This window comes from Leucopleurus acutus (assembly GCF_964270905.1).
Source record: "Leucopleurus acutus genome assembly, chromosome: 2".
Lineage (NCBI taxonomy): Eukaryota > Metazoa > Chordata > Mammalia > Artiodactyla > Delphinidae > Leucopleurus > Leucopleurus acutus.
The window spans coordinates 173,295,738-173,364,951 of NC_139143.1; the positions used below are offsets into that span (position 1 = coordinate 173,295,738).

At 51.8% G+C, this 69,214-nt stretch overlaps 3 protein-coding genes across 5 annotated transcripts; 2 read left to right on the forward strand and 1 right to left on the reverse strand.

Annotated features, from left to right (window-relative positions):
• Window positions 1-17,032: 17,032 nt before the first annotated feature.
• On the forward strand, window positions 17,033-28,637 carry TRIM63 (tripartite motif containing 63; the record flags this gene model as incomplete). The annotated part of the gene is made up of 9 exons (XM_082859870.1): window positions 17,033-17,191; window positions 18,100-18,272; window positions 21,095-21,263; window positions 22,055-22,150; window positions 23,564-23,797; window positions 24,561-24,583; window positions 24,906-25,030; window positions 27,285-27,356; window positions 28,627-28,637. 9 exons carry the CDS (start codon window positions 17,033-17,035, stop codon window positions 28,635-28,637), a joined length of 1,062 nt encoding a protein of 353 aa, XP_082715996.1.
• Window positions 28,638-35,015: 6,378 nt separating this feature from the next.
• Window positions 35,016-42,231, forward strand: SLC30A2 (solute carrier family 30 member 2; the record flags this gene model as incomplete). The annotated part of the gene is made up of 8 exons (XM_082834122.1): window positions 35,016-35,065; window positions 35,728-35,945; window positions 36,665-36,811; window positions 37,483-37,636; window positions 38,383-38,557; window positions 39,288-39,393; window positions 41,463-41,597; window positions 42,086-42,231. 8 exons carry the CDS (start codon window positions 35,016-35,018, stop codon window positions 42,229-42,231), a joined length of 1,131 nt encoding a protein of 376 aa, XP_082690248.1.
• A 3,137-nt stretch (window positions 42,232-45,368) lies between these two features.
• Window positions 45,369-58,412, reverse strand: EXTL1 (exostosin like glycosyltransferase 1). Of its 3 annotated transcripts, XM_082834120.1 has the most exons (12): window positions 56,844-58,412; window positions 51,975-52,065; window positions 51,566-51,673; window positions 50,613-50,732; window positions 49,956-50,088; window positions 49,650-49,756; window positions 48,715-48,804; window positions 47,917-48,003; window positions 47,467-47,627; window positions 46,131-46,305; window positions 45,825-45,975; window positions 45,369-45,491 (listed from the first exon to the last, which is right to left on the reverse strand). In XM_082834120.1, the coding sequence occupies exons 1-12, from the start codon at window positions 57,614-57,616 to the stop codon at window positions 45,463-45,465; spliced, it is 2,025 nt and encodes a 674-aa protein (XP_082690246.1). In that variant the 5' UTR covers window positions 57,617-58,412; the 3' UTR covers window positions 45,369-45,462. The 3 variants fall into 3 exon arrangements, with proteins under 3 accessions (XP_082690246.1, XP_082690245.1, XP_082690247.1); XM_082834119.1 differs by lacking the exon at window positions 45,369-45,491 and having other exon boundaries at window positions 45,741-45,975; XM_082834121.1 differs by lacking the exons at window positions 45,369-45,491; window positions 45,825-45,975 and having other exon boundaries at window positions 46,171-46,268.
• Window positions 58,413-69,214: the final 10,802 nt, after the last annotated feature.

Sequence of the window (69,214 nt, forward strand, 5' to 3'; positions counted from 1 at the left end):
GTGGTGAGATGAGAGATTTTCCCAGAGTCTCATAATGGACTGGATACTAAGCCAGGCATTGGTGGGCCTGGCCCCAGATCGCAAACTTGCCCCAGCAGAGCGAACTGGGTGCTCTGAGACCTCGGGGTGGCCCAGACCTTCCTCCCTGAACTGGAATGTCTCCACAGAGCAACAGAACCATAAACACAAGTGGCCCTTTCAACAGGACACTGGACCTGAGTCATGGAGTATTTATAGATGGGCCTCTTCTCAGCTTTGCCGGGATTTATCAAGTTCACTTGGGGTTCGAAGGGTGACAACCTGTTTGTTATCCAAGGTGTCATAGCAGGCTGTTGAGACATCCTCTAAGAACAAGGCCTGGAGTCCTGCCCATGTTTAGACTTGACCTGACCCCTCCACAGCAGACTGAGGCAACGATCCCTACCCCAGCTGTGCCACCTTCTCCCAAATAACCCCTGCGCCCGCCCCAGCACAACCACACACACATGCACGTGCGCGCGCATGCACATGCACACACAGTGAACTCATGGTCTCAAATTAAAAATGGGACAGGAATGCTGCTTCTCTCAGGAAGACCTCTTGGAGTGATCTGGGAAGTTTAAAGACCTTCCCTAGCCCCACTGCTCCTAGGGAGTGAAACTTCTCATTGGTCAGATGTCATAATAACATTGACTGAGGAACTTCTCTGTACCAGATATCATGCTAAGAGTTTTAATATTACCTTTTTTAATCCTCAAATAATTTAATAAGTTGGATATTAATTTAATATCATCTTTATAGATGAGGGAACTGAGGCTCAGAGAGGTAAAGTAACTTGCCCAAGACCACACAGCCAGTAAGTAGCAGGGCCAGGCTCAAAATCTAGGTCTTACTTGGTTCCAGTCCAAGCTATGGGTGACCTTGGGCAAGTTACCTCCCTTCTGAGCCTCAGTTTCTTTATCTGTAAATTGGAGGCACTAAATACCTATACTTCTTACAGTTGTAAGGACTGAATAAAAGTGGTACATAGTAGGCTCTCAACCGCTTATGACTACCCCCACCTTGTACCCAACAATGAGAAAATTAGCTTGTCTTAAGCTGTTTACGACCATCAGCCAGGTCACATCTGGCTCAAACTTCAGGGACTTGAATCCAGGACCCAGGCTATTCTCGTCCCCATCGCCCAACACTTTGTTTCTTTCTAAGAGCCTGAGTGACTCAGAACCCAGGGCTGGGGCAGGGGCAGCAGAAGAGGAAGTGAGGGGGTGGAGAGGGAGTTGGGGGGTTGGGGGTGGCTGTGTGCAGAGGTGAAGTGGACTGACTAGGCTCTCCCTCCTGGGATCTATGTTGGATGGTACTAACCTCGGGGCTGCCAGCAGAGGTATCAGTGCTGAGTTAACAGAGTGGTCCCTGGGGCCAGATTTAGTGGTTGAGCCCTGACCTCAGAGGGGTGGCATGGCTGCAGACACTGGGCAGAACCTACTTTTGTGGTTCCTGGTAAGCTGGGGCTCCCAAGGCTCCGAGCCCCGCAAAGAACTACAGGGTGGGTTGTTGAGTCTTTGCCAAGGGCAGCCAGCTCCTCCCTGCTGCCCTCCTTCCCCAGTCTAGTGCAGAGCCCCTTCTTGAGGTTCAGACTGATTTGGGTTCAAGGCCCAGCTGTTCTATTTACCACCTGTGTGACCTTGGGCAAGATACTTAACCTTGGCATCCTGATCTAGAAATGAAGACAATCATACATGCCTCACAGGGCTGTGTTGATTAAGTGGAATCCCCGGGTAGGGCTGTGACCCCTTCCATTTCCCCCCTTTCCTACCACCACTGGGGCCCATGTGGGCAGAGCTAGTTCTCCTGCCCTCCTTCTTCCCAGAGGGGCCTTAAAATGCACTCCTCAGGCCTTGACCTGGTTGTTCTGGGGTCTCACAGTGCTTCCAGAAACCCTGATCCTAAGTCCCCTCTGGCCTCCTGACCAGGGCTGAGCTCCGACAGAGGGGAGAGCCCAGCTCACTCAGCTGTAGCTCAGATTTCCTGCTGGACCCCGTTAGAGGCCTCAGTAAGGAGCCCCAGCTCCTTGAGTTTTAATCCATAGGAACAGCAACTTTTTAACAGTAGGGATTTCTGTTCAGCCATTTTCTATGCCTGTACAACATTTTTGATATATGTTTATTTACGCATACATACATATTATTTTTAATAGAAAAAATCAGATTACATATATTTAGCATGTATTTTTCTGTTTGTGCCTAATAATATATCACTGACATCTTTTCATATTGGTATTCCATATAGAAAGCTCAATGTCATTTTTTTAATTGGTTGAATATTTACGTATATATGTATTTTTATTCCATAGACAGTTGGAATGCTTATTGGGGTAGGCTTTTGCTTTATTTTTTAGGAAACTTTTTCTTTAAGTAAATATACATTCTGAAAAGGGCACAATCCATAAGTGTACAGTTCAAGGCATTTTCATAAAATAGTGTACCTGCGTAACCTACACTCAGGTCAGAGACAAGATCACTACCAGTATTCCTGGAGTCTGGTTTCTGTCCCCTTCCAGCCCCCCCCACTGAGGATAACACTATCTTGACTTTTTTTTTTTTTAATTTAATTTATTTATTTTTGGCTGTGTTGGGTTTTCGTTGCTGCGTGCAGACTTTCTCTAGTTGCAGTGAGCAGGGGCTACCCTTCGTCGCGGTGCGAGGGCTTCTCATTGCGGTGGCTTCTCTTGTTGCAGAGCATGGGCTATAGGTGTGCGGGCTTCAGTAGTTGTGGTGCGTGGGCTCAGTAGTTGTGGCTCATAGGCTCTAGAGCACAGGCTCAGTAATTGTGGCACATGGGCTTAGTTGCTCCACGGCATGTGTGATTTTCCCGGGCCAGGTTTGAACCCGTGTCCCCTGAGTTGGCAGGCGGATTCTTAGCCACTGCACCACCAGGGAAGCCCCTATCCTGACTTTTAAAAGCTGAGATTAGTTTGGGCTGTTTTGAACCTTGTGAAGATGGAATCAGACAGTATGTATTCTTTTGTTCACCATTCTTAATGAGATTCATCTATGTCTTTACATGTGGTAATATTTGTTCATTCTCATTACTGTATACTATTCACTATGCGACCACACAGCCATTTATTTGTTCTGTTGGTGGACATTGGGGTTGTTTCCAAGGTTTTGCTACTACAAACAATACTGCAGAAAACATCCTTGTATGTAAATAGATCTATAGATCTGAATATCTATCTATACCTATCTAGCTAACTATGTATATCTTTCTGTCATCATCTTTCTAGTTTTTTGATAAAATAGATTCCTCAGAATACAACTGCTGAGTCACATGTATAAATATATCCCATTTTGATTTTGTCAAATTGCACCCCCTCCCCCAAGGTCAAGAGTAGTGGCAGGGTCCATTGCTCTACACCTTCACCAACCCTGGATACTATTAATCTTTAATTTTTGTCAATCTGATAGAGGAAAAATCAGGTTTTATTGTGGTTTTAATGAGATTTTTAAAATTAGTGAGGACCAGTGCCTTGTTTTGTTTGGTTTTGGTTTTGGGGAAGGGGCATTGGCATTTATTCTTTTGTAAGTTGCCTTTTTATAGCCTTTGCTTGTTTTTAGAACGTTAATATATTATGGCTATTGACACGTGGGTTTCTTCTGTTTTCTCCCAACCGTCACTTGTCTCTTAATCTTTGTTTATGGAGCAACTGCAGGTTTAAATATAGTTTGTTTTCCGCCTGCTTACTGTTTACGACCTGGATCATCTGAGGGTGTGTGTGGCAAACCCCAGGTTCAAGCTGGTGGGGGTGGAGAGCAGCAGGCTGGGTGGGTGGGGAGCTGGCCCCCAAGACTCTCTGGGGTACAAGCACCAGAACGTCAGTGTCAGCACTGAGCCCTGGGCCTTGAGTTTGCCGTGAGCTTCCTCCAGCCCCTTTCTGGGCCTTCCCAGTGCCGCCCTGGCCTCTCTATCAGTGAAGAGAATCTCTCGCATAGCCCAGGGGCCAGGTGGGGGTCAGGGTGGGCAGTAGAGGGAGAGAAATTTTTAAAACAAGGGCTAAGCAGCCCCAACCCTCTGGGTTCAAATCCTGAACTCTGTGAGTTCAAGTCCTATCTTGGTCTGCTCGAGGTGCCATGACAAAATACCACAGGCTGGGTGGCTAAAAACAGTAGAAATTTATATCTCACAGTTCTGGAGGCTGGGAAGTCCAAGATCAAGGTGCTGGCAAGGGAGGTTTCATTCCGAGGCCTCTTTCCTTGGCTTGTAGATGACTGCCACCTTGCTGTGTGCTCACCTGGCCTTTCCTCATGTGTGTGCATGAAGGGAGAGGGGAAACAGGCTCTCCTGTCTCTGAGGGCACTAGTCCCATTGGACTAGGACCCCAACTCATGACCTTATCTAACCCTAATTACCTTCCAAAGGCTTCATCTCCAAATACCATCACATTGGGGGTTAGAGCTTCAACATATGAATTTCAGGGAGACACAAACATTAAGTTCATAGCAATTGCCCCAGACTATTTCCTAGATGTGTAACCTTAGGCCTAATCGCTCTGTGACTCAATTTCCTTATCTGTAAAATGAGGATGATAACAGTATCGACCTCATGAATTAATAGATTAATTAATAGCTATAAAACACTTAGAACAGACTGTGATAACCAGCCTCCAAGATGGTCCTCGATAATTCTTGCCTCCTGGTACTCATATCCTTGTGTGGTCCCCCCACCACTGTGCTGGGTTGATCTGTGTGACCAATAGAATACAACGGAAATGATAGTGTGAGATGTGTGAGTCTAGGTCATCAAAGACATTGCTACTTTTTACGGACCCTCCCGAGTTGGTCCCCAACATGGGTCCTTCTGTCTGGTGTTGTTCAAGCCAATAGAATGAGACCGAGTTCGGTTCGGAAGCAATGGAAAGCTTTACTCTTTTTTTTTTTTTTTTAAATAGATTTATTTATTTAATTTATTTATTTTTGGCTGCATTGGGTCTTCATTGCTGCACGCGGGCTTTCTCTAGTTGCGGTGAGCGGGGTCTAGTCTTCATTGCAGCGCGCAGGCTTGTCATTGTGGTGGCTTCTCTTGTTGCCGAGCACGGGCTCTAGGCATGCGGGCTTCAGTAGTTGTGACATGCGGGCTTCAGTAGTTGTGACATGCGGGCTCTACAGTGCAGGCTCAGTAGTTGTGATGCACAGGCTTAGTTGCTCCGCGGCATGTAGGATCTTCCTGGACCAGGGCTCGAACCCGTGCCCCTTGCATTGGCAGGTGGATTCTCAACCACTGCGCCACCAGGGAAGCCCAAGCTTTACATTTTGATCCAAGAATGGAGAGGTGCGAGCTCCCGCAAAGGCTGTAGGCTGGGCTGCTCTATAGGGTTCTTGTCAGCAGGGGTTGGGGTGGAGTTCTTGTGGTCTGGGGCAGCTGTGCTGCTTAGGCTTCAGATCGCAGTGCCGGGCACAGTGTCTCTGCACACAGCCTGCCGCCACCATCTTGAATTGTGGTGTCGTGCGCAGCACTTCTGCACATGGCCCTGCAGAGCTGATGTGTCAGCACAGCCATTTCCCACTAGGAACTCTGGTCTGAAATGTCGAGTGCAAGGCCTCTGCACGTGGCACCCTGTGAGCAAGTGAAACTACACTAAGCACAAAGGAAAAAAACAGACTTTTATTACCCAGATTCTACTTTTATTCCGAAGGAAATGTTCATGGGCTTTGCTGGTAACAAATCCCTCCTCTGTCTTCTGTCCTGCTCCTCTTTCTTGAGGGGCACTGAGGGGCAAAGAGGTTCGTCTTCTGCAACTGCTTCCCGCTGAGTTTGGGCGTCATCATAACCCTGGGAGAGGAGCAGAATTTCTGCTCAGCTGCCTTTAGATTGTCACCAGGGCTTAGCCCAGCTGTTCATGTCCCTGAGCGACCACCATTGGAAGTTTTATAGATTCTGACCTTTTGGAGACAAAGGACACCAGACAATTTGAGATGCATGGTTCAAGTATCAGCAAGAGGACAAAGGTTATTATTAAGGGGCCCAGGAAAGGTAGAAACCAAGCGACACTAGGGAGGGCCTGTTTCACCCGCTGCATATTTGTTGGGCCAGATGAGGCTGCCTGGCCTGTCTGCCAAGTTGCTTTTTCTAGTAGCCTGTGTGCACTTTCTTCAATCAGGCCACTTGCATTAACATGAAAGCAACTTGACCTATTGGCCAGTGCACAGACCCCTCCCTGGTCAGCTAACAGATAATCTAGGGCAATTTGGTTATCTAGGACCATACCAGCCAGTGAGCCAACAGATTTTTGTATGGGGTTTAAGGGTTTGTCCTGCTTCACATGTCAAATTTTTTCTAATAAGTTGAAGTCGAGTCCAGTCTTGTTGGCCACTGTTGTACTGTGGCTGTTATGTTTTTTTTTTTTTTTTGTGGTGTGTGGGCCTCTCACTGTTGTGGCCTCTCCTGTTGTGGAGCATAGGCTCCGGACGCACAGGCTCAGCGTCCATGACTCGCGGGCCCAGCCGCTCCGCGGCACGTGGGATTTTCCCGGACCGGGACATGAACCCGTGTCTCCTGCATCAGCAGGTGGACTCTCAACCACTGCGCCACCAGGGAAGCCCTGCTTCTGTTTTTTTATGTTTTGTTTTTTTGGCCACGAGGCATGTGGGATCTTAGCTCCCCGACCAGGGATTGAACCCACCCCCCCCTGCATTGGAACGCAAAGTCTTAACCACCAGACCGCCAGGGAAGTCCCCCGACTGTAAACTTAATTAAAGTTTGGATCTGGTCCCACAGTTCTTAGGGTGACATATCCCCTCTAAGCATTGAGATGCCCAGCCCCACGTTGAGTTGGGGGGCTTACCCAAGAACATGTATCCTTTTCGTAAGTGCACCAGCCCTGTGTCATTGGTTTGGATCTTTGAAGGGTCAGTGCTCTGGTTTTTCATCCATGTAAGTATATCCAGGGTCCTATTAGGGCACCCAGGTACCAAACTCGACAGTTTTCCCTCGTTGGACTGCCTGAGTCACGTAATTGTTGGTGCTATTGACCCCTAAGTGTCACAGCTGGGACCAGCTGCGACTTCAACTTGTTAACAGTTTACCGCCTGCTGGGAAGAGGGTGCTATTTAATGCTTCCTCCTTGGTTATTGGGGTTCCTCTTAAATATGTCTGACGGTCCTTTCCTGTTTCAGGTTGGGCGTGACAGATCCAACAATCAGTGAAGTTCCATCCTTCCTGAATATCTCTGATCATGTTATAGAAGAAAGTTTTTTGCCATGGAGCGACAGTGGGGAGGACGTTTTAATTCCTAAAATGGGAAGTATAAATTGGAAGTATAGGGCCCTCATTTTGCAAGCACTGGGGTAAATGTGTCTGTGGAGGGAGGGGCAAAGAAGACTCAGCGCGATGGCAGCAATCACCAGGGTATCTTGTGTGCTGCCGCTTTTCCAGGTTTTTAGGTTCACCCAGTCTCCTGGCTGGAAGGAGTGTAGGGCCAGGTCAGTGGATGCAGGAAGCACCTGGTTACCTTATTGGTTGACAACTTTCATGGTTTCTCCTACCTGGAGGGCATACTTGAGTTGTTCCATTTCATGGGGGCTAAGGTGTCCCTTCTCTCGGGCTAGGGAATGGGTCTACCAGACATGAATTCAAATGCACTTAACTTTAAACTTATCTCTTGGAGCAAACTGAATGCAGAGCAGGGCGATCAATAGAAACTTAACCCAATTTTCTTAGGTTTCCTGACATAGCTTGACTAGGGCCCATTTCAAGCTTTGATTGGATCTCTCTACTTTCCCTAGTGATTAGGGCCTCCAGGCTGAGTGCAAGGTCCATTTTATGCCCAAGTCACCCATTATCCCCTTCATCACTTGAAGCGCAAATGCTGGACCATTATTGTTTTGTCCAGGGACGTTTGTCCTCAGCCATTAACATTATCATCTTGTGCCCTTTGTCTAAGGGAATACCAGTCTCCAATTTGCCTCCCATTAGGTGGATAGCAGCCCATGATTTGTGTAAAATATCTCTTCCTAGCAAGGGTATAGGGCATTTGGGGACATACAGGAAAGAATGGTGGGTGAGCATGTGTTCATCCAGTTTACATTCTAATGGCTTTATGAATGCCCATTCTTGGGGCTTCCCTGAACCATTTTACATTTTACCCCCATCATTTTACAAGTCTTGTGACCAGTTTTGCCTGATCTGGGGTTCAGAACCGAGTAAGTGTCAACTAAGACTTCAATAGGCTTTCCCTGCTATGTGCAGTGTCAGCGGGGCTCCTCGGGGGTCAATTGGAACGCCAGCTTAGGAGCCCCCTGGCCTGTCTTTCTTCATCTATTTGGACCATCTGCCTTTGAGGGTAGTGGCCAGAATCTGCCATTTCTGCCCCCTATCAGGGGTGGCAAGGACATTCTCTCTTCCAGGGTCCCTCTTTTATACATATGGTGCGCTGATTGGGTCCTAGTTTCCTTGGCTTGAGATAGCCCCCTTGGTAGGGGCCAGGGGTCACTTACTGGAGTTGAGAGTCTCTGTGGGCAGTTAGTCCAGATTCCTGTACTGACCAGTTGACATTGGAGGTGGGCTTGACTCTGGGCCTTTTTATCCTCTGACTTTTCTTCCTCTATAGCTCTGCTATCTTTGGCGAGTGGTTCATAGGGCTCCCCAGCCCACTTCAGAGAAAATAGCACTGACCAGAAGAGGCCAAGTTACCGCTCACGTACCTACTTTGGGATCCTTTTGCACTCAGGTGTCCCTGGAGCCTTTTCCTGAACTTGGATTGAGTGTCCTTGTTCCATTTTGTCAGGCATCCTCGTTACCTGGGCCTTTTCCCAGTCTCACCTCTTGGCTCACAGGGCTGGCCACTTTCCTTTACCAAACTGAAATGACTATGGAGAATGCTACTGTTGACCCCTGGAGGCCGACGAGGAGAACAAAAAGCCCTGGTGCGGCCACACTGCCTTGTACAGGGGCCAAGAGGAGCACTACTGGCGAGACAGTGGGAAGACTGCTGTAGCTCCCCCTGGTCCACAGGTCCCCAACGTTCCCCGGGTGTCTGGTACGGAGAAAAAACCAGTCAGAGGCAGTGGGCAGACATGCACGAGTTGCAGTCTCCAATCCCCAGTGAGATCCCCTCAAGGGGGCGCAGTCCAGATGACTCAGTCCTGTGCTGTGTGTGCACCACACCCGGTATCAGTGCGCTGGGCAGAGTTACACCGAATTTGACTGAAGCCTGCTGCAGTTCTACCCTATCAGAGTGAACTCAAAGATCAGAGTCAATCATTCTCAGGTGAACCTCCCAAAGCCTCCGCCATCCTCTTGCTGGAGCCAGGGCAAGTTCAGAGCCTTGTGGATAGGTGCAGGTTAAAAGAGCATGGAGTGACCCATCTTGGATGCCAAAATTTTGTTACTTTTGTTACCTCCCAAGTTGGTCCCTAACAATGTTCGTTCAGCCCCAATGTAGTTCAAGCCAATAGAACGAGACCGAGTTCTAAGACTGAGTTTGGTTCAGAAGCAAATGAAAGCTTTATTCTTTAATCGAGGAATAGAGAGGTGTGAGCTCGTGTTCTAGAGCACACGCTCTCCTCAAAAGGTCATTAGCAGGGCTGCTTTACAGGGTTCTTGTCCGCAGGGAGTAGGGGCAGAGCTCTTGTGGAAGAGGTGCAGCTCTGCTGCTCACAGGTCCAGATCACAGTGCTGGGCGCAGCACCCCTGCACGTGGTCCACCACTACCATCTTGAATTGCAGTGTCGTGTTCAGCGCTTCGAGCCCATCGAGCTGAAGTGTTGAGCACAGCCATTTTGCACTAGGAGCTTTGGTCTGAAGTGCCAGGTGCAAGGCCTCTGCCTGCGGTACCCTATGAGCAAGTGAAACTAGACTAAACACAAAGGGGGAAGAAAAAGGTCAGACACTATTTTATTACCCAGATTCAGTTTGTATTTCCTGGGAATTGTTAATGAGCTTTGCTGGGGGCAACTTCTGTCTTGCTCTTTTAGGTCAATCTGTCTGCGGGGGAAGCCAGACACCATGCTACGAGGATGCTCAAGCAGCCCTGGGGAGAGATACAATTGCTGGGGAACTGACACCTCCCACAAATTTGCCAACCGTGTGAATAAGCCATCTTGGAAGTGGATCCTCCAGCTCCAGTCAAGCCTTAAGATAAACTGAACTGTACCCCCAGCCAACATCTTCACTACAACCTCATTAGAGACAATGAGCTGGAACCACATGACGATAGTACTGACCTCAGAAGTTAATAAAGAGCTGCTCTGGAATTCCTGACCCACAGAAACTGTGTGAGATAATAAATGTTTATTATTGTTTTAAGTTGCTAAGTTTTGTGAAAATAAGTTGTGCAGCAACAGGTAACACACAGACCGTGCATGAGGTCATCTGTAGTAACTGTTCAGTGAGTGCCAACCAGTATCAGTCTCCTGACAGAAAATATTGGCAACAACATTTGCTGAGTGTCTGTCACTTGCCAGATATGTGCCATGTGCCTGGGCAAATTGAGTCCCTCCTCTGCACCATGAATTTTCAGCAAGGGTTAGAGTGTTGGCAGCAGTCACCCAGAACCCTAGACTTTCCAGGCTGGAAAGACCCAGAGATATCTTTACTCTACTAGCTCTCATTTTACAGATGAGAAAACTGAGGCACAGAGGTTAAATAATCTGCTCAAAGTAACAGAACTGAAACGTAGAGGAGCCTAAACTTGAACCCAGATCCATTAGTGCCTGGCAGCCTCTTCCTTGTTGCTCTGCACTCTCGGGGCCTTATAGTAAGGGTTTATTGCATCTCATTGTTTATAAAGCACTTTTGATACTTTAGTTCAGGATCATTTATGTAGAGTCCCCTCCAGACCTTATTCGCAACTCATGTTCCCTGTCGCTGGGGCAGTTCCTTTCTCTAAACGCCATCCACTCCCCAGAGCCCTTGTAGCTGCCCCCAGTGTCATCTGGATCTGGGCATAGGGGGAAGAGGCCTATAGGGCTTCCAGCCCTGAGTGGTGAGATCCTGAGATGCTCTGCTGCCCTTCCAGGCCCAGTGGGCTTTGCCCTGGCACCCGGGTCACTGCATCATGAGCTAGACCCCATGGACCTGCCTCTGGCAACTGCTCTGGCTTTAGTCTTTGTATCCAGTGACCTATCTGTTTGATCCTGTGATTTGGGATGATTCTTCAATGAGGATGACATCAAAGCATGTGACAGGGATCTCAAACCATAAGAAAAACAGTGCCCATCCCACACCCTTTCTGAGGGTACTCCGGGAAGGAAGGAGGCTCAAGGGGAAATCCAGAGGAACAGGCGGGGCAGGCCCAGCCCTCCAGGGAAGGTCATGGGGGCTGCAGGGAGAACAGCACACACCATACCCGTGGAAAGGATCTGCTCTATGACGCACCAAGAAAACATCTAAGCAAGCCGGAGCTATGTGGAAATGAAAGGGGAGGTGGAGGGTTGTTCCTTCCCAGCATCACTGCCCCCGGGCCTTCCATCCTGGGAAGAGTTCCTCTGAGAACCCTGCCACTGGGGAGGGGCAAAGACCTTCAGGGATCATCTCTTATGCTCGCTGCACTTGGCAGATGAAGACACTGGAGGTGGGTGTGGCTTACTGGGCATCACATTGCTTGTCTCTGACAAAGCTGGACATGCAGCCCAGGTGTCTGGGCCCCGGGCCAGGGTTCTCTGCCCCAACCAAGAGGCCTCAAAATCTCAGGTTTCTGAAAAGTCCCCTCTCTAGTGACAATCAAAAGAGCACAGACTTTGGGGTTAAATAGGCCTATTCCAGATCTGCCAACACTAGCTGTGGGACTTGGGGCAACTCCATATGCCAAGCTGTGCCTCAGTTTCCTCATCTGTAAAATGGGGATAAGTATGACCTACTCGTGGTTGTGACTAGGACTGAATGAAATAGTGCCATGGAGCTCTGAGTAGATGCCCAGCCCCTTGGGAGAACTGAATCAGTCAAAAAGAGTGTTAGTATTGCTATCACCTTCCATCTTTACCTTCTCCTTGTCAGGCCCAAACTATTCTCCCTGCTGCTTTGCCTGATGGCTACTCAGCTGGGACCCCCCTCTGGCACTAAATCTCCTCCTACTAGTAACAGACTTTGGGGGCAGTCCCAAATGAGAAGTCTGTCTCTTAGCTGGGTGACTTTCCATAAATCACTTAACCTCTCTGAACTTCAGTTCCTGATATGTCAAAAAGAGAATCATAATAGCCATGATCATTCTCGGACAAATCAGTGGCATAAAGAATGGTAGGGAAGGGGATTGTTATAGATTAAAAGAGATTAATGAGAAAAAAAACAACAAAATGCTACGTGTAAGACCTTATTTGGATCTGATTTGACAAATTAACTAAAAAGACACTTGAGGGCTTCCCTCGTGGCGCAGTGGTTAAGAATCTGCCTGCCAGTGCAGGGTACACAGGTTTGAGCCCTCGTCCGGGAAGATCCCAAATGCCGCGGAGCAATTAAGCCCGTGCGCCACAACTATTGGGCCTGCTCTCTAGAGACTGTGAGCCACAACTACTGAGCCCGCGTACTACAACTGCTGAAGCCTGTGAGCCTAGAGCCCGTGCTCCGCAACAAGACACTGCAATAAGAAGCCCACACACTGCAACGAAGAGTAGCCTCCGCTCGCTGCAACTAGAGAAAGCCCGCCTGCAGCAGTGAAGACCCAATGCAGCCAAAAATAAATAAAATTTATTTTAAAAAAAGACATTTGAGACAATCAGCAGCCTCTGAGAATGGTCTGGGATTTAGATAATATTAAGACAGTTTTGTTATTTTTGCTATGATAATGGCATGTGATTATGTAAAAAAAATCCTTATCAGTTAGAAATGCTTACCAAAGTACTTATGGATGAAATGACTCGATGACTAAGATTGGCTTCAAAATATTCTAGAAAATAGAAGTTTGTTGGGGTATAGATGAAGTAAGACTGGGGACATGTTGAAAAGAATTGAATCTGGGTTTGGTCACATGAGTTCATTATAGCATTCTCTCTACTTTTCTATGTTTGGGATTTTCATTAATAAACAGTAAAAATGAAGATGCGTGGAGACTTGCAAAGAGGGAAGCAGTAAAATGTGGTAGTTAAGCGCTCTGGGCTCAGATGCGCCACTGATATTCCACGTTTGTCTTCGTCTGTCAGTCCACAGCTTCACAGCATGTTCTAATAACTGGTAAGGATACCGTTTTAGAACTTCCTGCTTCTGATGCTGGCTCTGCCACTCACTGGCTGGGGGACTTTGGCCAAGTGACTTAACTGCCCTGAGCCTCTATAACTCAGCTGCAAAACAGGGAAAATCATGATCCCTGCCTCACTGAGTTATTTTGAAGACTGAACAAGAGGGAAGGATGGAGGGACTTCCCTGGCAGTCCAGCGGTTAAGACTGGACACTTTCACTGCAGGGGGCACGGGTTCGATCCCTGGTCGGGGAACTAAGATCCCTGCATGCCGAACGGCCTGGCCAAAAAGTAAAAAAAAAAAAAAAGAGAGAGAGAGCGGGATGGATGGAAAGGGCTTAGCACGGTGCCTGGCGTGCAATAAGCACTAAATAAATGTTTCAGTGTGAGGAGCACAGGTTTAGGAGTCAGGCTACCTTGGATGTGAACCCCAGCTCAGCTCTCCTACTTGTGGCTGTGTGACTCTGGCCAAGCCAATTAACTCTCTGAATCTCATTTCTTCTTTGAAAAAACAAAGATCAAAATATCTCTCTTGCAGGGCTGTTGTGCAGATTAAATGACAAGACATGTTTTGCTGCCCAGCATGGCCTATGTGAGAATTTCCTTTTCTCACCCCTTGACTTTCAACAGTGCTGGCCTTGCCAGCTCCCAGGCTGGAGTCGATCCCACTGTCTATTTGCGTGGCTTTTGCACCTGAACTGCCAAGTGTGGCTAGAGAAAGTCAACAGAGCCACATGAATGGCTCCTCTCAAATGGCAAATCCGTGTTGACAGACATCAGTGAGGCTCTTCTGCCCACAGACAGTCCTTCCACCCCTCTCTAGGGCACTTCCTCCTATGCTTCACACACTCAGGCTCCTCTTCTCCCTGCCTCAGCCTCAGAAGGTGACCTCAACTCTCTCTTGACTGACGGAGGTTATCAACATGAGCACATTTCTCTCCATCTCCCAACACCGCTAATTCTAACCTCCATCCTTTCCTGTCTCTCATCCTCCCAACTCAAAGGTTGGAGTGTCCCTCTCCTTCCCAAGGCTTTAGGATTTATGCCATCAACCCCAACACCCAGCTGCACTGTCTGTACCATCTCAGCTAAGAAAAAAACTCGCTCAACTACCTCAATCTCCCCCAAGTCTGACAGTAATCCTGCTGCTTCTATGTTTAATTTGCTCATTCACTCATCCACCCATTTAAGAAACATTTCTTTGTGCCTACTACGTGCCAGGTGCTGGAGGTACAGAGACAAATAGAGACAGTCTTTGCCCTCAGTCTTCTAAGTCCAGAGGGAGAGCCAGACTCACAGCTGGCAAGATGACAAGTGAGATGTAAAGGTGGACCAAGGTTTGATGCAGAGATTGACTGGATGTGCAGGAAGGAGGAAGGAGGAGCCCCAGGATGGCTCTCAGCTTTCTGGTCTGTGCAAATGGCTGGATGGGAGTGCTGTCCACCGAGACATGAGACAAGGAAAACGGAAGCAGGAGCTTGGTTGGGGGGGAGGCGGGGAGGAGATGGTGTGTTCTGTTTGGGGTATGATGAGTTTGAGGTGCTATGGGGACATCCCAGTGGAGATCTCCAACAAGTCTTCAGCTTAAGGGAGAGAGGGGTCTGAACTGGAATTAGAGATTTGAGAATCATTGGCATAGAAGAGTTGGAATCATGAATGGATATAGAGTGCTCTCTGCTGCAGGTAACAGATTTAATTACACTGTCCTGACATTTGTTATCTCACATTTTAGAGGGCACTTCTGGGGGTGGGTAGACTGGCAGCAAAATGATGGCATCAACGACCCCAGTGCTTTCTGTAGTTCATCTTTGCCATTCTAGGGAGTTGATTTCCTTTTCAGACTTGTCCCTTCTTGATTGCAAGATCGCTGCCTCACCCTCTCATAACCTCATTCAAAGGCAAGGATGAAGCTTTCTCCTTGCACTTTACTTTTTATCAGGGAGGAAATCCTTTATCTTTAGCCCACCTACACTAGCCCTTGGATCTCCTTGACCATAACTATGCCACTTAGGCAAAAGAGAATGGGATTCCACGATAGGCTGAAGCCTTCGTCTCCTGTGGCAGTGAAAAGGCCCTCCTTCCTGGAGAACGGTGCTACCTTACGCCTGAACAAAACTGAGCAAGGAAGAAAAGATGGCCTCTTTTCAACTCTCATCCTCCTCCAGCCCCTGGCTGGCCTGGCAGTGTTGACCTACAGTTCAGTAGAGACTTGAAGAGCTTGGACTCCTGAGTCAAGCATATCTGGGTTTTGTCCTAGGGCCCCTTCTTACAACCTGTGTGACTTCATACAAGTTATTTTACTTACGTTGCTGGCTATTGAGAAGATGAAATGAAATGATGTGTATGAATTGCTTAGCCCAGTGCCCAGCATATAGTAGGTGCTCAGCTAAGACCAGCCATTGACATTTTGGGAGGACTACCCTCTCCTTGAAATTGCCCACTCCTTGTCCTCTAGGCCCCCTCCTCTTTCTGTGACTGGTTGCCCTTCTTCTTCTCCTTCCCGTTCCCCTTCCTAAGTTTGGCTCTTATGCCTTCACTACTCACTAGCTCTCGTCTCAGGGCTCCAACCATCAACTCTTCTCCAGGCTGAGGCCATCAAACCCACTCTCCTGCTGCCCCTCTTTCGTGAGATCATGGACACTCCTCCTGTAGGTTCTACAGCCTGTTAGGCTCATCCCGAGGCCTGATGTTACTGCTCCCACTCTTGCCCCAGCACCTTATACCAATGTCCCTTTGCATGACATTCTACCTTAAAGACAGCCGTTGGAACTGCTCTAATGACTTCTACCTGCTGACATGGACGACGGTCAAATTTAAATTTGTGCAGAGAGCAGACAGGAACATCTGTATAATGTCTAAGTGGTTAGGTAGGGCTTCGTGGCACTACGTGATATTTATTTCTGTCTGTCTCCCTCCCTAGGCTGTGAGTATCTCAGGGCAGGGAAAAGGGTTACTCATTTATCTATCACTTGGTACCTGATGTATAGTTAGTACTCAGAAAATGTCTGATGAATGAATAAGATTCCTGGCTTTGCCACTTACTTTCCAAATGACTTTGAATAAGGTCCTTTCTTTCTTAGACCTCAGTGTCAAAATCTATAAAATGAGGGAACTAGGCTCTGTCTCAAGGGAGCCCTTTCAGTATTAAAGTGGAATTAGGGACTTTCCTGGCGGTCCAGTGGTTAAGACTTCATGCTTCCACTGCAGGGGGTACGGGTTCAATCCCTGGTTTGGGAACTAAGATCCCGCATGCGGTATGGCCAAAAAAAAAAAAGTGGAATTAGTCGTGGAAGGATGGAGGGATGGGCTAGCCTGAGTGTGTGGGGTGGGGGTGGGGGGGCGGGGATGGGGCGAGACCAAGGTCTCTGGCAACATGCTGTGCTGGGGATGGGCCTCATCTGGGGACAGACCTGATTTAGGTCAGTGAGAGGGCACCGGCTATTAACCCCACAAATCCCAGTGGCCCACTCCCTCCTTACCAGCCTACTGTGGGAGGAGACTAATTTTTGGAGGAAACTCTGGGTACCCAGTCCTGCCCCAAGCCTGTCCACGAACAAGCTGTTCTTGTTTACGACCCCCGTCCCAAGGGAACAGCGATTGCTCATCCTTACATGTGATTTGAGAGGCTGGTCTTTCGGGCCTGGAGGAAACTCAAGCCTCGCCAGCCGCTTGGCGTTGGAATTCTCAGCTGGTCCCTTCCTGGGGCTCATGTGACCAGGGTCCAGCTATAAATATCAGAGGGGCCACAGACCAAGGCAGAATTTGGGCTCCAGGAGAAGAAGGCAAAGAGGCTCCAGGCGGGTATTCTGTGACAAAGGCAAGACCCCAGATCTGCTTAGAGCGAGGCAGGTGAAGGAGACAGCCAGGTGGGTCCCCACGTCTCCTGACAGTATGGATTATAAGTCAAGCCTGATCCAGGATGGGAACCCCATGGAGAACCTGGAGAAGCAGCTGATCTGCCCCATCTGCCTGGAGATGTTTACCAAGCCAGTGGTCATCTTGCCATGTCAACACAACCTCTGCCGGAAGTGTGCCTGTGACATCTTCCAGGTCAGTGCTGGGCATGGCCTAGAACTGGGGCCTCAGGCAGCTACTCAGTTTTCCTGCAGTGAAAACTAAAAGAAAACTTCTCTCTTAGCCCAGGACCCTTCCAAACTGGGGCTGTTTTACCCCCCTCTGAAGTGAACCCCTGCAGAGGCCTCTGGAAGGGGCCGAGGCGGGTAGGGAAGCAGCTCTGGCTGCCCCATTCCTTCTCCATGACGTACATTTCCCCTCCCCACCCTGCCTGTAGCTACTCCACCCCTGTCCTGAGCACCGCAGTTGACTCTCCAATCAGGATTCCAAAAGCCTCAAGTGATAAGTGGGAGAGACAGGCGGAGAGGGGAGAGAAACCAGACCCTGGGGGCTGGAGCCAGCTCCAAAGTGGCAGGGTGCCCAGAGTTTTAGGAGGAGGGTGGCCGAGAGGCACTGAGCCATAGAGGCATCTTCCCCGTTGAAGCTGTCCCCTCTATAATGTGGTGCAGGAGGGACTTCATCTCTCTAAGAAAAGAATGGGAGCGATGTGCATCCTGGTTGGGAGGCAGGCCTCAAAGTTCCCCAGAAGCACTTTACAGAATGATCTCTCACTGTTTTTTCTTTAAAGTAGCAGCCCTAGGAGCTGGCTCTAATTATATGCCCATTTCATAAATGGGCAAACTGAGGCTTGGAGAGAAAATGTTGCTCGCCTGAAGTCATTCAGAGAATTACTGTGACTTGAGCCTAGGTCTGCTGACCTCCAAACCTGTTGATTGCTTGGTTACTTCTCAGGTGCTCCCTGTGTAAGGAGGCTGGTTCTCTCATTTCAGGATAGGGGGCTTTAAGTCATCTTGGGGTGAGCAGGGGGAAGGATAGTCGGAGGTCAGAAAGGGAAGGAGTTGAGGAGGGAGCCCAGGCCTCACCTCTGCCCTTGCCACCAGCAGGCTGCAAATCCCTACTGGGCCAACCGGGGTGGCTCAGTGTCCATGTCTGGAAGCCGTTTCCGATGCCCCTCCTGCCGCCATGAAGTGATCATGGACCGTCATGGAGTGTACGGCCTGCAGAGGAATCTGCTGGTGGAGAACATCATTGATATCTACAAGCAGGAGTGCTGCAGGTCAGTTCACCCTGCAGCTGGGAGGCCATCCCCTCTCCCCAGCTCATCCTCTGAGCCCAGCTCTCCAAGGCCCCGTTCTCCTTCATCTGCTCAGGATCCAGTCCCCTAGCTGGAAGAGCTATGCTAGCCAATCCAGAGAGCCATCTCCCTCTTCCCCAGGCAGGAACGGAGGCTCACCTTATCCCGCAGCCCTGGCTTTTGGTGTCACCCAGTGAATGGGAGGGGATGCAGACGTTAGGCTGTCCTCCTGGAAGATACTGAGACAGAAACCAGGGGAAAGATGAGATGTAAGAGAGAGAGAGAGGCACTGGAGCCAGTTAAGTGGCCCTGATAAGCAGAGAAGTCACCCAGTGAGAACATAGCCAGTTTCTCTATAGTGATAACACCAGCGCGAGACACTGGGAATGCGTCCTGCTGCTGCTTCGTGACAATCCTATGGGTCAGCACGGCTTTCATCATCCCTGTTTCATGGATGAGGAAGCTGAGGCTCAAAGAGGTGAAGTCAATTACCCAAGGTTTCCCAGCTGACAAGTAGAATTGCTGGGACTGGGCCCAGTCCATCTAGCTCCAAGTCTCCCTATTTGTGAAATAGCCACTCATTCTCAGGCAGAATTTGTGCGTGGTCGAAGTTGTACAGTGTTGGGCCTCAAACTGGGGAGAGACACAGCTACCAGGGAGATCTCTACAAATCAGGACATCCTGACAAGACTTCCAGGCTGCTGACCTCATGGCCCTTGTGGTCCCAAACCTTCACCAAGTGCCTGCCTACAGGCAGTGTCTGGCCCCCCAAAAAGGTGACAGACCAGTCCTCGCCTGAGAAAGCTCTGACCTGAGAACTGTGTTTGCTACTCTGACTCTGTTACTCATGCAGTGTAGAATACTGGGTAAGTCTTTGGGCCTCCGTTTCCCCTGTGTCCAGAAAGGGACAGTAAGATTTGTTATTGTGACTGTCATGTAGGATTTTGATGGGAAATGTTAAAGATATCAAATATTTATTGAGCAGCTACTGTGTGCAGGCACTGCACTAAGTATTTTCCGTGCATTATCCCTGTTTAATTCTCACAGTAATCCTGTAAACCATTCTTACCCTCATTTTCTGATGAGGAAATGGAGGCTCTGAAAGGATCAGAGGTTTGTCCTAGGCCACTCAGCTAGCAAGTGGTGAAGCTGAGAGGGAGCCTGTCTGACTGACTGCCCAGTGAACATTCTTAACCGCTACTGCCTCTTATGTAGCTAGAGTTCAACACTACAAAAATGCAATGATATCGTTGATCATGATAATAATAATAATAAAATCAATATTGCACCAGAATAGTAGCCCACCCAGTGTCGACCTAGGAAGAGTATGTTGTCAAGGCCTTTCCACAGAGTTGAATGATGATGATAGTTATTGAGGGTCTGCTCTGGGCCAGGCACTGCACATTCAGTACAGACAATTCCTGCCATGATCCCAGTAGCTCTGGGATGAAACCAAGGCTCAGAGAGGTGAAATCATTTGTCCAAGGTCACAATGAGTAAGTGGCAGAACAATCTGGATTTGAACCCTGATGTTGGTGCCTGGGGCTGGGAGGATAGGCAACTGGGATGACAGAGGACACAAGTACCAGACCCTCAGGATCTTGCCTCACCTCTGCACCTACTGCCACCCCAGAGCTCCCTTCCCAGGGGATAGAGACAGGTGGCAAAGGGAGAGCCCTGCCAGCATGGGGGGACCCTGGGCTAAAAGATGCAAAAAGGTAAGTCTGGAAAGGGGCCTATCTAAGACCCTGAGGGGACAAAAATGCCCAGGGTGTGATCGGCCATGCAAGGTTCTTTGGAGGGGAGGCACTGACATGATGGGGGACAGTCATTCTGAGCTGCCTGCTGTGTTAGGGGCTGGGAAAGCAGAGGTGTGTAGATGTGCTCTTGGCTCTAAATGAGTGTATAGTTAGCTGGGGCAGTAAGACCTAGACCCAAAAAATGGAATCTCGGGGAGGACGTGACCCTGAGAGAAACACAGAAAACATGCCAGAGGCCCTAAAAGGAGAGAGAGAGACAAAGGGAGAAAGTCAACCTAAGAGTGTGTGTTTGGGGGGAAACAGAAAGAAGCGATTCTGGACCCTGGAAAGAATCTTGGACTGGAAATCAAGGCTTGTGCTGGGCCATTGGATGGCCCTGCGTTGCCCATGTTCTAGTTGTGTGACTTGGGGCACACATAGTGCCTCTGTCTCAGAGCCTCGGGGCACCTTTGTGGCATGCTTACGGATTTATTCTTTCTACCTGTATTTAATTACCACCTTCTCCATGCCAGGCACTGTACACTGCAGATTCAGGGGGTGAAGGGACTAGGCAAGTTTCCCGGCTTTGATGGAGACTACAGTCTGGTGGATTAAATATAGAATTCAATGAGGCCATGAATATAAATTGCTTTGCTCAGAGCCCAGCCTGCTGTACCCAAGAGCATGGGGACTATAATTAGAGCAAATGAACTCTAGCCTCCCATGCCCTGACTTGCTGGGTGACCTTGGGCAAGTCAATTCACCTTTCTGGGGCCCAGTTTCCTCTTCTTGAATATGTCTCAAAATGACTCTGGGATTCTGCAATCCTTCCCATGTCCTGTACTGGCAAGGCCTAGGGCCAACTCCATCACTGGACTTTGAATCCTAGTCTTGGTGTCATTGGCTTCCCTGGTCCTGGGTCCTCAGAGGATGGAAAGAAAAGGGTTTGGGACAGCCCACCACTGAGAGCTTGGGTCATGGATCTGGGGTGGCCTCCTGGGGCTGGGGGAGGAGACAGGGACTCGAGACTCCCACCTCGTGACTTATGACTCTTCTCCACTTCAGTCGGCCCCTGCAGAAAGGCAACCACCCCATGTGCAAGGAGCACGAAGATGAGAAAATCAACATCTACTGCCTCACGTGTGAGGTGCCCACGTGCTCCATGTGCAAGGTGTTTGGGGTCCACAAGGCCTGCGAGGTGGCCCCACTGCAGAGTGTCTTCCAGGGACAAAAGGTGCTGACCCGAGCTACTTCCACCCCCAGCCCGAGCCTGCTGGACATATGATTCAGGATGCGGATTTGATCCCTATAGATCTGCTGAGCTGGCCTTTCGGGAATAGTCACCCTGGAGGGACTTCCTGCCCGCAGGGCCAGCAGCCCTTGCCTTCCCTGGGGAGGTGGCTGAACTCATGAGTTATACTTAGAGCCACTTGAGAGCATCTGGGTGTGGCCCCAAGAGAGAGGGCAGGTCCCAGGGCCAGGCCACCAGGGCCCTCTCTGGCCACGACTTCTACCACCCAGTGTGGTTTGGGTCCCAGATACCCCTTCCTGTGCTGGTCACCTCTCCCTGGATCCCTCTGCAGCAGGAGGCAGCTGAGAGTCCTCTCCCTGGGCCTCTGGGCCTGTGGGAGCCCCGCCATGCTGTACATGCAGTAAGCAATGGCTCCCCTTTCTATGCTCTTTCCTCCCCACCTCCTACTCTTCTCTTGATCTCTCTCTTCTAGAATTCTCCAACCTCTTTCTTTTATGGATCCCTCCATTCCTAGAAACAAGCCCCTCCTCTGTCAGCACGTTGCTGTGTATTTTGGGCAGCTCATTTCCCCTCTCTGGGCCTCATCTGTAAAATGAGGGATGCAGTATCTCTCTGATATTTTCTGCTCTGGAGCTGAGCTGTACCTCAGAAAGAGGCTCTTTCTAGCAGAGAGGGGAGTGAGGGTGCCGTTTTGCTGCCACGCCCCAGAGGGCAGGCCCTGAGACTATTTTTGTCTCTCTTCTCCTGATCCCCCACCCCTTCCTCCCGTCTAGACTGAGCTGAGTAACTGTATCTCCATGCTGGTAGCAGGGAATGACCGTGTTCAGACCATCATCACTCAGCTGGAGGACTCCTGTCAAGTGACCAAGGTGAGGGGAAGACTAGCTCTGCCTGGGGGTTCGAAGCCTCCCAGTGCAGCTTGGTCTCTGGGGTGTTCAAGCAGGGGTGGTGGGGGAGGGACTGACTAATCAATTCATCCACCCATTCAACAAACGCTTCCTGAGGACAGCTGTGTGTCAGGCTCAGCCAGAGGTGCTGAGGATGTGGCGGTGAGCAAGACAGACCGGGTCCCTGACTTCAGGCAGTGTCCCCCCGATAATTCCCAGCATTTGTTCAGCACTGGTAGCTTTTAGAACATTGTTCCCCAGTGCGCTGTAGACTAAGCCTCTCAAACTTGAATGTGCATGCAAACCGCCCTGGGATCTTGTTAAAATTCAAGTTCTGATTCAGTAGGTCTAGAATGAGGCATGAGATTCTGCTTTTCTAACAAGCTCCCAGGATTTGCCCAAGTTGCTAGTCCATGGACTGCACTTTGAGTAGCAAGGCTGTAGAGGAAGAAGGCAACTTTTCTATCCCTGCAAAAGCACCCACGATTTTCCATCTCCCCTTGTGGGGACCTGGAAATGAGATGGGGGAAAGGGATCATTACATTTCTGGTGGACAAAAGAGTTGTGTGAAGGATAGGTTTAAAGGAAGGAAGAGGGATGTTGTTATTACCCATAACAACATAATAACATAACAACATAATAACTGGGAGGGGCTCCCAGTCTGACAGAGGATACTAGGGCCCCCAGTCTGATGAGATGCTATTATTATACCTACTTTATAGGTAAGGAAACGAAGATTAGCATCAGTGTTGGACAGAAGGAAGCCTCAATGTGGAGGCCACTAGGGGAGGAGCAGCTTCTCCACCTCTCAGATGACCAAATGTTGCAGAGCTTCCCAAATCTGGTCTTGGTCCTAAAATGGGAGGAAGACTGTGACTTGGGGATGCCCACATACATCATCCCATCTGACCTTAGAGTCTCTACTTTTTTTTTTTTTTTTTTTGCGGTACACGGGCCTCTCACTGTTGTGGCCTCTCCCGTTGTGGAGCACAGGCTCCGGACACGCAGGCTCAGCAGCCATGGCTCACGGGCCCAGCCGCTCCGCGGCATGTGGGATCTTCCCGGACCGGGGCATGAACTCGCGTCCCTTGCATCGGCAGGCGGACTCTCAACCACTGCGCCACCAGGGAAGCCCAGAGTCTCTACTTTTGATGAAAGGTGTAGCTTTCTCCATGACCCCAGCCTCCAAATGTTACTGGTGTACTAAGTGGCTGGGGAACCTTAGCAAAAGCTTTCCTTCTTGCTAAGGCTTCATTTCGTGTTCTGTGAAATGGGGGTGCAGTCAATCTCCCCCAGCTTCAGACTTTTTATTCCCAGCACACCCATCCCAAGAAAGAAGCATTGGGGATAGGATGGAGGGCCCGCAGCATGTGACTCCAAGATTTCTGTCCCCAGGAGAACAGTCACCAGGTGAAGGAAGAGCTGAGCCGGAAGTTCGACGTGCTGTACGCCATCCTGGACGAGAAGAAGAGTGAGCTGCTGCAGCGGGTCACGCGAGAGCAGGAGGAGAAGCTCAGCTTCCACGAGGCCCTCATCCAGCAATACCGGCAGCAACTGGAGAAGTCCAGCAAGCTGGTGGAGACAGCCATCCAGTCCCTGGACGAGCCTGGCGGGGCCATCTTCCTCTCGGTGAGCAGGACCGGGAGGGTGTGGGCCCTTCAGCTCCACAGCTCTGTCTGAGGGTCAAGTCGTGCTTCATCCCTGATCACCAAAGAATGTGCCCTTGGGCAAGTCATTTATTGCTCTCCAAGCCTCAGTCTCTCATCTGTAAATGAGCATGTAACAGTTCCTACCTTCTTTCCTCTTAATTGATTTTATGAGGATTATATAAAAGGATGTTTGTGAAATGGCTTTGCAAGGGGCAAAATACAGTGTCCACGTAGAGACGATTAATTGAGCACCTGCCAGAGGCCAGCCACTGAGGTGGAGACACAGATGAACGAGACACAGCCCTACCCTAGAAGAGCTTCTTGGGGGAGACATAAAAAGATCAGCTATAAGATTTTGTGAAGGAAGAGTAAAGTTCAATAAAAATTTCCTAAGCACGTACTGTGGGCCGGGCTTCGTGCTATACATTGGGTATAAAAAGGGGATTAGGTATCATTCTCATCTTGAAGATTTCAGAGTTTAAGAGGGTTTAGACTGATACTCCTAGAATCCAAGCTTCCTGCCAGGACAATGGGAGGTTCCTAGGATGATGAGCAAGATGTGTGCAGACGATGGACAGAGGGAAAATCCAAGTTGTGTTCTGCTGAAACTCAGGAGCGGGTCACAGCTGGGCTAGGGAACGGCACCAAGTGCCCATCTGCAGAGCCCAGTCACTGGTTTTGCTAATTTCCTGGGGCTACCCTTTCCGCAGTCCTAACCCTTTGCTCTTTCTTTTCCCCCACAGAGTGCCAAGCAACTCATCAGAAGGTCAGTGTCTCTCCGGGGCTATGATCCAAGGCCCCAGCTCCCTTCAGGGCCTCTGACTTCTGTCCAGAGGGCCTCGTCCTTTGCATTAGGTCTGCTGGGAGGGTCTCACCCCAGGATAGCTTTCCTGGCCTTTGCACCCCTGCTTTCTTGGACCATCCGTTCTGCTTGTGACTGGAGAGGAAATACTCCATCCTCCAGGGGGAGTCGTGTGGGCACAAGCAGGCACACTGGTGTAAGTTAGGGCTAAAACAACTCCTTCCTTCTCTGAGGCCAGAGATCTCACTGTGCTCCCACCCCACCCCTTTTTCTCTCTCCCCTACAGCATTGTGGAAGCGTCCAAGGGTTGCCAACTGGGGAAGATAGAGCAGGGCTTTGAAAACATGGACTACTTTACTTTGGACTTAGAGCACATAGCAGACACCCTGAGGGCCATCGACTTTGAGACAGGTAAGGGACTATTTTCCCCCCAAATCAGCTTCCCTCCCACTGAGCCCCACATAGAGGCAGATACACTAGCAAAGACGCCCAGATATCAGTTAAATTCATACAGCCAACTTCTGGATGAGCCCAGAGCCCACCACAGTGCCTGGTACATAATAGTTGCTCAATTAATTATGTATGGCTCTGCTTTAGGGAGGAACCTGGGGCAATAGAAAGAGCTTGGCAACTGGAGTCAGGCAGACCTAAGGTCAAATCCGATTCTACCACTTCTTATCCGTGTGGCCTTTTGGAGGCTTCCTCCGCCTCTGAAGTTAGGAGCTTCATTTCCTAACTTTAAACTTAGGTAACAAATGGGCCTCCTGACAATGACCACCGAATGGTGCTGTTACAACACATAAGATATTGCTTCAGAAGCCTTTGTAAGATGCTAGACATATACTAGTTATTGCCTAAAGCTAGTCTTGGCTTCAGCTTCTTACTGCTATAATCGCGGACGCTCAGGCACCTTAATTCATCTATATTCTGTCCTTGCTTCTGTTTGTGATTACTCTTCCTTAACGTACATATAATAATTGTAACAATATAACCATAACAATAATAAAGGAAAAAATTATAAGAGAAAATGAGGCAACCAGATGGAGAACAAAGATTTTGATAGTTTGCTCAAGGTTACACAGTTGAAAGATAGCTAGTTAGCGATGAAGAAAGAGAGGGCGGATCCAATTCTGCTGAATGTTGCATTTGTCTGAGAGGTGATGCTTCAGTGATCTGCTGAGAGAAAGAAAGAGGGGTAGAGGTTGTTCAGGAACAGGGAAGAACTGTGAGTGGGCTGGCAAGAGAAAGAGAAAAGCTTCTTGGCACCTCCTGCATCTGCTCTCCTGCAAGCTTTCAGACTCTGATGTGTTAAATCTGTTCCCAGAAGCCCAAATATACTCTATTCTTGGGTAAGGACAAAATGCATCCCAAAGCTGAGATGTCAACGGACTCGGGTGTATCCACTGCTGTAGAGCATCTGCTCCACTGTCACCCTCCCTAAGCTAAGATATTCAAGAGTGGATCATACTATGTGAACAGTCCGACATTGTGACTATCTGCACTGCCTTCAGTAATCTCCCTGAGCCTCCGCGCCCTCATGGATAAATGGGGAGAGTACCCACAGCTACCATTTATCGAGCACTTTCTATATCTGGGGCACTGAGCCCTGGACGTGAATTTTGTTGTTTAATACAACAACTTTAAGAGGTAGTTCTCTTGTCATCTCCATTTTGTAACTGAGGCAATAAAACCAAGGAAAGGTGAGAGACTTGCAGAGGCCACATACCAGTAAGTAACCCCGCGCAGATTCCACCGAGGGCCTTCTGGGGATTTTATGAGGCAGTGCGTGTACAGTCCTTAGCACAAGGAAGCACTTGGCACATAGTAAGTTCTCAGCAAATGCTGCTATGAGTAGTTAATTGTGATAATGGTTAAACCACCACAAAACCGTTCCCTGGGTTATGCACAGATCCCAATTGTCAGTTTGGAGGAATTAACTCTTTCAAGCCTCTCCCCAGATACTCTTGACAAATGCTCTGAGTCTGTAGTGACCCCTCAGGGCCCCCAAAGGCTTAAGGAAGTGGCTTGAGAGAGGGGGTGGGGAAGGGACACGTTCCCTGTGAGTAGAGCTTGAAGGCGATACCCCAGGATGGGAGAGTGAGCACAAAGGTTGCGGCACAGTCACTGTCTGCGGCTCAGTTTCAGACACCTAAGGAGCAGATGGCCCCAGAAGGGCTTCACGCCCCACTTCCACGCCTCTGTAGGCTAAGGAATGCGGAAAACTGAAGAAGCAGCGCTAGGCAAGCAGATTTCAAAGGCTGAGCAGATTCCTTCAGAATAAGGATTCTGCTCCCTGAGAATCAAGGCGTTTTTGTCCCATTTTCCCCAGGTAAAGTTGACCTGTCTGAGAAATGTGCAGCGGTACACAGTGTGCTTCCCCAAAGGTCCCTCCAGTCGCAGGCAGATCAAGTGACAGGTGCTGCTGCTGCTGCGACTGGAAAAAGGAGGTCTTGAGCCTCCCTCGCTTGGAAGGGTGTGGGAAGAAAGGAGGAGGTTGGGGAAGGAGGACACAAGCCCATCACCTCCTCGGCCAGTGATGTCACCGCGTGGCCGCTTGACCCCGACTGGTTATGGAACGGCTGCTGTCTCCAGCCTGGATCTCCTTTGAGCCTCTCCTCTGAGACACCAGCCCCAACCTAATGCAATTGTTCTTTGTCACACACAGGTGAGGAAGAGGAGGAGTTTATTGAAGAAGAAAATCAGGAAGAGGAAGAGTCCACAGAGGGGAGGGAAGAAGGTGAGAAATCCGTCTCCCTCCTTTCATTCGTTCATTCATTCAGTGACAGCATGAGATCCCTACTGAGTGCAAAGTGCTGTGCTTGACGGTGGGGTGATGTTTCTTGTTCCCTGTAGGGGTTTTAAACCTGTTAAGGTAAAGTCGTGTTCCCTTTACTCTTAGAGAACTCCCCCAAACTATTCATAATAAAAAGCTCCCATTTTACATCTAAATGACCTTCCTGAACACAAAGTGACACAGCGTAACAGAGGCAAAAGAGAGCACCCACAAGGCAGGCTTGGCCCAATGTTCAAAATTTTAAAAATTAGTTGTCAACATTTTTTAAATTAGATTTTTTTTTGTGTGTGTGTGTGTGGTACGCGGGCCTCCCTGTTGTGACCTCTCCTGTTGCGGAGCACAGGCTCCGGACGCGCAGGCTCAGCGGCCATGGCTCACGGGCCCAGCCACTCCGTGGCATGTGGGATCTTCCCGGACCGGGGCCCGAACCCACGTCCCCTGCATTGGCAGGAGGACTCTCAACCACTGCGCCACCAGGGAAGCCCTAAATTAGATTTTTTTAAAAGGATGTTTTGTTTTTGTTTTCTTTTAAAAGAAGAGTTCAACTAAGACTTTGGATTTTCACCCTGTCAAAATTTGGAAAGAGCTAACAACGCCGGGCTTGCCCTTCTCCCTAGTCTCAGAGAGCTGGCTCTGGGAAGCAGTTGCCTCCTTTGGATGGGACATCCAGTCCCACCACTGTCAGCCTGCCTGCTTGACCCATTCATGTCACCTGGCCCCATAGGTATCTGAGTTTCCCAACCTGACAGAGTACAGTTAAGGGCCTGGGTTCTGAATCACAGCTTTACCACGGACTAGCGGTGTGTTCTTGGGCAGTTCACGACTTTTCTGAATCTTGACGTACTCATCTATGCAAGGGGGCATACCAGTACTGACCTCAAAAGATTAGACTGTAATCAGGACTAAATTAGGTAATCATTTAACACAGTGTCTGGCACATAGAAACGTCATGTTTGCTAATGTTATTATTTTTCAATTCAAGTTATTATTGGAACTAAATTCCAATCCAGCTAAAAAACACAAAGTAGCCTTCTAGAGTCTTTTGCATTGGATCTGAAATCCATAGCATTTAGGCAGCTAAATTCTATTGCAATTTTAAACGGAAGAGGCCAGGCAGGAATTGGAGTCTGATAATTTTGTCACTGCATCCTGGTAAGCCCTGGATCCTCCTGAGGCCCTATCTCACCTTGTGTTTCTTCGTCTTTTTTTTCAGGACACCAGTAAGGAGATGGATGAGGGAGAGACCGTCTAGATGCAGAGAGACTGGGGAGGGTGGGGATGGGCCCAGCTACCTTGGTGACAGGCCCAGGGTGGGAGGGGTCAGGGCCCCCGGAGGGGCAATGGGGAGGTGTGTCTTCTCTCTGCTCAGAGAGCAGGAACCAGGAGCAGGACCTCACCGCTGTGTCCAGCGTCATGAACCAGAGTTGGAAACGTGCTTGAAACAACCACACTGGATACTTTTCTACGTTGGTGCAAAATGGAATATTTTGTACATTTTTAAAATGTGATTTTTGTATATACTTGTATACGTATGCCAATTTGGTGCTTTTTGTAAAGGAACTTTTGTATGATAATGCCTGGTCATCGTGTGATGGACGATTGTTGTAAAGAAGCGAAAGAAGCCAGGTTGATACAGCCACCCACTTCCTCTCCTTGGTGGGAGGGGCTCCGTAGCACTCACAGACCCAGGAAAGGATAAGGTACTGTATTTCAGTGTCTATTCCTGACACAAGGGACAGCGACTGAGTTCGTGTTACATGTTGTTTTAATAAATGCACAGCGCTTTCTTCCCTTTATTACCAAAAGAGCTGGGGTTTCATTCAGCCTTTTTTTCAGAGGACAGTTCAAGGTAGACGGACAGAAGGCCTGATAGGAAGAGTGCAGCAGGAAGTAGACAGTGATGGCAAGCCAAGGTTTCTATCCCACCAAAGAAGTTGTCCTTTAAACCCGCATTTCCCAATGAGAACTGTGTGGAAAACTGGCCCCGAGAGGACCCTCCAGAAAAGGGTTCAATGCCTTATTTTCTGGCTCTCCAGAAAACAGAGCCTGAGGCAAAGAGTAAACACTTTAGTTCAGCTACGGTCCTAGGGCAGCCAGAGTGAAGGGAAGTGGAAGCAAGTCAGGAAAGGAGGGAAGCAAATACAAAGCATCGCGTTGCCCAGCTGGCCACAGCTCCACCAGGAGACCCCTGGCTCCTTGCTCAGCCAAGGGAGATGCTTCTAGCAGGTTACAAAGAACAACCTGCCTCAAACAGTTCATCAGAGGGAAGAAGGGAGAGACCTGTCTGCTGGCTTCTTTCACCTCCCATCTCCCGGGACTGGAGTTTGCCTCCCGGAGAGTTAATGCCCTTGCTCTTCCACTGCATCACTTGGCCCTTTGGGCAGCTGCCGGGGGAAGCTTGAAGGCACCTGTCAGCTGACCCTGCAGGTGGTGGGTGGGGCAGAGCCTCGGGGGAGGGGGGGGGCCAGTGGGGTTGGGTGTGTGTTTTGTGTCAGTCTCAGCCTATCAGCAACCAATGTTGTGGTTAGACTGGCCCTTGTAGTTCTTATTATGATTTCAAGATGCCCTTAAGTACTAACCATCAGGAAATTCTGAAAAAATAAAGGTTTATTACTTACAAGATCTGCAAATTACATAGCATCCCTGGGGCCATGCAGTGAGTTCACGGGTGGAGAGAGGGAGGGAGAAAGCAAGAGCCTGGGTTCCGCTTTCATTGGGGTCTAGGGTGGGGGCCTAGGGTTTCACAAGCTCACTCTTTATTGGTGAATTTAGAACATAAGAGAGGGAATTTAAAGCATGGGAAGTGGAAAAAAGCGAATGGCTCAAATGGTCAGTTAGCAAAATCAACTAAGATCTCCAAAACAAAGGAGCCTCAGTGGGGAGATACGGCCTGGCTCTCTATCTAGTGCTGTGGCTGGCAAGGTGTTTATTAGAGATAGCCCTGAAGTGGTTGCCTCTTTTGAAATGGATGGCAGTCAAAGCTCAAGTCGGACACTCACATTACAAAAAAGAAAACAAAACAAAACAAAAACCTGTCAGGGCTAACGGCAGGGGTGCTGGAGCTACTGCTGCCCCCGCCGCAGTGGTCGCCATGGAGGCTCTGCTGGAGCCCAGATGTACTCCAGGGAAGGTCAAGACAGCCACCCGTGCTAGCGGATGAGGCGATGACCGCAGCTGAAGTAGCATCCAGGCTCTCCATGAACAAGGGGCCAAGGGGCTAGGTGGGAGGTGCAGCTGAGCGAATCTGAGGTGGTGCGTTAATTGGGTCTGAGACACCTCGGATTTAGAAATCTGAGGAACACTGCAGAGTCTGTCCCAACTTTTCGACATTCAGAACTCAGTAGCAACTTAAGGGCTCTGAGCAGTCCTGCCATAATGAAAGCTGTTTAACTTTAGCCAAATTACTGGTCCATCGAGTTCACGGTATTTGGAATACCATCTGATCTTTAAAGCTCTTAATATTTCTTGGTGGATTGACTATATAACCCAGCATTTCCCAACTTATTCATTCACATGACATCCTCCAGAACTAGCATTCTATGGAATTCACTTTACAAAAATGTTTTAAACCCTCACACCTCTGTCCATTTTCACTTCTGGGAGTTTTTCCAAGGCTAACTCAGTCCTTAACTTTGAATTTCAGGTAATCATATTTTGTTTTCATTTCTAGTCCTTAAATTCTGAAGCTTAAATTTTTTTAAAAAAATTGTGTAACATATTACATACACACAAGTGCACAGAACTAATTTTAGAGTTAAATAAACTACTGTATAGTGAAATCCTATGCTGTTACTTAACAGGTCAAGAAAAGGAACATTATATGTTTAACTGAATCACTTTGCTGTACATCCTAAACACTGTAAACTAATTATACTTCAACTAAAAAAAAAAAAAAAATAGGGACTTCCCTGGCAGTCCAGTGGTTAAGACTCTGCGCTTCCACTGCAGGGGACACGGGTTTGATCCCTGGTTGGGGAACTAATATCCCTCATGCTGCGCAGTGCAGCCAAAAAAGAAAAAGAAAAAGGAAAAGAACTTTATCAAACCCAAGAAACGCATCACGTGTCTCCCTCCTCTTGCTTGGAGGTAGCCACTGTCCTTTTTTCTGTTTTTCTACTGGACCACCAGGGAAGTCCCACCACTATCCTTTTTTTAACAATCACACACTTGCTTTTCTTCATAGTCCTAAATTTTCCTCCTATAGAAGACTGAAGGAATTTGAGGCCGGAAAGTTAGAAGCTTTCATCACCTTGAAATCACAAGAATCAGGATTACAACCTGTCCACATTCTGGCTCCAGATTTCTTCTCCGGGTTACTGATCACATGTGAGATAGGCATGTCCATCCACTATCTTGTCACTTATCAGAGGGAGGAGGGAGGGCAGTCAAGGCTCTGTAGTCAGAAATTTGAATTCCAGGGAGATACCCGTTCTTTGCAGATAAGGGAATCTCTACTTTGCCACACAAACCAGAACACCCAGAACACTTAAGGGTGGTATGAAGGGTTCTTGATCAACAAGTTTCTTTTAAGATCATGCTGTAAGGAAACTGGTTGCAGGGGGTTATTCCATGAACCTTGAAAACGGTTCCATAGGCTGCTGCATTAGAATCACCAGAGGGTTATTTTCCCTTAAACCTTTAATTCTGGGAAATTTCAAACTTATGGAAAAGTAGAGGGAATATTATAACATACCCTCCATACTCATCACTCAGTTTCAACAGTTACAGACACTTGTTTCTTCTCCATCATTACTCCCTCCCCACACTGGGATTATTTTAAGGCAAATCCCAGATATCATGCCCTTTTATCCTTCAATACTTTAGATAAAGGTTCTTTTCAAAATCATAACCATTTATACCATAAAAAATGAACAATAATTTCACAATAGCATTCAACTCAGAAGTTTAAACAATATAGGTTCCCAGACCCCCTCCCCAGACCTACAGAATCAGATTCATTGTGGAATGTAGGTGTTGACCAAGATAAAAATGCACAACACAAAAGTTGTGAGTTATGTTTTATTTGGGGTCCTTACTAAGCAGATGCTCCGAAGAGGTAAGGGAGGAACCAGGATATATATGAATTTTTTTTTGCTGAGAAAAATATGTAGTCTGCTAATCACAAAAAACAGACATCTCAAGTTAATGATTTTAGTGCTTTCCTATGTAAGGGAAGATGCAAGAATCTGGCATCATTAAAAATTTTCATAACATGTGCATCTTAACTACCTAGGGGCCAGTATATCCAAAGCCCAGAATACTTCTTATTTTTTCTCCATCCTGAATTCTCCTCAGTGGCCGACTGTAGTAGCTAATGGCTTGATCCTTGTAGAACTGGAATGGCAGGAAACATTTTTTTTCTTTATAGGAGAATCTACATCTTTAGAATAAAATTGTTGAGGTCTGCAACTTGCTAGGTCATTAGCAGAGGACCTTCTGGGGATCTGTGAATAGAATACAAGTGGAGCAGTTTTTCAGTATATCAAAGTCTTAACTAATTAGTCAAACTCTTGCAAATCAATTAAAATGCATCCTAGAAAAGTATTAGTTTAAGGGAAATTTGGCATAAAAGTTTTTATAAAATGAATAGATGTGTCTGGATCCAATCTGTAAATCGCCACATATTGAGAATTTACAATGTGCTTTGCATTAAAGGGAACGAGAGGGACATAGATGACACACTTTTTTAAAGCATAAATGTTTTGCCCTCAAATAAATTATAAGATTAATCTGAGCACAGGGCAGCTGGAAACTACAACACGACTGAGATGGCCCAGCAAGAAACCCCTGCGAGCTGCACCTGCCTCACTTACTCTCACCTGACTAAGTGACCAGCCCTATATTTATGTACTTCTTTATTTCAATCCAATTCACAGGCTTTTAACTAAGTGCTCAGTAGGTGCTCAGAGCTAAACTAAATTGTAATAGAAGTATAAAATACATCCCGGCTCTCAAAGAGCTTAAAATCTAGTGGGGAGATCAGGTGAGTATATGTCTGAGATGATAAAAGCTTACGTAGAGGTCCTCAGACTTTACTGTGCGGAAAATCCCCTGAGAATTTGTAAATATGTCGATTCCTAGGGTCTACATCCAGAGATTCTGATTCAGTTGGTCTGATGCGGGGACCTGGAGCCTGCACTCTAACACCTTCTCCAGGTAGCGCTGAGCTTGCTGGTTCTAAGAGCATACAGGAAAACCAGGAAGCCTGCGGTAAAAGTTGTCCACACTCAGTCCAGAGCAGGTGGAAAGGTACTCAGTGGGGACCCAATCTGGGCAGGCATGCCGCTGCCATCCTCGCTCCTTGCACTTAGTTTCCTAACAAGATGACTCCTGTCGGGGAGACACTGAAGGAGCCCCTCCTTGTCCCCAGTGGTGTGGGATAGGGGCTCACACCCTAGTCTCTTGTCTCTGTGAGGGGCCATAGCCAAGCCAAGGTCCCCAGGGCCCTTGATGATGGGGTGACTGGCCAGGGAGGTCCCCAGCCCAAAGCTCTTTTTAGGTAGAGGGCCTATCAGAGGCCCCTCCTCCCACCCAACCGCCGGGGGAGGGCGAAGCTTCAACTGGATGGGGGCATCAAGCCGGCAGGAAGGGCCGGCCGGCTTCCACCGGCGGAACACTACGCATGGCACCGTCCTGGGGCTCCTGGGAACTGCTGCGGGGCAGTGGAGAAAGGATGGTGTGGGTAGTGGTGTCAGCTCTGTCTAGATGGCGACTGCTGCTGAAGCGCGACCCTGCTCTGTGCAGCGGTGGAGATAAAGACGGCCACCCCAGATCTAATCCGAGCGCGCAAGACGGGAGGAACCGGCGCTGCTTCAGTGGCGAGGATGGATTAGTCAGTGCCAACCAGTCTTAAGGAGGGCTGCCGCCCCAGCCTGAGGGCAGGCATACCCCGCCCGCAGGAGCCCCCTGGCCTGAGCGGAAGAACATGGGGGTCTCGGGCGTCTGCAGCCTGAGAGTGGAAACCGATCAGTGGTTTCCTGAGGGCAAGACACAACCCCAGCCTCGGAGCCCTTATTCTGAGTTTAGGAGCCCCACTTCTGCTCTCAGGGGACCCACAGCGGATTTCTACAAGGCGGGGCCCGAGAACTTCTCGGTGGGACACACCCCGCGCCGAGCCGGGGAAGGCGGCGCAGACTAGTCCCAACTCGGAAACACCAAGCAGCAGAGCGGGGGCGGAGGGGAGCGGTTAGGCTTTGTGTCGCTGGCCAGGTGGGCTCCTTGGGCCCCGGGGGCGCAGGGGACGGGGTTCTAGGGGTCAATGCCGGGGCCCTTTGCCGCCAGCTGCCCCCTCCCCCTTCCCTGCGGGCTTTTGCACACGACGCGCGCGCTTCACACGGGGTAGCGGGGACCGGGTAAAGCCAGCGGGAGCGGGGCGCCACGGCTGACGTAGTGGGGGCAGCAGCGGTAGCAACAGCGGGACGACCCCTCGGCAGTCTCGGCACGGCCAGGCGGGAGCGAACTCGCGGCAGAGCGGGCGGGCGAGGGGCTCACGCGCCGGGGCGGCGGGAAAGGCGCGCAGTGCCCTCCCGGCAGGTGAGTGCGCGCCGCGGAGCGTCCCGCGCGCAACTTCCAGGGAGTACACGGCAGGGCGCGCGAGACCGCATGGAGGCCACCGAGAGGAAGCATCTGTTAGACGCCAGGCTTGGAGCCGGGTAAGGCGAGAGCCTGGGGAGGGGCGGGAATTTGAGTGGCATCAGACCCACCTCCTCATTTGCTATCCTGCCAGTGGTTGGTTTGGACGGCGGCTTGAACTGGGACCACACGGGAGGGGTGGGATGAGGTGAAGGAAGGAAAGGGGAAATGGAGCCTGGGCACGGGGATCATCCCTCCCCTCTTGTGGCTGAGCACAGATCCTGACGGGTTAGTGGGGAGTGCGTGCCTGGAGCCTTGCCCCGGGGCCAGCACTTTGCCCGGGGGCAGCCCCGCCCTGGGAGGCCCGGTGTCCCCAGACCGTGAGAAAGGGAGATCTGCTCTTCTCCCTGAGTGTAAACTCTCCTCCTTCTCCGCGCTCGGCTGGACCGGCCCAGCCCTTTGGCCAGTTCCCAAGGTCTTTGCCTCCTCCAGGCCCTGGGAGGGATGGGGGAGGAGGGAACACGCCGAGCCAAGACTCCTGAACTGGTTGTTCCCCAGCACCCCCTGCAAAGAGGGGCTTCTGGTCACTCCGCAGAGTCTGTCGAGCTTGGAGTATCCTTAAGCTCTTCTTCCAAATGGGCACATGGGAACAACCAGGTCCCGCAGAGAGGTAAGACTGGAGTCAGCCTTCTTTGCTCCCATCTCAGAGCTGAGCCTCCCCTCACCCTTCCTCCTTGGACAGGTCTTACAGATCTCTGTGGCAGGATGGGGCTGGCAGGATTCCTCTGTCTTCACCTGGCCTGGACTTGCAGACCGTTGAGCTGGCTACCAAAAGCAACCATTACTGTCATGCCCAGACGGGTCCTGGCAGTGACTGCGACCTCAAGAAGAAGAGGGCGTGGCGCCAGCTCTGTGTGGCCTGTGCCTTCTGCCTGTTGTTCATGATTGGGGAAGTCGTTGGTAAGGACTTTTTTGCTAATTAAATGAAATTGGCACATGGGTAGTTTGGATGATCCAAAAGGCTTTTCTCCTGGATGTTCCTGTAGTATTAATACTAAGAGCTCCATATTTTATATGCACACTGTCTCATGTAATCCTCACAACAACCTTGCACTGGCATATGGGTGCTGTTAGTCTCCTTATTTTACAGATGATGAAACTGAGGCACCATAAGGTTTAGGAACTTGCCCAAGATCACACACAACTAGTAGGTCAGGGAAGACCTGAGTGCCTGGAAGGAAGGAGCATTTACTGAGTGCCTGCTATGCTTTCCAGGCCCATTTTGGTTTTTTGTTTTTGTTTTTTGTTTTTGGCTATGCCATGCGGCTTGTAGGATCTTAGTTCCCTGACCAGGGATTGAATCCATTCCGAGGACGCAGTGAAAGCGGGGAGTCCTAACTACTGCACCGCCAGGGAATTCCCCTACAGGCCCAATTTGAACTCAATTTTCATGTTCACCCTCTACGTAGATTTTGCTAATCCCATTTCACAGATGGTAGAAGTTGAGGCTCAGAGAAAGTAAGTCACTTGCCCGTGGTGACACAGCTAATGGTGCAGAGGTCTGGAATCCATTGTCTTTCTCCAGAGCTCATGGTTTTCCTGCTGCACACACACTCTGGGAAGTTGGCTCCTTGGGGAACTGATAAGGACCCTCCACCCTCTTGGCCCTGCCCCTGCAGGTGGGTACCTGGCACATAGTTTGGCGATCATGACAGACGCAGCCCACCTGCTCACTGACTTCGCTAGCATGCTCATCAGCCTCTTCTCCCTGTGGATGTCTTCCCGGCCAGCCACCAAGACCATGAACTTCGGCTGGCATCGAGCTGGTAAGGGCCCTGGTTGGGATGGGGTTGGAGTTGGGAGAGGGGGTAGGTCAAGATCAGGTTCTTAGGTGGGTGCACTGGGTCCCTGAGTAAGGCCAGGAGGGTGATTTGGGTGGGGGAAGAGGATGTTAACCTTGGCTTCTGTCCTTTGGGAGCTCCCAGTCTGATGGGCTAGCCCTGGTCCCCTGTTCCTCTGGGAATTCCTACCCTGCAGGGGAGGAGAGTCCACCTTCCTAAGAAATGAAGTGGCCAGACTTCAAGAATAAATGACTGTGCATTAACTCTGCACATAACTCCATGGATCAGTTCTAGGGGGAGGGGAAGTTCAGCAAAGCCTTTTGAAGTTCATCTCTGCGCTGCATTGTCATTTTCCTCTTGGTGGCAGATGGCCCAGCCTCTGTTCCTCAGAAGCCTTAGTTTGCCAGCTGAGCAATGGGTATATATTTTAATGAGTCAGCTTCAACAGAAAGGGTTGACCCAGATGATTTCTTGAGTTTCTTCTAGCTCAGATGTTCCCAGATGTATGAGTGGTGGGGTAAGGTGCAACCACACCAGCCATAGCTCCAGCAGAGCCCAGTCGGACCCAGGCCCAGACTTTGTGGGGACGAGGAGGGGGCTCCTTAGCCTTAGGGCCCCATGCTAAGATTGGTATTGGGGGCCGGGTTCTTCCTCAGAGATCCTGGGCGCCCTGATCTCTGTGCTGTCCATCTGGGTCGTGACCGGGGTACTGGTGTACCTGGCGGTGGAACGGCTGATCTCTGGGGACTATGAGCTCGAGAAGGGGACCATGCTGATCACGTCGGGCTGTGCTGTGGTCGTGAACATCATGTGAGTGTGGCCTGGGTTCCCTGTGAGTCTTTCCCCCTCCCACTTCTCACATGCATACCTACATGCCTGCCCTCGCTAGAAGGAGGAGGTGCTGCACTCCAGGATAGGTCGCAGGATCAGAATTTCCCTAGTGGTCTGAGCTCTGGCACCTGGAACACCTGGGTCCTGCCTGAGGCCTAGGGCAAGGCCATCGGGAGCTGTAAACCTGGGGCAGCATCAAGTTCCCACCCCATACAAGTCAGTGAATAACCAGAGAGGCTTCTTACCTGTCATGGGGAGGGGTGAGTTTAGTTCTTGCAGGAGCAGGTGTCCCTAGGGGCAGAATCCAAGTCCTTTTTCAAGGTGATGTGCCTGAAATTGGTCTCAGTGAGAGGCAGGGTGTGTAGAGCACCGAGGTCTCTTTTGGGTTCTCTCACCTTTGCTCGGTGGCCTTGGGCAAGCCACTTCCTTCTCTGGGCCTCAGCTTCACCATCTGTGACATGGTGAAGGCCCCTCTATGGGGCTTTCCTGCTCTGAGACTTGGCACTGGGGCATCTTTGTGCCCAGATTCAGCCTGGCATTGGATGGAGTGAGCCCCTTCTCCTGTTGGTACTCTGAACGAAGGCCACGTGGGTTGGGCTCCTCACGTGGCCAAAGGGATCATGCAGTCTGGGGAGGCCAGTCCTGATGGGGGCCTCTACCTGGCTGATTTGAAGCCTCTATCTGCTACCTCAATGAGCCCCTTGGCCTTGTCTCCACTTCTGTAGAATGGGATTGATTCTTCACCAGTCTGGCCACGGACACAGCCATGGCCATGAGCACAGCCACGACACCAGCCAGCAGCAGGAGAACCCCAGTGTCCGAGCTGCCTTTATCCATGTGGTTGGAGACTTTCTGCAGAGCTTGGGCATTTTAGTGGCAGCCTTTATTTTATACTTCAAGGTTAGAGCTGGGGACACAGGGAAGTGGGCCGGGTGGGGAAGGGAGGCTAGATCATCTGGAGCTAGAATCATTTCCAGATTCTAGCTCCCTCCCAGCTCTGGGCAAAAGGGTAGGAGAGGGAAGGAACATTTATCCAACACCCAATAAGTGTTAGCACTTCTGATCTTGCTAACAACCCTGAAGGGGAGGTGGTGGTGTTTTCTGCAGCTCAGAAAGGCTCAGGGACTTGCACAGCGTCACCCAGCTGGTAAGTTGTGAAGCCAGATTAAAACCCAGGACTGTGTGCTGCCTGGGCATTGCCCATCATATAGAGGCAGTGTGGTGTAGTGGAAAGAGCCAAGGGTTGGGTTTGAAGCCTGGTTCACCCCTTGCCAGCCGCATGATGTGGAGTGGGTCCCTTGCTCTAATTGAGCCTCTGTTTCCCCATCTATAAAATGGGGATGTTGGACCAGATGGTGCCTAAGATTCCATTTAGCTCCGTCCGTGTCTCAGCCCCTTGGGCAAGGAGGGGTGGGAAGGTGCAGTGCCTTATCCTAAACTGTGGTCTGTCCTGCCTGTCCTTTTGGACACAGAATAAAAGGTAGAGAACTGGGAGGCAGGGTCAGGGTGAGGTTCATGCCCACCCTGCAGAGAGAGCCCCTCTCCGTGACTTAATGTTGGGTGGGAGCAGAGAAGGGAGGCTAAGGTGTTGGGTGGTGAGCCCCAGCTCTGCCTTGCCCTTTTCCTGTAGCCAGAGTACAAGTTTATAGACCCCATCTGCACCTTCCTCTTCTCCATCCTCGTCCTGGGGACAACCTTGACCATCCTGAGAGATGTGATCCTGGTGCTGATGGAAGGTAACCTGGGCTTGGGGCTCCCTTTTTGCTCTTGGCTCTCCAGCTCTAATATAAGTTCAGGTGTGTGTGTGTGTGTGTGTGTGTGTGTGTGTGTGTGTGTGTTGGGTGTAGGATGCATCCCAGCACATTGGCGGGGGGCCATGATCTGGAGCCTGGCATAGGTTGGAGAACCTCCTGGGGCCCCGGGCTGATCTTGGCATTGAGCAGGGCCCTCAGGTGTGCTTGTTTCTGGAAATGTTCTCTGGATCGTCCTTTCCTTCCTCTTACCCCCAAGGGTGCCTCCTCCCTGCTGGGATGTGTCCTCCCTGCCTAGGCAGGGGACTTCCGGCTGGTGTCTGTAGCACCTGGCCCTCCAGTCCTTCCTCATGTTTCCTGAGTCTCCACTTGCTTTCCCTTGGGGGGTGAGGTTTATGTTTCTCATTGCACAGTGGGGTCGGGGTGGGGCAGACCGAGGATCAGAAAAAGACAGTTGGTGTTGGACAAGACTGCGGAATCCACTGCAGCTCAGGCCTTCCTTTCTGAGGACCCCACCTCCAGAGGACGTGGCAGGGCTTTGATTGGTGGCAGATGGTCTGCACACATTCACCCAGCTTGCTTGTGCTCAGGATCTTGGGTCATAGGTCTCTGTGTGGTCAGGGTTGGTCTAGATCCTGATTTGGGGTCAACAGGAGTGCTTGGCTGCAGGTCAGAGCTTTTTCTCCAAGAATGTGACTGACCCAGATGAAAGTGATGATCAGGATTCCCTATGCGGGTGCAGGGATCCCCAGGTTCCCTTCTTTAAAAAAAAAAAAGTTTTTTATTTGCAGTATAGTTGATTTACAGTGTTGTGCCAGTCTCTGCTGTACAGCAAAGTGACTCAGTTATACACATGTATACATGCTTTTTTAATATTCTTTTCCATTATGGTTTATCCCAGGAGATTAGATATAGTTCCCCGTGCTATACAGTAGGACCTTGTTTATCCATTCTACATGTGATAGTTTGCACCTACCAACCCCAAACTCCCAGTCCATTCCTCTCCCTCCCTGCCACCTTGGCAACCACAAGTCTGATCTCTATGTCTGTGAGTCTGTTTCTGTTTTGTAGATAGGCTCATTTGTGCCATATTTTATTTTATTTATTTATTTATTTTAAAGTAGGTTTTTTTTGTTTTGTTCTGTGTTTTAATTAATTTATTTTTGGCTGCGCTGGGTCTTTGTTGCTGCACGCGGGCTTTCTCTAGTTGTGGTGAGCGGGGGCTACTCTTCCTTGCAGTGTGTGAGCTTCTCATTGCGGTGGCTTCTCTCGTTGTGGAGCACGGGCTCTAGGCGTGCGGGCTTCAGTAGTTGTGGCACGTGGGCTCAGTAGTTGTGGCTCGTGGGCTCTAGAGTGCAGGCTCAGTAGTTGTGGCGCACGGGCTTAGTTGCTCCGTGGCATGTGGGATCTTCCCAGACCAGGGCTCGAACCTGTGTCCTCTGCACTGGCAGGCGGATTCTCAACCACTGTGCCACAGGGAAGCCCTCATTTGTTTATTTTTGTTTTTATTTCTGTTGCCTTGGGAGACTGACCTGAGAAAACATTGGTACGATTTATGTCAGAATATGTCTTGCCTATGCTGTCTTCTATTAGTTTTACGGTGTCAACGTCTTATGTTTAAGTCTTTAAGCCATTTTGAGTTTATTTTTGTGCATGGTGTAAGGGTGTGTTCTAATTTCATTGACTTACATGCAGCTGTCCAACTTTCCCAGCACCACTTGCTGAAGACAAAAAAAAATTTTTTTAATAGAGCATATACTGTGGGACTAGGCACTGTTCTAGGCACTGAGGATAGGGTGGTAAACCAAACAATTGTCCTGCTCACATAGTTTCCACTTCAGAGGGAGAGACAGCAAGAAACTAACAAAGAAGATAATTTCTGACAGTGTTAAGTGTGAAGAGGAAGATACAACAGGGTGAGATGATGGGGGTCATTTGGGAGGTGGGGGCAACGTCAGGCCAAGGAGGCCTGAGTGAGGGGACATTTGAGGAGCAGGAACAAGTGTGGGTGGGAGGGCGCCCTTTCCTTCAGCCCCTGTCCCTGCCATCCTCAGGGACCCCCAGGGGCATGGACTTCATGGCTGTGCGGGATCTGCTGCTGTCGGTGGAGGGGGTGGAAGCCCTGCACAGCCTGCATATCTGGGCGCTGACTGTGGCCCAGCCTATCCTGTCTGTCCATGTCGCCATCGGTGAGTCGTGGGAACACTTGGGGTGGGTGAGAGAGAGGCAGCGGGAGGCCCGGGGCCATCCCTGATGGGTCCAGATGACCCCAGATGCTTGCAGTGCCCATGCATTGGACCTGACCCCATGCTGAGTACTTGACATACATTATTTCATTTGGTCATCACAGTCCCATTTATAGATGAAGAAACTGAGGTTGGGGGGTGGGGGGTTATAAGGTCACTCGCCCAGGCTCTTACAACTAATCAGTGGCAGAGGAAAGATTCCTAGCCTTAAAGCCAGTGCTTTTCCTGCTCTTTCAGGGTTGTGCCAGGTATGGGAACCAGAGGGTTGCCTGGTACAGGAGTGAGTCTGGGGGTTTCTTGATGTCCATCGTCCCCTATCTTGTTCTGCTGGGGGTAGGATATGAGACTGAGGCTCCTAGTCATTCCTAAGGGCCCAGGAGTGAGTAATCAGCTCTCTGGTGCCTCCCCTCATGTGTCCTCTCTGCCCCCAGCTGGGAATGCAGACGCCCAGGCTGTGCTGAAGGCAGCCAGGACCTGCCTGCAGGGTAGGTTCCACTTCCACACCGTGACCATCCAGATAGAGGACTATTCTGAGGACATGAAGGACTGTCAGTCATGCCAGGGTCCCTCGGACTGACTGCCTGGCCAGGCACCAACTGGGGCATGGACAGGCCTGCCGACGGCTGGACTGAGTGTCCCCCAGGCCCAGCCAGGACTCTGCCTACCCCAGGTGGGTTATAAACCAGGTCACTCTCCTGACTGCTGCTCCATGTTCAGTGTGGAGGAGGCTCGTCCCACTCCAGGAACGGGCTCTTCCCCGTCTCCCCCATCTGACTCCCGCCAGCCCCGGGATGGGAACTCTGCAGGTGTAAAGCTGGTGTGACCCCACTCTTCCAGTTCCCGGTGGGGCAGGGTTTGGGCCTCATCCTCAGCTAATGCCGCCCTACCACTAGCCTCTGGAAAGGCAGTGGGGCATAGTGAGGGGTGACAGAGGGGAGACTCATTGTCCCCTCACCTGCCTGCCTCATTTCCCATTTTCAGTCTGTCTGGCCTTTGCCTTATGAATCCATAAAGAAGCCCTGGGACAGAGCCCCCTTCCTCTGCCTCTAACAATACGCTACAAGGAGGCCATGGGGAGTTGGGGAATTGTGAGGACTCTGCACACTCATACGGGTCTCCCCTGAGATGGGGAGCCAGGGGGCACCTGAGGCTGATCTGTGCCTGAGTCATTTCACTGAGAGCCAAATGTTTCCTTTTCGTGGAGGTAGGGGGCTTCTGATTAGGTAAGGACCTGCTGGTTTCCTCTTTCTTTATTCCCCCCACCTCGCCAACGCCCAGGAAGCTGTGCCAACACAAAGGTGTCCTGGCGGGAGGGGTGGAGGTGGGCACAGGTTTCAGCTTGGGTCCCCCGCAAACAGCCCCACAGGCCCCGGGCCACTCCTCTTGCCCTGATTGTGTCCCGGGGTCGGGGAGCCTGACACTGGGTATGGTTGGGCCAGCTCTGTTGCCGGTATGGCCTGGCCTGCTCAAAACTTGGGGATGGAGGACACAGAGGGTACAACCTGAACAGGAACCCCTGGCTTCCTGAGGTGTGTGTGAAGATTCCTGAATCAGGAGGTGGCTTGTATTTCCAAGATGAAGCCGGGGGACCTGTCCCCAGTCTCACAGAGGAGGCAGCATGCCCAGTCATCAGGTGGCTCTGATCTAGCGGTCTGTCTCTGCCCTTAGGCAGGTCAGCGCCCCTCTCGTCTGCGGACAAAGAATGTTGACACCTACCTCACAGGGTTGTTGTGAGGACTGGAACTAAAGTCAGCTGAGCATATGGTGGTTGTGGGAGAGTGGGTGCTTTTATCATCATTCTGGAAGGATGGCCTGAGGGGCCAGCACTGGGTTTGTCTTGACTCTGTCCTGACCCACAGCAGGAGGAGGAGGGGTTGGTCACTCGCCTTCCCCTCTGAGCCTCTCTCTTCCCATCTGTGAAACGACCTGTTTGTGCCTTTACAGTACCGTCATCCAGGGTTGTCTGTGATCTAGGTTTGAGGGTTCTTCGGCCCCTTCAAGTCTGTGGGAAGTTGTGCTGGCTTGGAAGTGTGTGTGTGTGTGTGTGTGTGTGTGTGTGTGTGTGTGTGTGTGTGTGTGTGTGTGTGTGTGTGTGTGTGTGTGTGTGTGTGTGTGTGTGTGTGTGTGTGTGTGTGTGTGACTGCTGGTGGAGCTCCACTCCACCCCAATCTTAGAAATCAAATTCCTCCCTCCCCCCAGCCATGGCAGGCCGCAGGAACCTGCATCCTGGGCTTTGCTATATTTCAAGTCCTTACACACCTCTCAAGAGACAGTCATTGCTGTCCTCCATTTTTACAGATAAGAAAACTGAGGCTCAGAGAGGTTGAGTCACTTGCCCAAAGTCCCACAGCCCTAGGTCTCCCCCTACAGCAGGGGCTGGGGACCTGCTCTGGGCTGCATATTGGTACAGTATGAGACCTTGGGCCTGGCAGCCCACAGGCAAGGCCATGCCAAGGTAGTTCAGTATTCTGGGTGCTGCAACTGTGAGTGGGGAGGGAAAAGGTGTCTCTTTCCCTCAGCTGGGCCTGGCACTTGGAGTCCTCCCCACCCTGGGAAGGCTGCCTGGGTTGCAGCTGTGTGCTTCCTCAACAACTGTCCTTGACTCAGTGCCAGACTGTCTTCCCTCTCCTTAAACTCCCAGTTCCCCCTCCATCTCAATAATATAGCAGCCCCACGCCTCCCCAAAGAGCCTTCTCTGCATCCCACGCTGTGACTGGCTCTGGGGATGACCTGAGTCATCCAGGGGCCAGAGGTCAAACAGGAGGATGGATGTGGGAGGCCTTGGGGACACCATGTTCTGGCCAGAGAGCTAGTCACTAGTCACGGGAGTTTCCAAAGCTGCGAGGCCATAAAGCAGAAAAACACCGGATACCCTGGAGCTGGTTTGGACCCACATCCCCATTCCTCTAGAGTGGCCCCAGCTCCCAGGCAAGACCTAAGTCCCCCTCCCCCCGCGCAGCTGCTGTAGAGGTATTTATAGCCTGAGCAAAGGGGCAAAGACACGCGCTTTATTTCGGAAGTGATCATTCCAGTTCCAGGTGGGTGAACCCAGGAGAACCCAGCGTCCCCTCCCCCTCTCCACTCTCACCACCTGGTCCCTCAGGACCGCCATTGCTCCCACACAGCCCACCTAGAAATGGCCCCTTCTTAGTCCTAAGTGTGTGGGCCAACCAGTTTTCCGACGTCAAGCTGCGCACCACCAATCGCGACGTCCCCACTCCCCCTAATCCCACCCGATGGGCGTTTCGAGCTTCCTTCCCTTTCCGGGGGGAGGGAGCGCGGCGCGGTGCTGACCACTAGTGGTCCAGGCTGGTAATGCAAAACGACGGCAGTGCCTGAGCCGGGCCCGGCAGGGCCACCGGCGTTCCCATACCACCCCCAACTGTGCTCCGCCAGGTAGGGAAGGGAGCCCCGAAACTGGCTCCCTGGCACTTCTCTGCCCTATTCTTGGGGCGCGAGGACTGCGCCCAGGATTCTGCGAGAAGCTGCTTTCCGGCCGGACTAAAAACCCGGGGGTGGGGGGTGGGAGGTGCAGTTTTGTGTCTCACTCCGCACACCCTGTCCACACCCCCGCCACTGTCGCCACAGAGCCAGGCATGTAGTTGATGTCACTTCCGTCTACCTGTTCGTCAAATATTTGTGGCGCACCTGCCAGGCCAGAGAGACGAGGACACGGCCCTGCCCTCCCGGGACTCCCGGGTCAGTCCTGGGGCCTGACGATGTACCTTGCGAGGCAGCATGAATAGCGTCGGGACTAAGGGACACACCTGGCTGTGAAAGCGCAGAGGATCCAGGGCGGGGGTGGGGGTCAGGCAGCTTCGTGGAGGAGGCGAGGATCTGAAAGAGAAGTAGATGTCAGCTCGGCAGAGAAGCCAAGAAAGGCATTCCAGGCAAGGGGTCTGCGAAGGCAGAGGAAGGGCCCCAGAGACAGCGACGTGGGAACTGCCACTAGCGCCTAGGCTGGGGGGTGGGGGGCGAAGCGGTGGTTGGCCAATCGGGTACTGCCGTGCTGGCTAAATGGCAGCCTTGATTGGGTCTCCAGATACCGCAAGGCAGTTTGCAGCGACCTGAGGCAGTTTGCCCTGAGGCAGTTTGCAGCGACCGCTGGGAGCCGGGCCGGGGTCTCAGCTAGTCCCTCCTAGGGCTTCTCCAGGCTGCGATACTTCTTACGCAGCACGGACACCGGGTCCTTGAAGAGCACGGGGTCCAGACGGAGGCGAGAAGATACCAGGGGCATGTGGCCGAACCCTGCCGCCATCTGGTTGATGCAGTTCTGGGCTGCGGGCTGCGGCTCCTGCCTGAGCCCCGGACCCCCAGGCTCCTAAGCGGGGTGGGGAGAAATGCGTTGGAGGGCTTCTCTGTCCTCGGAACCCCACCCTACCCCCGCCTCGTGCAGCAAAAAGGGTTAGGGTTAGAACGGGAATCCCTTCCCCAGCCGCGGCCCTCCCAGTGCCGACCACCCCCCTAGATCCTCACCAGTGGAGGCGGTCTGGCCTCCTGATGCCACATCCCATAGGGCACCTTGATAGGGGGCAACTTGGTGACGGATGCTACTAGGAAGTTCATCAGGACATCCACACAGGTGGGTGCCTCATCTGCCAGGGTCCTCAGAGCCTTGGGCAGGGAGTGGGTGAAGAGAGTGTGGTAATACCTGGGTAAGGAGGGAGGAGCGGGAGAGGCTGTAGCCGAATTCAGCGCCCCCCCCAGGCCCCATTCTTCTCTCTCCTGACCTAACTCTCCCTTTGACCCCAATTCCTAAGCTTCTTGTGAAAGTCCTGCTCCCTTTTCAGCTGAGCTCTGGCTGCCTCAGAGAGCTCCCACCCCAAGTATGCACCACTCTCCACTACTCTGTGCTCTATGGCTTGTCTGCAGCCAACGGTGAACTCCCTGCCACCTCCCTCACTGCTCCTTGGGGCCCCCTTCCCTGGGCTCTGAAGTCTGAACTCAGAGCCAGAATGAGGGGAGGATCAGCTAGTTCCAAGGCCATCAAACATGGCAGGCCAAAGACCAGCTTCAGGAAGGCTGTGGATTCACCCACCCCCAAATCCAAACACTGTCCATATCCTCTGCATGGCTCTACTTAAAATACAACTAGCTGCTGGGCTTCCCTGGTGGCGCAGTGGTTGGGGGTCCGCCTGCTGAGGCGGGGGATGCGGGTTTGTGCCCCGGTCCGGGAGTATCCAGCGTGCCGCGGAGCGGCTGGGCCCGTGGTCCGTGGACGTTGGGCCTGCGCGTCCGGAGCCTGTGCTCTGCGGCGGGAGAGGCCGCGACGGTGAGGGGCCCACATGCCGCAAAAAACAAAAACAAAACAACAAGCTGCCATTTGTTGACTATCTGTGTGCCAAGGACTTCATGTATTTTGGTTTATTGTTTTTTGCGGTACGCGGGCCTCTCACTGTTGTAGCCTTTCCCGTTGCGGAGCACAGGCTCCGGACGCGCAGGCTCAGCGGCCATGGCTCACGGGCCCAGTCGCTCCACGGCATGTGGGATCTTCCCGGACCGGGGCATGAACCCGCGTGCCCTAGCATCAGCAGGCAGACTCTCAACCACTGCGCCACCAGGGAAGCCCTTCATGTATTTTTGTTATTTGATGATCATACCAGCCCTGTGAGGTGAATACACTTTACAGACAAGGAAACTGAACCTCAAGAGAGGTGAGGAGACTTGCCCATCACAGCACCAGGAAGTGGCCTTGAACCTGGGTCTCTGAGCTCTCGGCTGACTGCTGTGTCCGCTCCCACGCCACCCTGCTCTTGGTTCAAAGGAGGGTTCTCTGGCCCTCTGAGCCCAGCGCCGGGGCTGGCGTCTGTACCTATGGTAGAAGGCAGCCGAGCTGAGAACCATGGAGAATTCGTTGGTGCTCTTGGCAGTGTAGCCCCAGCCACCACGGGCTTCATCCCAGAAGTGGCTCCACGTCAGAAAGCCGACCATCCTCTCTGGGAAGCTCTGCCACACCACAAAAGCGAAGTCCACCTGGGGAGACATTTAAGTAAGGTGTGAGGAAGGATGTCCTGCCCAGTCAGGAGCCTCCCGAGACGTGGACGCAAGGCCAGCCTGGCTGAGGGGACTCAGGGGAGAGGAGAAGGGAGCTAGAAAATTTCCAGGCTATGCTTAGGGGCACTTTCCCAACTGGGAGCTAGAAACAGTGCTTTTGCAGCTAGGAGCTGAAAACTCCTAAAGCAGGAGTCTCGACTTCTTGATCTCTGGTCATCCCAGCTCCCGGGGTCTGAGGGCTGCCAGGGCTCCTCTTGGGAGTCCTCACCTCACTTGTGGAAAGACTGCTATGGGCATCCAGGCTGAGGATGGCATCGGTGCTGATGGCACTGTACGGGAAGAAGCGGTCACTGACCTGCAGGGGGAGGGAGCGGAGGGCAACTCAGCCGTAGGACCCCTCCCCAGGCTCCCATGATGAGTATCTGCATATCTGCTAAGCAGGAGCCCCTGCAGACATGGTGTAGAAGGAAGAGCAGTGAAAACAGCAAGTCTGCCCGGAACTCGGACCTGAGGACCTCATTTTCCCTCTCTGGACTTCAATTTGCCCTTTGGTAAAATGGGCAAATTGGTATCTAGGGCCCTTCCAGTTTTGACATTGCAGGATTCCTCTATTGTCACATTAGATGTTCACCTCGACCCTGGTGAACATCCTTCGTTTGAAAGAAACAGGTCCGGAGAGATGAAGGGACTTTCCCAGAACGGCACAGGCAAGCAGGTGTGTCACACCAACCCAGGTTCTTGGAAGCCACCCCTTCACCCCCGCCCAAAATGCTGCCACCTGCCCAGGTTTCCCCTCTATCCCTTACCTGAGACAGCAATGTACTCCCTCTGCCTTCCCTCATCACACAAAACCCCAGTTCTCTGGAAGCACAATTCACAAGGGCCAGGGATGGAAGAGAATCATCTCAATTAGGCCTGCAGCTGAAACCCATGGTCTGATTTCTCCAGGTCCAACTTGAAGTCCAGCTTTGGCTCAGGCCCAAGTAAATCACACTGTGTATGTCCTCCCCAGATCTCAGGTTTCTGGGGGTGAGCCCACCCTTCCACATCCCTCCCCATCTCTCACCTTCCTGTGCCCATCAATGACTGTCAAGGGCACTGCTGTCTTGGGCCACCTGGTTGGGGGTGGCTTCTCACTGCTCCAGAGAACCAAGATCTGGAAGGAAAGGGGGATGTTCCTGAAGTCTGGGTCAGAAGGCCAGGGTGTGTGTGTGGGGTGTCCCAGGAGTAATCTTTCTCAGGGTGGAAGCAGTTTGGAAGAGCAGCTGTATATGTGAGTTTGGGAGGAGTTTAGTTAGAGCCAAGGTCCTTTCGTGACTGCCCTGTTTTTGCCTCTGAGCTTCCGGAAGGCATGAATTCCAGTGACACGAAGGTAGCTACCTGTAGCATTAGAACTCAAGTCGCACCTAGCCTGGGCCCTGACCCCATGCTCCATCCCCGTCTTCTCTCAAAGGTTTTCATTCTCTTCCTCCTGCTCCTTTGTCATTCCCAGCCCAGTTCAAATGTCCCATATTTGAAGCTGATCCATCTGCACCCTGGCTGAGCTAACTGCTTGTCTCCTTTCCAAGTACTCTCAAGAGCCTATCTGGGTTCTCTGGAAATGATATTTGACAGTCGGTGTGCTGGGAAGTGCTAACTGAATATGAATCTGGGGCAGAATCCTTTCCTACTTTTTCTCTGCATCCTCAGCGTCAAGCCCAGGGTGCTCAGAAAAGGCTGGATGAATAAAAACAATGCATGCATGTTTACTTCAACCTCCACAAGAGGCACCTGTTTTTCAGGTGGCTTTGTCAGTTTCCATGAGGGAAGAGGGGATAGAGGTGGGGGAAAGGAACTAGAAACTTGGGACTGAAAGAGGAAGGCAGCAATGGTACTTGAAAATCCTTCCCGTGCCTCCCCCCAAAATGTGTGGTTATCCTTGGCGTCCAGATGTCTTCAAGGGCTCTGCCCTGTCTCGCCCCCATCCTGGATCCCGGCACCCCAGCTGGCAAGGGGGCAGACCTGGGCACAGTGCTGGGAGCCTGCCACAGCCTGGATGAGCTTCAGGGGGGGCTGGCCTGGAGCCCCCCCCCAAATCAGGGCGCTGAACCTGCCCAGAGGACGAGAGCCTGGAGGAATGAGACACAGGCTATTAGGGCGGGAGGGGACAGAACCCCCCGAGAATGACCTGAGTTGGGGACTTGGGGAGCCAGAAAAGATGTGGGAGATTTGGGGAGGGGCTTGGTGGGGCTCTATGGTTGAGGCTGGGGCAGAGACTTGGGGAGAGTTGATGAGGGGACTTCAAGTTGTCCCATCTCTAGGGCATACCCTGTTGTAGGTGGTAGAAGGGGAAGTCCGAGGGGCTTGGGGAGAAAGTGGGCAGGGCCAGGATTGCCCCTGGGGGCCTGTTCCATAGTAGCGAGGGGTGAGCAGAGGGTCCAAAGATCCGGTCCTGAATAATCTGTGAAATGAGAGAAGGCTGTGCAGAGAGAGCTGCCAGTGTGGCCATGGGCGGGGTCTGAGGAAGTGAGGACCTGGTGCAGCCCCACACCTCCCCCTTCAGGAATCTGGGGAGGGCAGCATCTGCAACACCAGATGGCTGGGGACAGAAAGGTTCAGAAGTCCAGGGTAGGGGGTCACTCAGTGATGCTGTCTTCACTCATGGCAGATACCACTAACAGGTCATGACATTTTTTCCAGACCCAGAATCCCTCCCAACATATGCCCCAGGCAACCAATGCCCATCAGCTGGAGTTGGCACATGCTTTGAAATCTGTCTGCTACAGATGGGGAAACTGAGGCCAAGACTGGAGAAGGAACTCATCCAAGAGCTCCGAGCCAGGTCTCTGATTCATCCCAGAAGCATCTTCAAGGGGGAAGCCCAAACACCAGGGCAGAGGAGGTGTCGGAAGAGAGGGGCATGGAGAGGGGCAGGGATGAGGCAGACCCAAACCCCAGAGCCCCCATCAGGTGAATCCCCCTCACCTCCAGAGTGGTATGGATGACCTTCTCCACCGAGGAGAAGTAGGCATCCCATAGAAACTGGGTCTGCTGACGCAGGGCAAGGACCCGTGTGAGGGGCATCTCCTGGAGGGCAGTCAGGACCTGGGGCACAGAGGGAGCAAAGGAGAAGGCATGGGGCCCTGGCAGGCCCTGACTCACCCTGGGGTGGGGACAACCTAGGTTGGAGGTCTGGGAAGCAGAAGCCCGCTCCCCACATTTCTCCAGGTGGGTTGGCAGCTGCCAGCCTTGGCAAAATCCTAGGTAACTTAGCAGTTAAGAGCTCAAGGGTCACACAGAGCTGAGTTTAAATGCCACTTAGTAACCGTGTGACTGTGGATGAGCCACTTAATCCGTCTGAGTCTGTTTCCTCATCTGTAAAGTGGGAACAATAATGGTACTTGCCTCGTTGGGTGGCTGTGAGGATTAGATTAGATGATACATATTAAGGGCTTAGCACATCGTGGAGGCCCAGTGAGTGGAGGCTGTTCCTGTTAACTTCTTACACCATTCTCACCTCTCAGGGGATTCAAGGCCCATGCATATGTTTTTCAGAGCTGGGCAAAATGAGTTTCGTCAGATGGAAAAGTCACTCTGCATTTTGCTTCCCCACCCCAGGCTCCACGTAGGCACTCAGATTTTGGATTTTTTGTGGCTTTCCTTTAAACGAGGTATTTAATCAGTCATGGAGCAGTGGGGTTGAGCCCATGGAGATCATCTGGTCTAACTTATCCCATTGTACAGATGGGGAAACGGAGGCTGAAAGAGGCTGAGTTCTTGCTCTCAGAACCCCAGAGGCTTGGGGCTGGGCGCAAAATCATCAATATACACAGGTGGGGGATAAGAATGAGGACCGAGACCAGCCTGGGGGCCGGGATCCCGGGGTCCTCCCATGTCCCGGGTCTAGTCCCCACCCCATTGGTAGGGCCCTGAGCTACCTGAAGTGGGAGCCTCTCATCAGCTACAATGGCCGCCTTGGTCCAATCGATGACCTCAGAGAAGGGCAGCTCCCAGCGAGGGCTGAGAAGCACAGGGATGCAGCCAGCCTGGGGGGTAGGGAGGTCACTGGGGAGCCCAGTCCCACCCTGCACACACTCACCCCTCCTCCCTTTTCCAAGTCAGCAACTTCTGCATTGGGGGCAAGGGATACAGAGGAGAGAAAATTGGGGGGTTTTGGGGGGGGTGTTCTGCAGAGGGTGCAGTGAATATGGCTGTAGGCACATCTGAGTCCCAGAGTAAAGGAGTGGGCAGCTCACCGGCCCTTCCCATTGGCCTGGGCCCAGACTGCCCTTCCAGCTCAGGAGTGTAGGGGGACAGGGATGGGGGATGCCCAAGTCGGGGTTGTACCTGCAGGGCTTGAAGGAAGTGTAAGACATCAGGACTGCGGCCAGGGATGAGGCAGAAGGTGGCGTTAGGTAGCGTTGCCCCAGGGTGGGTCCTAAGGAGCACAGGAGGGGGCCCTGCACCCAGGAGACCTGAGGCAGCTGCCCCTCAACCCCCTGACTCCCCTGATGGCCCCCCAGCCCTCCACACTAACAATCCCAAATTCACAATGTACAAACCCACCACCATGTTCTCATATGTTAACAGACACTCTTGCACACGCCCAGCCATACACTGCCCCTTGCCCACAGCTGGGGTAGCAGCTCTAGCTCTGCCGCTGCCCTTGGTGGTATTAGACACCTCTCTTCTCTTCTTAGGACCTTGGTTCCCTCATTTGCAAAATGGGAGGTGGTGGGAGCTGACGTTTCCAAGGCCGGTCTGACTTGGGCAAGCACGCGTTTGCCCTCCCACCTTTTGGCCTCATGCAGACTTCTGGGCGGCCCTCACCTGAGTGGCCTCCATGCCCTGCCCTCTCCCCGTCCTCAGAGCCCAGGCCCGTGAAAAGCTCTTCTGTCAGGAGGTGGGCTGGGCCCCCAGCCTGGAACCACACAGGAAGCCGCTGCCCAGAGGGCCCCTTGCCCAGAGGACAGGCCTCCTCTGTTCCTCCCACCTCCCCCCACCAGCCCCAGGGCCACACTCAGGCTGTGTGTGCCTGTTGGGGGGAGGGGTAGGAGTCACAGCCTCCTCAGAGCCACCACCCGGGAGCTGCCCAGTCAGGGAAGGAGTGCCCATGACCTGGCTACGGGGTGTGTGTGTGTGTGCAGGGCTCCAGGGCTCACAGGCCTGCTCAGAGTGGGACTGTTGAATAGGGCCTAGAGGGTTCCAGGACCCTCCTCAGCTACAGTCTATCTGGTCCTGAGTCTGAACCTTCAAGAAGCAATCCTAGGAGTACTTTAGCCTCTGGACCAACCCTCATTGCACAGATGGGGAGACTGAGTCTCAGAGAGACCCGAGGACTGGCTCAGGTTCTCAGAAAGGGCTGGGGCAGAGCTGGAACTGGAACCAAGGTGTGCTAACTCCTGGCCCCAGGTTATCTGAACCACCCCAGACCTGCTGCCCAGGGGTCTCCCCGAGGACCCGGCCTTCTTTGCCCAATGCTCAGGTGTCCCGCCAGGCTTCTTCTGGAAAAAGCTACAAGTTAAAAACAGGACGCCCTCCACCTCATTGAGAGCCACCGCACCAGCCAGCCACAGCCCTCTCCTCCTCCCCCAGTAAAGCCCTAAGGGACTGAAAACCCTTAAGTTTAAGGCTTCAGAGAACCCAGAGCCAGAGAGCCTGCTGAATACACTGTATCAGTCAGTCCTCGTTAACGTCTACGGTTCACTCTGTGTCTTTGTTCCTCCTTCTCTCTCAGCCTGGAGCACCCCTTCCTGCCTTGCAGCCCGAAGGATTCCTCCTACTCGATCTTAATGTATAAAGTTCAAATATCGCCTCCTCTGGGAAGCTTTCCTTGGTCTCTCCAGAGATGGCTCCCTCCTCTCTGCTCCCACAGCCCTTCTGTGCACTGCAGTAGTAACGAGCCGGGCCAACCTTTACTGAGCATGTCCTTTGTTCTAGGGGCTTTACATGCATTGACTCACTTCATTCTCACAGCAACCCCATGAGATGGGAGGTATGTGCTGTTAATATTCCATCTTACAGATGAGGAAACTGAGGCCTAAAGTGGTCACACAGCTCTGAAGTAGAGGAGCCGGGCAGGCAGCTTGCCCACCCTCTCTCTGTTTAACAATGTGTGTCACACCAGTGACTTGTCTGTCTCTCTAATAAGACTAAGCTACTTGAGGGCTGGGGCTGTGCCTCCCTCATCCAGTATCCCCAGGGCCTAGCAGGGCACCTGGCAGAGTATGGGCACTCAGTGGGGGCTAGTGAATGAATGCTCAGTGTGCAACAGAGGAGAGACCCAGGACCAATGGACTAAATGTTTGAAAGGTCAGTTTCGGCACAAATTCTAGTAATGGAGCTGGCTGAGAATAGCCAGTGGGTGGCCTTGGGAGGTGGTGAGTTCCCCATCAGAGGCTAGACGAGCACCTCCGTGTGTGTGTGTGTGTGTGTGTGTGTGTGTGTGTGTGTTGTAGAAGGGATGGATCTCGTCGTGATTGCTGATGATCTGTGACCCTGTAAAGTGCTTGGCATGGACTTGGGGCCTCAGTGTCCAAGGCTGCTGTCAACGTGACTCCACCCATGGCCACAGGCAGGGCTGCATTGCGACTTCCAGTGCCCTGCATACTTTGGCCTTTGCAGTCCCTCAGCCATAAAAATATAAAAATTATATTCGATAACTGTGTTGGTATAAAAATGAACATACTAATATTATATATGAAAGCATTTTCTTCTATTTAGAAGTTCACTTTTTTCTTCTGATTTTCAAAGAAATGAGAACATTTTCATGGGCCCCTAAAGTATCATGGGCCCTAGGCACTGCGCCTCGTGTGCCCAGTGGCGACAGGCCAGGGGACCTTAAAACATGCATTAAATTTATGTAAAAAAAACCCCCAAAGCAGGGGAGAGCATATACACCTGTTTATATACACCCAGAGTACTTCAGAAAAGACACAAGAGAAACTAGAAAGGGTATTTGGCTCCAGGAGGGAAAACTGGGTGGCTGGAGACAGGGGTGGGAGGGAGTTTTTACTGTATACTCTTTTGTGCCTCTGGAATTTTGTACCATGTGAATGAATTCCCTATTCATAAAAATAAATAAATAACAATTTAAACGGGTGGAGGCTTCTTCTAAAGCAATATGAGACTGTTCAGTGAAGGTGGAAACATATGGGCTTTGGAGCCAGAAGCGTGGTTTAATCCCAGCTCTGCCGCTTCTGAGCGCCTGATCGGAGCAGTGAGGGAGGCTGGGGTGAACCGCGGAGCTTGTCACCAAGGCCCTTGGCTGGCTGCCTCCACGCCTCTGAGCCTCAGTTTCCTGTTCCCTGAAATGGGGATCATAACACTTCCCTTGAAGCGTGCTCGAGAGGATTAGCCATGAAGTACGTAAAGCGGCGGAGCAGGCTCTCCCCAGATGCCCACTTTCTCCCCTCCTCCCTTCCCCCAGCGGAGTGAATGTGGGACGGTGGCAGCGACCTGAATCGCCTCTTTCTCTGGCCGACACTTGTTTATTCAGGCCACCTTCCGGGCGCTGGCCTGTGGCTGTGGGCCTCCCGCTGTCTCTGTCCCTATACTTGACTAGCTGCTCAGGCAGCTGCCTGGCACGTCAGGGAAACTGAGGCTCCAGCTACTCCAGAGATTACAAGTCCTGTCGCCTGCAGGTGGGTTGAGGCCAAAGACAGAAAAGCTAGACATTCAGAGGACAGTTAGGGGCTGTCAGGCATCACACCTTGGAAATACACGTATCAAAACTGCTACTCAGAGGGTGGCCCACGCCTATTAGAAAACGTTGGCCAGTTCTGGCCAATTTGGATTCAATCAGTAAACATTTAGTGAGCGCCTGCCTATTGTGTGCACTCCCCAAGTTTCAGTTTCTCAGAGAAGTTCAGACTGAAATAACTTTCATATTCAGCAGTAACCGACTGCATTTAGCTGTAACTAAAGTCAGCTGAAAGAAGAACTTCCTGAAACCAAGAATGGCTAAGTGCCTAATCAGAAGTAAGGCCAGGCAAGGTGAGTGGAGAACCTTGTCACCAAAGGTGAGCTCTGTCTGAATTTGGAGTTTGAGGTACCTGACGGGATCCGCAGCTTTTTGGGTGATTGTCGAGGATGCCTGCTAGGGATGGGTCCTAGCAGAAGGGCCATGGGGACTGAAGGGCCTTTCTGCTCTTACCCCTGGCTGCGGGGCTCCCTGGAGGCCATGTGCCTTCAGGAGGTAGAGAGATTCCATTCCCACAAGAGCCCTGTGGCTGAGAAAAGCCCCAGAAGCCCCAAACAGAGGCAAAAACGGAGCTTGGCCACGTGAAGAATTCCTGGGAGGGAAGTGGAGCTCAGAATAAGCCATGTTGTTCTAGCAAAGAATAGGGAGATACCTGAGACAGGGGACAAGGGAAGGATTCTAGAGTGACAGGTTCCACCTCCAGTCTGCCCAGCCAGACTTTGGATACTGCTTTACCACCTGAGGTGTGTCACCACCACTAGCCCAGGTAGAGAGAAGTTTCTAAGTGAGCTCTCCATGTCCCCATGGGTCCCCATGCCTCTTGTATATATTCAGGCACTCTCACTGGTAGGAATTCTTCTGTAGGTCTGACTTAATTCATATTTGCTATAACCAAAGCCTGTTACCTCGAGAGGTTAATCCTGGAAACTAGACATAGGAGCAGCTTCCATCTGTGACCATGGCTCTGAGGCATTTGACAGGATTGATCATAAACTCTTGCTTAAACCCCAGAATTCTGAGGCTGAAGGCTTTGGAGCCAGGCAATCCTGGATTAAAATACTGGCTGTGCTCTTTCTGGCTGGGTGGCCTCAGACAAGTTACTCAACCTCTCTGAGCTTTAGTGTCTGGTACACCAACGCTTCAAAGATAAAGATTAGTATTATTTTATTATAATCATTTATAAAAAGTGCTTAGCACATAGTAAACACTATAGAGTTGTATGTTAAATAAAATATTAGGGAAGGAAGGATTGGAATAAAAGAAGAAGAATAGGAGTGAGTCATGTTTTATGCTTTTAAAGATCCCCAAGGAAGAATTCCAAAACCTTCCTTGGACACCTCTTGCAGCAAATCACCATCTCGGTGGTCGTGTTCTCTGCTGTCTAGCCTGATTCCCTCCTGCTGCAGCTGAGCCCTAAGTTTGCCCATCTCAATCCTGCCCTCTACCCTGGCCCCTGGCTCGCTCCCATCACATACCCTTCCCATCCAGCCCCCAAGGGGAGAAGCTCCACTTACTGCTTGGGTCCACGGTCCTGTTCACAGCGCCCATCCCAGGGGCAGGCAGAGAAGTCGGTGCCTGCCACGTGCCACCTGCCCCCGTCCTCTGCCAGGGCTAGCAGGGCCACCCCGGGCCGGGGGCTGTGTTGCCGCAGCTGGCCAGGTGCTCCACCTCGCAACGGGTGGGCTTCAGGGAGAAGCGGGAGGGCCACGTCAAAGCCGGGCCGAAAGGTGTCCACTGTGGGACTGGCCTCAGCCACCATCGCCTGTCCCAGCTGGAAGGTCCGGGGGCAAGGGGCTGGCTGGAGACTGAGGACTAGGTGGTTCCTGCCCCCATCCCACTGCGGGGGCACCGGGTCGCACTCTCCAGTGGAGGTGTCCGGGCTGAGGAGGAGGAGGAGGCAGGCCTCAGCAGCGCTGAGCGTGTGGTAGCGGGAGCCCTCGACGGAAGCCAGGATCCTGCGGCGAGTCTCAGAGACAGGTCCAGCCGCTGGGTACACGAATACCTTGAGGCCACCGCCTCTGCATTTCGAGGTGTCAAAGCAAGCCCCCCAGTTGCAGCTGCCGCCACGGAGGGCTTGAGGAGGTCGAGGGCCATCTTCCAGGAGCTCCCCAGGCTTGGCGAAACTCTGCAGGAGCTCTGCGTCCAGCCAGCGGGGCCAGCCTTGGGGGGCTCCTGCCCGGGGGCTGGTGGGCACTGCCAGGCGGAGAAGGGGGAAGAGTCCCAGCAGGACGAGGAGCCAGGAGGCCAACAGTGCCAGCCAGAGGGACTTCTGTCTCCACGACTGCATGTGGCCACCCACAGCCAGGGCTGCAGGAAGCAGGAGGAGCGGGGGCCTGAGTGTAGGCCTCTGGGACTGGGATCCACCTTCTAGGTCAGCACCCTCATCATACAGATGGGAAGACTGAGGCCCATCGAGGGCAGGCTGCCTGTGTAAGATCAAACAGCAAGTCACAGGCCAGGCACCGGGAGGCCAGGTAGGACCCAGCTCTCTGGCCCTGCCTTCCTGCGGTCAGGACTCTGCTTCCTCGGCCTTTGGACAACCAAGCCAGCCTTTGCCCTCCCAGCAGGGCCCCCTTCCCCTGGCGCTGCTCAGGCTGATGCAACCCCTGTCCAGACTGCAAGGCAGTGTCCTTCTGCCCTCCTGGCTGCACCCCCTGACCTTGGCCTCAACGGAGAGGAGGGCCGTCTGCCAGGCCATGGGGGACCCATGAGGGTTCCCACAGGAGGCGGCTTGGCCGGGGTGCAGGGCTGGGTGGAAGCAGGGCTGGTCTCCCCTATCCTCCCCCTGCCTGAGCAGCCCCAGAGCAGCCTGGCCACACCTGTGCCCACTGGCAGGCACTCCTGGGCTGTAGGCCCTGCAGCTGGTGCTTAAATTAGACCCTGCATCCCATGTGGGCTCTCAGAGTCAGCTGAGGTCAAGGCCTGAGTGCAGCCAGTGGCCCCAACCTGGGGGACTGGGAGGGCTCTGCGTCCTGGTCCTCTCCCACCCTCCCACTGTCCTGGCTCAGGCGGCTCGGCCCCTCCTCCCTCCAACGCTAGTAGCTGGTCCTGCACCCTCTGGCTTGGAGCTATCAGGGTGCAGAGGCCAGGGACCCCGTGCCAAGCCCCTGCCCCATGGTCCCCAAGCCCCGCTGGTGTCTTGCGTCCCCTCTCAGGGCAGCATCTGGCCAGTCTAGATCTCTTTCCTAGCGGCAGCCTGGCTCCTCCCCTGCCAGCCCTGATTCGCTCCTGGCTGGGAGGCAAGGTCTCCACTTAACCCCTTCCAAACCCGTTTTCTGGATTGCGATTAATAATAACCCCCAGGGCCCACACCTCACAGTTGGCCTTGAGCTCTCACAACCTCTGTCTCTGAATTCTCACATCAACCTTCCAAGGCCAAAGTTTATCACTGTTGTGTTTGCTATGGGTGAGGAAAGTGAAGCTCAGAGAGGGGATGGTATCTTATAAGGTGACCCAGCTAAGGAGTGGCAGGGTGGGGATTTGAACCCGGAGCTCCTGACCTGAGTCCTTAGAGCTTCCCACTGGTCACCACAGATGGGGGATTCGCTCCTGGCTGGTAGGCAGGCTCTCCACTTAACCCCTTCCATCAACAGATGAGATAAGTGAGGTGTCAAGGGGCTGGGGGGCTGGTACTGGGCAAGGTGCTCCCAGCTATTCCCAGGATTGGTCCCTCTTCCTTCAGCTGCCCTGCCCTCACCCTCCACCAGTCCTATCCAGCTCCAGCTTTTTCAGGCCCGTTCGTGGCACCTTACACTCAGGCGCACAGGTCAGCCCTTGCCTGGAGCTCTGTGGGAAGGGTCTGTAGGACCGGATGCTTACTCCAGTTCATATGGGGAGCTCCTTCTGAGGGTGAACTGACTCTCCATTAGTCCACACCCCACTGAGGGTTTCCCCCCCGCTCAGTTCTTGGGTCTGTGCTCTACGAGGGAAGTCAGGAATGGGTGATGTCACCCACTGAGGAATCGCTGAAATGATGAGCGAGAGAGACTCTGCCTGCCGGAAGCCCCAGTCTGACGAAGGCAGCCACAGCGAGCCCGGCAGACCCGGAGTGGACTCTGCTTCCACCTCTTACTGGCTGGATGATGTTGGGCCTCTGCCCCCTCTTCTCTAGGAAGGCAATAATAATATCTGCCATGAGACAGTAGCCTGGTCAAAGCTAGGCCTACCCTGTGGGTGTCCCTCAACAAGTGGCAGCCTCCTGCCTTCTTGCCTTCCTCTGATCTCAGAGGGCCGCTGATCTGATGAGGGAGCCATCATGGGAATGTTATCCTCTCAGTGGGCAGCCAGTCTGGGGTGGGGCACAGTTCATATACCCAAGAAAGTCCTCAAAATGGCCAACAGAGGGGGAATCTGACCTCCTTGCTCTACAGGGTCAGTCACTAGGTGAGGGGCTGACTTTCCTGCGCACATCAGGTTCTCTCCCGCGAAGAGGGGCCGTTGCACGTGCTGCTCCTGCCTTTCACCTTCCTCTGCTAACTCCTTCTCACCCTACGGGGATCAGCCAGGGCTCCCTTCCTGTAGGAAGTTTCCCTAGCTATCCTCCGGCTGGGTTATGGAGCTTCTCTAGGTTCTCATGCCATTTCTTCATCCTCTGTGCCTGTACTCATTCATTCATTTATCCAGCAAATACTTAATGAGCACTAAATATGGGCCAGGTTTTGTGCCAGGCCCTGCGGATGCAATATTGAAGAACAATAATAGCTAACATTCATGTTATACTTAGTATGTGCCACGCATGGCTCTGAGTGCCAGTGCATTAGCTTATTCAATCCTCTCTTGTGAGGGCTTTGAGGGAGATACTATTATTATCCCCATTTTCCAGATGAGGAAGTGGAGGCCCAGGGAGCTTAGGTAACTTGATTCAATTCCCCCCACACCTCAGCCTGGATTTAGACCCAGGCCATCCGTTCCTTTAACTTCTGCACCATTCCACCTCCTGAGCTAGAGGCACAGTCCCACCCTCCCAGGCTCACTGTCCCAGGGAAAGAGAGACCAGTAACCAAGCAATTACAGGATGAGGGAAGGGGGACTGTGGGAGTGCTCAGAGGGGCTGCCTAACCCAGGGGGCCATAAAAGGCGTCTGAGGCAATGACATCACTGCAGCTGCCTGTGTGGGGACAGACAGGAAATGGCAGAAGTGGAGGCAGGGTCAGCTTTTCCTACGGGTCACCCCACAAGTCACTCTTTCACTCATTCCACAGCTACTTAATGTGCCACTGCTGTGGGCCAGCCGGGTCCTCAGGGAGTGATCTGGTGGCGCTTCCTTTCCTGAGAGAGAAAATCAGCGATGAACGTAACAGATAAGTAAAATATCTCACTTGATATTTGGCAATGATGCTCTGGAGAAGGGGAGGGCCTGCAATGTTAAATGCAACGTTAACTGTTAGAGGCAGGCCTCCCTGAAAAGCTGACCTTTGAGGTGAGGGAGTGAGCGGAGGATGTTTCTAGGGGAATGTCATTCCGCCAGGGCATAGGCTCTGGGTGGGGAGTCTGCCTGCCCTGTGCAAAGCCTGATCTAACCTTGTTTCCATAGCACCGCTCGGACTCCAGCTGAGAGGCTGACACAGCAGCAGAGATGGAAGCAGAGAGCCCCATTGGACCAGGTGAGCCATGCAGGTGAGCCCTGATGGTGGTTTGGACCATGGGTGAAAGGGGTGAGAAATAATTATTTTCTGCATATATTTTGAGCCAGGGAAAAACAACAGATTTGCTGACGGGTTGGATATGAGGTTGGGCGTGAGCCACAGGCAAGATGGAGCTCCCGTCAACTGAGATGAACTGAGCGGGGAGCCAATTTGGGGAGGAAGGTCAGGACTTCGGTTCTGAGGCTAGGAGTTGTGTTCCATTCATCTTTTCCTCTTTTAAAATTAATTAATTAATTAATTTTTGGCTGCATTGGGTCTTCGTTGCTGCACACGGGCTTTCTCTAGTTGCGGCGAGCAGGGGTTACTCTTTGCTGCGGTGCGCGGCTTCTCACTGTGGTGGCTTCTTGTCGCGGAGCACAGGCTCTAGGCACACGGGCTTCAGTAGATGTGGCTCACGGGCTCTAGAGCGCGGGCTCAGTTGTTGTGGCGCATGGGCTTAGTTGCTCCGCGGCATGTGGGATCTTCGCGGACCAGGGCTTGAACCCGTGTCCCCTGCATTGGCAGGCGGATTCTTAACCACTGTGCCACCAGGGAAGCCCCCATTCATACTTTTAATTCCAGCATTCATATAATAAATGGCCAAGAAATGCTTGTTGAATGAGTGAATAAATGGATGATGGACAAAGTTGGGAGGGTAAGAGGCCAAGGCCAGCTGGTGAGGGGCTTGCGGGGACCCTGATACTGTTCCAGCTCTCCCACCGCCGGCCCTGAACACTCTGGCTGGCTCGTGCGCACACCCACACTTGCATCTCTACACAAGGCCTCTCCTACTTTCATGTCTGCAGGGGGCCAGCCGGGGCCTAGGCTTGTCCAAAAGCGAGTCACAGAGTTGCCCTGGGCCTTGGATGGAGGAAGAGGAGGCAGGGCATCCTGGCAGGCAGGACTGCACTGGGCTCATCCTAAAAGTACATCTCTGGGCTCTGCCAAGGGCTCCAGGGCCTCCATCGGGCTCTTTAGGGCTCATCAAAGCCTCCAGGAGTTCCCGTCCCATACTTGGGCTCTGATCAATGGGACAGAAGCCAACACTTTGGGGAGAGGGGAGCGGGAAGGGCAGGAAGGAGAGGACAGCTGTGAATAGGAGGAGGAGGAAGAGAAGGCCTGGCGCCTGGTTCAGAGGCTTCTGGGATGAGGCAGAAGCCTTGCTTCCTGCAGGGCAAGGTTGAAGAAGGCCTTTATGTGGATTTGAGGATAAGGAGGTGCTCTGGACGGCATCCCGGAGCTCTGAGCACTACGGTGTTTGTTTCATTGCTATGGTGGCGTCACGCTGCCTGGGGGCTGCCTGAGCGTGGGGTTTCTTCCTGCCTGAAGTGCCAGGTGTCATGCAGGCCAAGGTGCCCAGGTAGAAAATGGGCGCTAGCATCACTGTTTGATCTGAAGTGTTCCCTCTTTGCACCCTGAGTCTGCCTCCCTCCTGGCCTTCCTCCTCTGGGTTTGGCCTGAAATCTCCAGAAGGACTATATCTAGTCTCCCAGGAGGAAGGGGCCTGGAGCCCTGTATAGTGCTGTGGTTAAGAGCACTTAGCAAGCTTGTGTTCCCGTGCAAGCAGCTTTACCTCTCTGTGCTTCTGCTCCTTCATCTGTAAATGGTGGTAATAGCTCCTTCCTCAAAGGCTCGCTGGGAAGAGGATTACGCGAGATCGTGAATGTTTGGCATTCAAAACACCATGCCTGGGCGACTTCCCTGGTGGCGCAGTGGTTGAGAATCTGCCTGCCAATGCAGGGGACATGGGTTTGAGCCCTGGTCCGGGAAGATCCCACATGCCGCAGAGCAACTAAGCCCCTTTGTCACAGCTACTGAGCCGGCGTGCCTAGAGCCCGTGCTCCGCAACAAGAGAAGCCACCGCAATGAGAAGCCTGTGCACCTCAACGAAGAGTAGCCCCCGCTCGCTGCAACTAGAGAAAGCCTGTGCATAGCAACGAAGACCCAGTGCAGCCAAAAATAAATAAGATAAATTAAAAAACACACTAACAAAAAACACCATGCCTGACCCTCAGGCACCTAACAAATGATGTCCTCTCTCCCACCTCAGGCCCCAGGGCAGTGAGATGACTTGCACAAAGGGCATCAAGCTGTCCATCTGGGTAGATTGGGACCAGGACTTGGGTTTTCCTTCCTGTGCCTGTGTTCTTCCTGCTGCATCCCCATCTCTGTTCTGGAAGAAAGAACACACTCGGAGCTCCAGGACGCAATCACCGTGGAAACCCATCTGCTTCGTCTTATCTGCTGCTGTTTTTTCCTCCCTCTCTGAGCCATCTGGGTGTCTCACTACAGAATTAGCAAGAGCGGGGGCTGGAGGCTGCGGGAGACTCTGGGGTTTCAGCTCTTACTTGCTGGAGCACAGATAACCCCAAACTGTGGTGAATCCCCACAGGGCCCTGCAATATCGGTCCAGCTCCAGCTAAAGTGAGTCTGCCCCTCTAGGCACCACCAGCACGCAGAGCGGACAGATGCAGGATGCAGTTGTCTGCCCACAGCGCCAACTCACACCTGGACCCCACCTGGGGGAGGGCCAGAGGAGCAGCCCGGGGGACCCGGGGAGGGGAGTTGGGGAAGGCAGGTCTGGCCTCTGCTTCTCCCCCAGGCACAGCTTGTGACCTTGGACAAGTCACATCCTTTTTTCTGGGCCTTCCATTTCTCACTCTCAGCCTAACATGGTAGCAGGACTAGGCTTTCCAGAGCAAAAAGGTCTGGAATTCTTACTCAGAAGTAATCCTGATATAGGTTGCAGGTCAATTCTTCCCTTTCCCATCCTGTCAAGACTTGACTTTGTTAAGGAAAAGTATACGAACTTGGAAGTGAGGCAATGGGGCGACTGCTTGACCTTCGTCTGTCCATTGGGGCATCTTCTAGCAAGCCCCCGGGGGTCATGTGACTCCCTATGTATTAGGATCCAGGTATTTTATAAGCCTGAGAACTAAGATGCTAACTTGTAGAAAAAAGATAAGATACAAAGGATTTTTTGTCCAATAGTGACACAGATGATTTCTGACCAGTGGAGATCACCCTGAAGATTATAGGCATGCACTATAGGACACTTGCCAGTTGGGAATCTGACTAGCAATCTTATTTCAGCCTTCTCTGTGCTTTGCTGACTATTATCAATGAGTCCTCTGAACCAGCTTTGTCATCCTGAGAGTTTCCTCATGAATGAGTGAAATACAACTTTGACAGGTGCTCACACGCATTTGTAGAATAATTTTTTTTTTTTTAATATTTAGAAGACTAAGAGTTGACAGCTCACTGGGCCTCATTTTCCTCTTCTGTAAAATGAGGAATTCGAGGGAGCGGCTTACAGATTTGCTGACCACGTGCCAGGCACTGTTGAGCTCTTTATTTATTTATTTTTGGCTGCGTTGGGCCTTTGTTGCTGCGCCGGGGGGCTTTCTGTAGTTGCGGCGAACGGGGACTACTCTTCCTTGTGGTGCACAGGCTTCTCATTGCAGTAGCTTCTCTTGTTGCAGAGCATGGGCTCTAGGTGCGCGAGCTTCAGTAGTTGTGGCGCATGGGCTCAGTAGTTGCGGTGCACGGGTTTAGTTGCTCTGAGGCATGTGAGATCTTCCCGGACCAGGGATCGAACCTGTGTCCCCTGCATTGGCAGGTGGATTCTTAACCACTGTGCCACCAGGGGAGTCCCTGTTGAGCTCTTTATATCCATGATTTCATTTAAGCCTCACAGCAAAACTGCCAGGGCAGCTATTCACCCCCTGTGAGGTTAATGAGGTTCAGAGAGGTGAAGTGATTGCTCCAAGCCTTCACAGCCAGGGAGTAACAGAACCTGGATTTGAACCAATGCATCACAGGTTGGAGGGGCACGCTATTTCCTGCTTCACAGGTTTATTGTGGAGCTCCTTGAATGAGACAACAGGTGGGAAAGTGCTTGGCAAACTCTACAGGTATGCACACATGTGAATAATTATAGCCACCCCTAGGCTATCTTCTAACCAGCCACACCTAGACCTGGCCCAGGGGCTGGTCTCCCCTCCCCTGGGAAGCAGGCCTCTGCTTCCCGCAGGGTGGGTTTCTGTTATCCGGAGAAAGTCAGAGGAGACTGAGGTGAGCAGGCATCTCTGGTCCAGCCCCTCACAAACAGGACACCTGCTGGAAACCACAGGCTGAGCTCTGAGCTCTGGCTGTTCCTTTGGGGCCTGTATTCCTGGGCCAAGGGTTCAGGGTAGGGGCTAGGGGACAGCAGATTTGGACAGGCCAAGTAAAGTCGATTTCTAACCCTAGTTCTGAAGTCATTCTGTGCCATCCTTCTGAATATTTCACCTGAATTAGACCCTCTCTGAAGGCTCCAGAAGCCATGCCCAGTCTCCCCTAGTTTCTGGAGCCTCCCAGAGCTGCCCATACCTGGACACGTCCACCTCAGCCCTGGGTGCCAAGTGGTTAATCATTGGGGCCAGCTTGGCAAATGTTTACCTAGCAGGCAGGCTGCTTGGAACCCCAGGTAATTGACAGCCTGCTTTCCAAAGCCAAGGCAGGAAGATTTATTTGTCCTCTCCTTCCTCCCCAGGGTTGCTGCTTGGCGGAGTAAACAGCTTTCAGCTGGCTCTTTGAGGAGATGCTCAGCAGAGGAGTGGGAGCTGGGGGCAGGGATCAGGCCCAGAGGTGGGCCCCGAGGAGGCGTTGAAGGGGCCTCAGACCCATTTTTCTGGAGTCTGGGCCCCACCTCGGGAGCCTGGCTTAGACTGGCATTCCATAATATGTGATAATTATTGCTGTAATTGATGGAGCCCCTGACATACATCGCCTCATTTAATTCTTACAAGCACCAGAAGAACGAGGGACTCTTATCTCTGCTTCCAGACTAGGGAAGGGGGATGCAGAGGTGAAATCAGTTGTCTAGGGCCACCCAGCTAGTGAGTGATAGAGCTGGGACCAAACTGCAGTCTGTTTGACATCAGATCTGCTGGGCTTTCTGCTTTCCCTCAAGGAAGAAAAGGCTATCAATTTGTTGAGAACTTACTATGTGCCAGGCACTATGTTGGACACTTTGTTTCAATCTCTAATCCAGAAGTATCTCCTAGAATCCCTTTACTGTGCCATTAACATCAAAAGATTGAGATAGTACAGTTCGTAACTGGGGAAGGAAACACAGGCGTGAACCCCAGAAATAAAATCAGGATGGGCTACGATTGCCTCTTGTAACCTAAAGGCATCCTCATTGGATGTCTATCAGGTCCTGCAGCCCCGCCTCCATACAGACCCCGATGTTAGCGGGCTCCCACTCCCCTGCACCCTCCAAAGTCCAGGCCACCATCATTTTGCACCTGGGTCATTGCATTGGCCTCTGGTCTCTGCTTTCCTCTTGTCTCACTAAAACACTGTCTCCTCCAGCAGCCAGAGGATCTGTTAAAATGTAAACCCGATCTCCCCTTGGATGTAACTCTGTATTAGCCATGTCTTTTTAGTTTCTGTGTTTTGATGTTTCACACCAGGGCCTTGCTGACCCTGGAGGGACTGCCCCTCCCAGGGTAGCCAATTCCTATAGATAGTAAAAACTCACCCTTGAGCTTGCCTTTCAAATGCAAACTACCCAGTCCAGAGCCTATACCCCATCACCTCCTCTACTGGGCTCTCACACTCAGGGCCACTACTCCCCTGATTTATGCATCACAGGGTCAGGTACCAGGCAACTGGAGACAGCCTCATGCCCAGAGCCCACTGAAATTATTAATCCAGCCAATTTTAAGACTGCTTGCGGCCTCACGCACTCCTCCCATGGAAACCACAATCAAGACCCTTGCCTGTGTTTTCCCCTCCCTCCCTCTGCCTCCTGACCAACCCTGGTGCTTCCCCATGTGCCCCCCCCCCACCCCGCCCTGCCCCAGTGGCATGGTGTGCCTCCTCCTCTTGGGTTCTGTGAGTATAATGAACTGTCTTTCCAATGGCAGTTGTCTCCTGGTCTGTTGGCCTCACTGTACCTAAATAATAATAAAACCTATATTTTGAAACAAACTCCCCCAGTGGCTTCCATCACACAAGAACAAAATCCAGGCTTCTTTCCACAGCTTAGAAGGCCCTCCAAGATCTGGGCCCTGCCTGCCCTCAAGACATTGTCTCCTGCCCCCCTCCCCAGACACTGTGCTCCAGACCCAGCAAAGCCATTTCCACCTTAGGACCTTTCACCTGGCTGTCCCCTCTGCCTGGAACGTTATTCTCTCAGAGCTCATCATGGGTGGCTCCTTATTGACATGCAGGGCTCAGTTTACATGTCACCTCCTCAGGGAGGCCTTCTCTGAGCACTCACCATCAGGGAATAGTGATAGCTAGCACTTCTTGGGTGTTTTCTATGTGCCAGGCACCATTTTATGTCCTTTTCATGTATTCACTCTTTGAATCCTCACAACAACCCTATAAGGTAGGTATTATTATTATTTCCATTTTGCAAGTGAGGAAACTGAGGCTCAGAGAGTTCAGGGACATGACCAAAGTCTCACAGCTAACAGGCAGGAGAGCTGGAATTCAGATCCAGCAGCCCATTTCCAGAGCCTATACTCTGAACCACTGTACCTTATCTCCTGCTGCAGAGTAAGTTTACAATAACTATTATTATTACTATTGTTTTGAATAGAGGCCAGGTTTTACCCACCTGTGTTCTTTAATCAAATTTGAATTCCTTTGGGCAAGCCAATCACTGTCAAGTTTGCCACAGTCCCTCCTGCTCCCTACTGTCTTACACCAATTTACCTGACTTGCTTGGACCCTGAAGGCATTCATGTTTGCAGCCTCCGCTCTGGGTGCCTCTTATTCGCTCATTCTTTTAACCAACACCCACTGTGGCAGATGCTGTGCTAGGCCCACAGTGATGAATAAGATGGCATCCATGCCCTCAAGGAGCCATGGTCCTGTTCAGAGGAGACAGGCACACAGGTCACTTCACTGCATTGTTATGTGTGCTGTTACGGGGACGCCAGTGAGTGTTAGGGAAGCACAGGGGGATTCAGCCAGGAAGGATTTCCCAAAGAAAGTGACATCTCTGCTGGGTTTGAAAGATTAGACAGAGAGCAGACCAGGAAGACGCAGCACAAGCAAAATGGAAAAAGCACAAACAAATGCATGGAGGTGGCTGAGTGCATGGCTGTCTAGGGACGAGCTTGTCACTTTGGATGAAAAGGAGGAGTGAATCTGACAGGCTGAAGGAAGTTGGTCCAGACCTTGAAGGTCTTCTGCACTTCTGGAAGGACTGCAGCTTTTGTTGTGGAGCCTGACAGCAGTCCGAGGAGGATTTTAAGCAGGGAATGACATGGCATTGTTGATAAGGGTTCCACCCCACCACACCCCCATTTTCCCCAACCTCCCTTGAGAACTTGGTACCCACCTAGCCAGCTTGTGTTCTGCAGGCTGCTGGGCCTTTACCAGGCATTTGATGGGCTTGTTGATAACAAGACTGAGGGCCTGGAAGAGAAGATTAAGAGTGGGAATTCAGGCCTCCCTTGGCTTCTTGGTGTCCCAGAACTGGCCTAGCCTCCGAGAATCATTTTTGATGAGAGATTCTGAGAAGCAGGCCATTGCCAAGGCCAAGTAAACTCCCAAAGCCATGGAAGGAGCCAGAAAATAGAAAGAGTAATGCCTTCACCAGTTTTCCCCTCCCAGGGGCGGGTGGGCAGAATGTCCAGCCTCTTTGTTTGTAGGAAGCCCCCTCAACCTGGCCTCTTTCCTCTGGGCTCCATAGTCTCTGCTCCTCCCAGCTGAGGCTCTGGTGACTACCTCGGGGTCGGGGTGGGGCGGCATCCCTCAGCTGTTTATTTAGGCCCCTCTCTGAGAGGGGAAATGCTGGAACAACTCAAGAGACCCCGATTCCTATCCTTTCTCTCCAGCCAAGGGCTAAGGCAGTAGAATATGTAGATCTGCATTTTGGTCCTGGATTTTAAATTTTTGTTTATTAATTTTTCGGCCATGCTGCGTGGCTTGTGGGATCCTAGCTCCCCAGCCAGGGATCGAACCTGTGCCCCCTGCAGTGGAAGCACGGAGTCCTAACCACTTGACCTCCATGGAATTCCCTTTGTCCTGGCTTTGCCAGTCTTTAACTATAAAACCTGGGTAGGTCTCCTGGCCTCTGTGAATCTGTTTCCTGACCTGCAAATCAGGAATGGTACTACCGATGTCTCAGAATCTCTGTGTCAACTGAATGAGATAGGGTTTGCCAGGCACTTGGCACAAACATGATTCTTACCAGTGCTGGACACTAGCAGCTGGAGTTGATCAGCTGGAGGGTGGCAGGGATGGAGTGTCATGGA

Coding starts and splice junctions, on each gene's coding strand:
- EXTL1 (XM_082834119.1), bottom strand. CDS start 57,616: ATGCAGTCGTGGAGACAGAAGTCCCTCTGGCTGGCACTGTTGGCCTCC. Junction 51,674..51,974: donor ACTTCCTTCAAGCCCTGCAG/GTACAACCCCGA, acceptor CCTACCCCCCAG/GCTGGCTGCATCCCTGTGCT. Junction 50,089..50,612: donor TCATCCATACCACTCTGGAG/GTGAGGGGGATT, acceptor CTCATTTCACAG/ATTATTCAGGACCGGATCTT.